At 44.3% G+C, this 71,929-nt stretch overlaps 2 protein-coding genes across 11 annotated transcripts; one reads left to right on the top strand and one right to left on the bottom strand.

Moving 5' to 3' along the window:
* The first annotated feature begins 24,508 nt into the window (after nt 1–24,508).
* Nucleotides 24,509–28,303, top strand: PLA2G2E (phospholipase A2 group IIE). The gene is made up of 4 exons (XM_057706518.1): nt 24,509–24,551; nt 25,325–25,463; nt 26,197–26,303; nt 28,161–28,303. Exons 1-4 carry the CDS (start codon nt 24,509–24,511, stop codon nt 28,301–28,303), a joined length of 432 nt encoding a protein of 143 aa, XP_057562501.1.
* A 5,984-nt stretch (nt 28,304–34,287) lies between these two features.
* OTUD3 (OTU deubiquitinase 3) lies at nt 34,288–62,304 on the bottom strand. Of its 10 annotated transcripts, XR_009047919.1 has the most exons (11): nt 61,946–62,304; nt 54,662–54,810; nt 50,642–50,754; nt 46,967–47,089; nt 42,312–42,443; nt 41,763–41,859; nt 40,385–40,569; nt 39,116–39,408; nt 38,752–38,793; nt 38,209–38,239; nt 34,288–35,083 (listed from the first exon to the last, which is right to left on the bottom strand). XR_009047919.1 is itself a non-coding variant. In XM_057698191.1 (8 exons), exons 1-8 carry the CDS (start codon nt 62,164–62,166, stop codon nt 39,232–39,234), a joined length of 1,197 nt encoding a protein of 398 aa, XP_057554174.1. In that variant the 5' UTR covers nt 62,167–62,304; the 3' UTR covers nt 34,288–39,231. The 10 variants fall into 10 exon arrangements, 1 of the variants encoding a protein (XP_057554174.1); XR_009047918.1 differs by having other exon boundaries at nt 38,752–39,408; XR_009047916.1 differs by having other exon boundaries at nt 34,288–38,239.
* Nucleotides 62,305–71,929: the final 9,625 nt, after the last annotated feature.

Below are 71,929 nucleotides of genomic sequence, written 5' to 3'. Positions count from 1 at the left end.
TCCCCAGTGATTAGAGGCTTTTCTTTCTTCTTTTGTTAGTTATTACTGCTTCTTATTATGTTGTAGACCAAGTCTGTACTATTTCTCCTTTTTAAAAAAAATTAATTGACGTTTTCTTTGAGATCTAACATATGGTCAGTTTTTGTTTGCATCCCACAAACATGTGACTAGGAAGAATAACCTCTGTTTATCAGGCATAGAATTAGACCTACTAGATTCTTTATACAGTCATTTAATAAACATTTCTTAAGCATTTGCTATGTTCCAGCACTATTCTTGTGATCACACCAGATAAAACAGATGTCTGGCCAAGGTTCCTGCTCTGGGATGGTGGGGGCGGGGAGCGGGGAGGAGGGAGCAGACAGTCAATGAATAAATATAATTAAAAGTAAATTGTATAGAAGGAAGAGAAGATGGAAAAGATGCTGATAATAAAAAACTATATAGCTTGAAAATCTTAAGCACTAAAAAACTATCTAAATTTTTTTAAAGTAAATTATATAGTATGTTAGAAGGTGACAAATGCCATGGAAATAGAAAAATACAGCGGGTTAAGAGGAATGGAGTGGAGGGAGGGATTGTAACTGAATAGGGTTGGAGTGGGGCAGTGGGGCTCACTGAGAAAGTGACATTTGAAAAAAAAATTGAAGGACATGAGGGTGTGAAGCACACAGACACCTGGGGGAAGAGCCTGCCAGGCAGTGGAACCAACGGGGGCCACAGCCCCAGAGCAGGGGTGTGCCTGGCATGTTGGAGGACCAGCCAGGAGACCAGGGTGTCTGGAGCGAACTGAGCAAGAGAGGGATTGGAAACAGGGTGTTGGATCGTGGTGGGACCCTGTTGCCCACAGCGAGACTTTGTCTTTTATTTTGAGACAAAGTGAGATGATGTGACTCGCACATAAAGTGATCACTCTGGCCAATGTGTTGAGAAAAGACTGTAGGAAGCAAAGGCAGAAGCAGTCATACAGAAGAGGGAGTCATACAGGTGAGGGAGTCACACAGGTGAGGGAGTCATCCAGGTGGCGAGATGGTGGTGGCTCAGACAAGGCGGGAACCATGGATGTGGTGAGAAGTGGTCAGTTTCTAGATATAATTTGAAAGGAGAAACAATCGGATAAGGGGTGGGAGGAGTCAAGGAGGACTCCAAGGTTTTTAGCCTGAGCCCCTAGAAATAGGAATTGCCATTGACGGAGATGGGAAAGACGGAGTGAAGCAGTTTTCTGGGGGCAGGTCAGGAGTTCACTCTTGGTCGTGTTGACTTCGAGATGCCTATTAGACATCCACATGGGGATGTTGAGTAGGCAGGTGAATAAAGGCATCTCCATTTATAGAAATGCGTACCTGAGCTGCAGGTAGAAACTTGAGAGTCATTAGCCAACAGGTGGGGTGGTACTGAAAAGCCATGGGAGTTGATGGCATCACCAAGGGAGTGAGTGTGGAGAAGAGAAACTGGGAAGGAAGATGAGAAGGAGTGGCAGGGGAGGGAAACCAGGAGAGGGTGGTAGAAACCAAATAAAGAAAATGGGCCGAGGTGGTAGAAGGGTCAGGGTGTGAAATGCTGCAGGAGGTCCCCTAAGATGAGTATTGAGAATTAGCCACTGGACCAGCAATGTGGTCATCACTGGTGACCTTAGAAAGAGCCACATGGCGAAGTTCTGGGAGTGAGACTGATTGATCCGTGTGTATCAGTCAAAGTCCTGGCAGAAAAGAGGTGGCCCCTTCAAACTGTAACTCAAGGAGACTTTAATAAAGAGACTTTCTGCAAAGGTGTGGGCAGGTGTAGGGAAATCCCAAGGAATGTGTAGTGATGGTGTAGTTGTTACCATCTCCATCCTGAAAAATCAAAGGAAAGAAGCAGCTACTGAGCCAGAGAGAGAGCGGTGAGGAGAGGAGCCAGGGATGTGGCCTTCAGTGGAGGGACACACCCAGCCCACAGCGATACCCCCCTCTCAAGGGGAATAAACGCCCTGACCTCACTGTCCTCCCTCCTCTGATTCTTCTGCTGGTTCTCCCTGGGGCCAAAGCCGACAGGAAGCCACAGGTCAAGTGGACCTGTTCATGCAGCCATAGAGATCAGTCTGCCAGGATGGAGGCAGGGCAGGGGACAGAACGGGAAGGACAAATGGAAAACATCAGGACAAAGTAGTCTTGAGAGAATAATGTTTGCTGTGTTTGCATTTCCCCAGCATTTTTAATTCCCTTGCGCCCAATATTTGCAATAGCTGTAAGAGAAAGCATATACTATGACTTAAATGAAAGGAAAGAGACTTTTAAAATTAAAAATGATGAGGTCATGAGAAATGTTACATGTTTCTACAGGATGAATCTTTCCAAAAAGTGTTCTTAAAGAACAAAGAACAAAAAAAAAAAAGAACAAAGAACAAATCAGGCAACAAGAGAAGAGTTCAGTGGCCCTAAACAGAAACAGAGGGCTTCATCCTCTTTCCTCAAACTCTCTTTGAACCGCATTCTCCTGGCTTTTCCTCTTCTCACTGACCACTCCTTAATCTCCATTGCAGACCTTCTCCTTGGCTTGATCAGTGTTCCCCCAGGCTTGGCCCCAGGCCCTGTACATGGAGCTTGGACACAATGGCTGGCACTCAGGCAACAATATTTAACCATGAGGTACTACACTTAGAATACCAGAGCAGCAAGACATAGGATACCCGCTCCTTGATGATTGTGGACTCACTTTTACACTCAAGACTGCCTACTTCTGAACTTCTTTCCTGTAAGAAAGATATAAACTTCCATCTTGTTTAAGCCACCATTATTTTGAGTTCCACAGCTGAACCTAATCCCGATATACCACTCCAAAACCAAAGCTTAAAATCCATTTCACATTCTGTTTCCCATTTCATGTTCAGCCTCATTGTCCAGCATAGCCTATTAGAGGTTCTGCAGTGAGTTCAAATGACATCAGAAAGATACTCCAATAACAAATTCCAACCATAAAGTGCCCCTCATCTGAATATGAATCCTGTCCCATGATCCAATTCCCAGGAAGAAAGTAAAACCTGAAAACTACCCTAATTCATTTACTCTAAAATGCACATTTTTCCCCTCGTTTTAATGCATTCGGATTTAATGCAATTCAGATACATCTTAAAATCAGTATCACTTTACAGCTGCCTGACAGGTAGAATTCTTGACCTAGTTGTGTAAAAACTTTCCATTGACCACGTCAGATAAGATAAGAAGAACCAACATCAAAGCATATTAGATTAAACAGAAGATTATTTTACCTTGCAAGCTAAAATCCAAGGGGATTACAGTTCAAAATTTATCCTCCCCAATATTTCACTGGCTCACTCTCAGCTAGAGGATTCAAGATCTTATTTTTCCTTTTTGTTTCTAGGCGGTCTCCCAACATCTCAGTCTTTCTCTGAAGGCAGTGGTTCTCCAACTGCTGCGAGCATCAGAATTACCTGGAGGGCTTGTAAGTGAATAGAAGGTCTGCAGTGGGGCCTGAGAATTTGCATTTCTAGCAAGTTCCCAAGTAATGCTGATGCTGCTGGTAAGACACCACATTTTGAGAATCACTATTCTAAAGAAATGTCTCCCCTAAATTAACTTGCCTGTCTTCCTTAATTTTGTTTTCCTTCTTCTACTACTACTTTTCAGACTAAAAACAAAAAAACAAACAAAAACCCTCAGGCATACTTCTCAATTATTGAATAATTCTGGTTCCTTTTTAATTTCCTGGGCAACTGGACTCCTAGAGACAGAGCATTACAAATGCAGGCCGCTTTAATTGCCTTAACCGTCAAGTTGACCATAATTTAATTGCATCATTTCTATACAGTATTACAGATAGATGGCATGTTATGCATATAGTAAAAGTGTCCGTTCCTTTTTTATTTTTTTCTCTGTTAGAAAATCTACCGCTTTTCCACGAGTGGATCTAAAATTTGACCATGATCCGACTTCTGTCATTGATAAGTCCAGAGCTAACTTGAGACTTTCTGTGGGATTGATCACATTGCACAAACCACCTAAATTCAAAGCTGATCCCTCTACAACAGGATTTTCAGCCTCAGTACCACTGACATTTGGGGCTGGGTAATTCTCTGTTGTGGGGGCTGTGCTGGGCATTGTAGGATGTTTAGCAGCATCCCTGGCCCCTGTAGCATCCTCCCAGTTGCAACAACCAAATACATCTGCAGATATTGCCACATGTCCCCTGGATGTCAAATCACCCTTTGTTGAGAACAGTCCTCTACAGTTTAGTGCCTTGGCTCTGAGGCCATTCAAAACAACATAAGGGAAAGGAATTTGGGCAATACATCTATACCAATCACATAAGACTTTAATGCCAAAATCTAAAGCCTTCATGCTCTAGAGTAGAACTGCTCAAAATGTAATGTGTCTGAAAATCTCCCAGGGAATCTTGTTAAAATGCGGATTCTGGTTTCCAGTCTTACATTTAGGGGCACTATGGAAAACAGTATGGAGGTTTCTCAAAAAATTAAAAATAGAACTACCATATGATCCAGCAATCCCACACCTGGGTATAAATCTGAAGAAAACAAAAACACTAATTCAAAAAAATACATACACCCTAATGTTCCCAGCAACATTATTTACAGTAGTCAAGATATGGAAGTAACCTAAGTGTCTATCAACAGAGAAGTGGACAAAGAAGACGTGAGATATATATACACACAATGGAGATGTATACACACACACACACACACACACACACACACGATAGTATACTACTTAGCCATAAAAAAGAATGAAAATTTTGCCATTTGCAGCAATGTGGACAGACTTGGAGGGTATTAGGCTTAGTGAAATAAGTCAGACAAAGACAAATACTGCATGATATCACTTATATGTGGAATCTAAAAAATAAGACAAAGTAGTGAATACAGCAAAAAAGAAACAGATTCACAGATATAGAAAACAAACTTGTGGTTACTGGTCAGGAGAGGGAAGAGGGGAAAATAGGAGTAGGAGATTAAGAGGTACAAATTACTATGCATAAAATAAATAAGCTACAAGGATACATTGTACAGCACAGGGAATATAGCTAATATTTTATAATAACTTTAAATGGAGAATAATCTATAAAAATATTGAATCATTGTGTTGTGTACCCAAAATTCATATAGTATTGTAAATTGACTCTACTTCAATTTCAACAATAATTAATTTTTTTAAATGCAGATCCTGATTTAGGAGGTCTGGAGTGGGACCTACCTGGGTACTCAAAGTCAAGTCCAACTCAGACTAAGTGAATCGGAATCTGCCTTTTAAGAAAACCCCGGGAAATTCAGATGCACATTAAGGTTGAGAAGCACTGTCCTGAAAAAACACACTTAAATTTAGCTGAAGCTAAAGTCCTGGTCCACGGACCTGCCTGAAGAAACACCGGAAACGCAGCAAATCCTCGTTCTGCCCCCAGTGTCTGAAGGATGTGCCTACAGGAAGCCTCGTTTCCCCATCATGAATCCTTGCCTCAGCCATGTGTACTGCCTAAAGCTCCCACAGCCCTCTGGCATCTGCTAAAGACCTCTGCTGTCTCATGTACCTGTGCTAAGGCCGGCTCCTAGTTCAAGGTCAAGGTGAAGTTGCGTGGCCCATGCTTTTGCTAAGTCCTTCCCCATGAACTTGCTCCTGTTTGCTTAACAGTGTCACCTGAAGCTCCACCTGCATGGGAACGGCAGCGTGCCTCGAATGCCACCTGTATTGTGCTTCCCTAGTTCTATTCCTTATTTATTTCTTATGTTCCTAGCGAACATCAGATGTGGGTTTTGGAGAAATGTGATTAAATAATATTTTTCCCTTCCCATGTAGGTAGCTTTTGTAGTGTACTTTAAATTCTGTCTCTTAAACCCAGATTCAAAAGAACATCTTATCTCACCTGACTCCTTTTTTTAACATTTTGAAACATTTTAACACAAAGACTGTAGAATCTTATCTCTAAATTTAAGACTCCTATACCACCTATTACTTTTACTGGGTCAAAGTTATTCCTGCACCCACTTATCTCCTCTTTGGGACAAGAGACCTGCAGGACAGGCTACATATCTGATTTGTTCTTGGACCAGGACATAACTTTGCACATAAGAGATGCTCAGTCGACATTTATGTAACAAATGATCACCACTGTTTCGCCCCTTAGTCTGTTTTATTATAAATTAAGTAATTAATTCAACTCCTTCTAGATGTGAGAAAGAGCCTAGTTCTGTGGGGTAGCACACCCTGATCAGACCCTCCCCCTCGTATCGGAACTCTGAAACTATGTCTTGCAGATCTTATGCCATGTTGTCTAATTTGCTGATAGATTCTTTTCCTTGTCTAATTCTGGCCTTTTGTTAATGTTTGAAAACTCTTATCTTACTTGCTTTCATCTGTTCTTGGATCACCCTGGTTCTGTTATCTCAGCAGCTGAGGACTTGATGGACAAACTATTTCAGATCTTGATCTGAAGATGTTCTGTGCCTAACATCAAAGTATAACAAGGTGACCCTGGGTAGGAAAAGACTTGCGGCTGTTTTAATCCATGGTGAGGAAAAATGAGAAAGGGATGGGCCTGAGCTTGGCTGTCGATATTTCACACATGGTGTCATTTAACACAGAGCAGCATAGCCTTGGGAGATGTGATGATGGGGATGGTGATAGGTGGATGATGGTGATGAGGAGGAAGAGGTGGACTCAACAGGATGCTATTTTCCATGACACTCAAGTAGATGAAATACCACATTGCTTTAACCTTTGAAATCAAATCAGTTTAGCTTACCTCACCCAGGTTGGTGGGAACTTTAAGTCATGTTTTGGAGGAATCGCTTCCCCTCCCTTGAAGTTGAACCATAGTCTTCAGGATTTATCCAGACCAGGACATTTAGGAAAGGGTCTTGGTACACCATGGTTGTGCCTCCTGGTGGTCCCTTGGCCCATTTGAAAAGCTGAGGCTATTCTCTCACCAAGCCATGGTTGAGCCCACAGATCTTTTTTGAGGTTTCCAACCTCTGCACCTGGTGTTCAGCCTCACCTCCATGTACCACACACCTACCCATCCTGGGGTCTCCTGAGTACAAGGAGGACCAGATTTCTGCTACCCATGGAAACCTTCTGGGTTAGTCTGGGTCTTTCTCAGTTTCAAATGACAGAACCCAGGTCAAACTAGCATAAGTCACAAAGAGAATCTGTCGGCTCACATAATTTGAAGGTTCAGAGTGGAAATCAAACCATATTGGATCCAAGAATCTCAACATCTCTCTCTGTCTCTCTGTATCTCTGTCTCCCGGCTGCATCCACCATCATACTGGCTTCATTCTATAGGCAACTTCTCCCGTGTAGTCAAGAAACATGGTCACTGACGGCTCCAGGCTTGCATGGTCTTTATAGCTCAAGGCCCCAGAGAAGGGGAAGAGTCATAAATCAAATCTAAGGAAAGATTCTGATTGGTCCAGTTTGGGTGCCTTTTCCTGTAAATACCCCTGTAGCTAGGAGAAACAACCTGTGCTTGGACATCTTGGGTCACAAGTCCACCCTAGTGGTGGAAAATGCAGGGCACCGTGACGAATAATTGTACAGGATCACGTAGAATGGAGGAGTGAGATGGGTTTTTCGAAGTAAAAAGTGGTTATTACCAACAAAATGGAGAGGAGATGGTAACACAAACCCTCCCCACTACACCCCACTATGCACACACACATAAACACACACACTAACATAAACACACAATCACACATAGAATGTCTAGCGACGGGGCATCCCATCCCACCACCCCCAGCTATACCACCACCACTACACTCCTAGCAAAAAAAATCAGAGGACTTCTCTCTATTTCAAAAAGTTGTCGGGCTTCCTAGGTGGCACAGTGGTTGAGAATCCGCCTGCCAATGCAGGGGACACGGGTTTGATCCCTGCCCCAGAAAGATCCCACATGCCGCGGAGCAACTAAGCCCTTGCGCTACAGCTATTGAGCTTGCACTTTAGAGCCCGTGAGCCACAACTATTGAGCCCACGTGCTGCAACTACTGAAGCCCACATGCCTAGAGCCCGTGCTCTGCAACAAGAGAAGCCACGGCAATGAGGAGCCCGCGCACCACAACGAAGAGTAACCCCCACTCACCGCAACTAGAAAGGAAGCCCATGCACAGCAAAAAAAAAAGACCCAACACAGCCAATAAAATAAACTAATTAATTAATTAATTTAAAAAAAACCCAACATGAATCTTTAAAAGAAAAAAAAGTTGTCTAAGAATAATTAGGGTAACTAATGTGGTCTTTCACACCCAAAATGAAAGTGTTCTTCATGCTGCCATAAAGGTTGCTCCCTGCCCATCCATCTGAAAGCACTGGATGACAGGCCCCGCCCACATGCACGGAGATGTTTATTGTCTTGTTGGTAAATATCAGCAGACAATCAAGGGTCACCAGAAATGTAAAGAAACACTACAGAATGAAGGGGCCAACATAAACAAGGTGAGAGAGCTGACCCAGAAACAGAGATAATTCAGAGAATAGAAGGTAACTTTTTTTTTAATTTTTTTAAAATTAATTTATTTATTTGTTTATTTATTTTATTGGCTGTGTTGGGTCTTCGTTGCTGCACACGGGCTTTCTCTAGTTGCGGCGAGCAGGGGCTACTCTTCGCTGTGGTGCGCGGGCTTCTCATTGTGGTGGCCTCTCTTGTTGCAGAGCACAGGCTCCAGGCACGTGGGCTTCAGTAGTTGCGGCACATGGGCTCAATAGTTGTGGCTCACAGGCTCTAGAGCACAGGCTCAACAGCTGTGGCGCATGGGCTTAGTTGCTCCGCTGCATCTGGGATCTTCCTGGGGCAGGGATCAAACCCGTGTCCCCTGCATTGGCAGGCGGATTCTTACCCACTGCACCACCTAGGAAGTCCGAGAAGGTAACATTTTTTAAATCTCTAATTGTTACCCTTAGAAAGACTCAAGAAAATAACACATTCATAAAGCACAAGGAAGTTATGTTAAAACAGTAATTGGATGGCAAGAAAGAAGCTGTAAAAAAAGATATGATTGGAGGCTATCAGAGCATCCATCTATCTTGTTGTGGAAACCCTGGGTTGAAGATGGCAGAACTGTGCCACTAGCCCTGGACGACCAGCTAGCTCCTAGACTATGATCGCAGAAGAGAAACTTCCGTCTTGTCCAACCCATTGTAGTTTTGGATCTCTGTAGATACTGGGCCGAAATAATAAGTACCTTTTAAAGAAACTGTGTTCATGAAAGACTCTGTTATTTAACAGAACATGCCTTGGCATGTGTCACATTTGTTTAGAAATTTTTTAAAATTTCAAACATACGCAATTATAATAATCTTTTTGTGATTAAAAAAAAGATAGGATTGCTGGAATCTTTAAAATCAAGGAAGGGTTGGAAGATAAAGTCAAGGTAATTCTGAGAAAGTAAAACCAAAAGACTATAAAAGAAAAAATATAACAAAAGATAAGAGACTCAAAGAATCAATCCAGGAAGTCCAACAGTCAGTTTATAGGAAATCCAGAAAGGGAAAACAGAACAAAAGAAATTCTTAAAGAAACATGAGAATTCCTCAGAGCTCAAGAATAACAGTCCTCAGATAGAACGACCTCCCTTGAGTGCTTAGAGAATCAGATGGGGAAAACATTCACGCCTAGCCACGTTGCTGTAAAATTTTAGAATGAACAAGGGATCTTAAAGCTTCTGAGGAAGAGGGGTAAATGAACAGGTTGTCTACAAAGGAATAAGAATCTGGCAAAGGGCTGGATTTGGTCCATGGGCCATAGTTGCCAACTCCTGGGCTAGAGTTCTACATCCAGAGAAAGTGTGAGGTAACCAAGGTATTTGGGGACATGGAAGGATTTAGAAGTTGCTTCTTTTTCCTAGAAAAGTATCTGAGGGTGCATTCCAACAAAATAAGGATATAAGTTAAAGTGAAGATGTAAAGTCCAAAAAACAGTGCATCAAAATCACAAAGATAGTAAAAGGAAGTCCCAGAATAAATGACAGCTGTGCCTGATGGAAATCTGTGCCAGTCTGAGTCTCCTTCTAATTTAGAAGCGATATCCTGACAGTCTCCTGGACCCTAAGGAGCTTCGCTGAAGTTGAGAGGCTATATATTCAGAGTCCTGTCATTCAGGTGTGTCAATTACTCAAATCAAACACTATCTCAGTAGGATACCAGCCCATTTCATTGCCAATGGCTCCCACGTAGATCAGCCCATACTCGGGGATCTCATCACCTCACCCACCTACTACTGCCATGATGACCCAAATCATTTTGCTCCTGGTGATTGCCTGCTGCCTCCCGGCTGTGCCACCCTGGGCATCCCTCAACCCCACTGAAATAATTTCACCTGTTTCATTCCTCCCTCCTGTGAAAGGAAAATCAAAATGAAGTTGGTACTGGTAAGAGAGCTCTCTAAAATGAAACAGGGAGGGAGGCCATTAGGAAGGACAACCTAGGTCCATCTCAGCCTGGATGGAGTCTGACCTTTTGACCACTTATTGTCCTAACAGAAGCATCCAGAACATCTGCCTGAAACTCAAGATACTGCTTGGACCTTACCATAAAACTACCCCTGATACCCATCACTTAAGGACAAACATTTTCATTCTTGTATCAGAGTACAGCCTCATGGCTTTTTCCCTTATAAGCCTCTGACTCTTTCTCTTCCCCAGAACACCCTTTCCATTTTACCGGAATCTGTGTCTCCTGACTTGCAATTCATAAGACCCCAAATATACTCTTTTCTTATTTGCAGCCTTTTGTGGTTTTCTGGCTGATACTCCATGTTAAGACAATGAGTTCTGACTTTCCGCATGCCATGAAGCAGCATATGAATTTGCCAGCCCAGGCAACATTCCGCTCACAGAGCTGCCTAGATTAGCACAGCGAATTGCAGAACATTGGGCTAGGGTACCCACAGTCATAAACTTAACCTGACACAACATTTTACTCTTGGTGGAGGAGCCTCAGATCTATTCTCACAATTTCTCCCCAGACTTTTTAATAATTCAAATTAGCGATTTCTTTTGATTCTTAGTCTAGCAATTCTTAATTTGAGCTTGCTGTTTAGTCACACATACATTGTTCACTTAAGCGCCTGACCTGTGCCAGGCATTGTTCTAGGCACCAGGGATAGAACAGTGCTCAAGACAAAGTATTTGCCCTCAAGGAACTCACATTCTGTTATGGGAGAAGAAATAAACAAAGAAATCTGACATGTAATATGTTGGGTGGTATCTCCCTCTTTAAGTAACCAAATGCTGTCAGAATAATCCTCCCATCTCATGAGATCTTTCTATGCCTCATCCTCCTTAAATTGCTGTATATCAGCAACCACACAGTCCCCCAAGCTTTGCTCTTGGTGAGCAGGTGGCTGTCTAGTGACTGTGAGTACCATGGGCAGCTGGTGTGTCAGATCATGGTCCCATCTGTGCCCAGTAACCTACCCCAGACTCTCTATTCCCCTCAGGGCCTATTGCTTACAACCTTCTTTCTGGTGCCAATTTCCATATGAAATAAAGATCTTTGTTTGTGAGCACACTGAATTGTTACAGAAACCTATTCTGGCTCATCAAAGCCAAAAAGGAATTTGGTGAAAGGAAACTGGATGACTCAGGAACTAGAAGAGCTGATCCATGATGCAGAGTGTCATTAACAAGACCTCATGGATAGTCTCTTAACTAAGGACAGAATGGTTCTGATCCATCCCCCTTAAGCTAGCGCATTGTTCTGTAGAAGATGTAGAGTCTCAGGAGAGAGTCTGATTGGCTGGCTTGGATCATGTGGTTGCCTTTGGGGGTGGGGCTTCATTGTGATTGGCAGTTCCACCATGACCATATATAATGAGAGAAGGGAAAGTGGGATGATGATATCAAAGGAGAGGAGAAGGGATTCTAAGCAGAGAAAAGCAAAGATGTCCACAGGACTTCTGAGTTTGTGGACCTGTGTATCCACAGCTCCTACTGCATTTCCTTCCTTGGGGCCCTCATCAGCTGCGCCCTGTTCACTCTTCAAGGCCCCAGCTCAGTGGACAGCGCCTCTCCACTGCTCTCCTTATAGACCATCTGGGCAGAATGAATTATCCCCTCCTATGTGGCTCGCTCGTGCTTTATCCCACACTCTGTTATAGTTGCTCACACATTCGCTTCTCTGTCCACTGGGATCAGCAGGAGTCTTTTCATCTTGGCAACCAACAGTGTTAGAACCTAAATGTTTGCTAAACGGAACGTGTTGAATTCTTTTTCTTTTTACGGACTTGGTAACCATTAATTTGCACCTATGTGGGGGTATCTCCAGGCAACACTGGGAGTCTGCTGCTGCTTTGGCAGCTTCTCTCTGACTTCTGGCAGCTCCTTTATTTGTGTCTTAAGACCTGCTGAGCACATCAGAGTTGTTTTGCTTTGTTTTTGAGATGTGCTCTCTGTTCCTGAATCTTATCTTTCTGGTTTTTCTTCCTAGTGTTGTCATTTCTCTTTGTCTAAGGGCATCAATTGTTTATCTTGTATTCTGGCTGACAGGAAGGCACCTGTGATCTTTAGTATGCTGACTTCCTGAATATAACTTACACATCTTCCCAACAAATTAGAACAGAAAAATTCATATCTTTAGATTAAGACTCTAAGGCTTAGAGCAAATATCTCCAGAATTGCCCAAATCCAGTTGGGATTCTTCTGGATTTTTCTCTGGGAGTATTTTCAGTTCCAAATTTTACTGAATCAGATTGGATTTCGTATTTCTTCCCAACCTCACAATGATGGGCCCTTCTCTCTATCCACTTCCAATTAAACAGAGATTTTTGTATTTACTCTAAGTGGTTCTAGAAATGTCCCCCCTTTCTGGAAACATAGTAGTGAAAGCAACATGCTCTGTGTTTCTGCGGCATCCATTTGCCTCTTAATATCTTCCTAACAGAACCCAGATTTTCCCTTTGGGGATCCATCCCTTCCCTGTTGCTTAGCAATCATGCAGTTGGGTTAAATACTCCCAACCTCCAGACCCAAGGGTGAGCCCAAAGGATAGGTCAGTCAGCTTCCATCTTATCCCCTTTGCAACAGAGATTATCCTAGGTTGCTCTTTTCAGAATAAAGCTGAAAACTCTGGTTCAGTGACTATGGGAAATTGTGCCTCCTCTTTTTCTCCCAATGTGAAGGAGGAAGCATGAGGCCCTGGTGGCATTTAATCATCTTACAATCACTAGAGAAACCAGCTTAAGAACAAAGGTGACACTGGGAGGGAGCAAGATAGAAAGATGCAAAGGAAACAGAACCAGAAGCATGACCCAACCATGCCTGAAAGCGACCAGGCCTCCAGAATCGTCACTGACTTGAGCCAATAATCCACTCATTTAGCATGGAAAGTGGGTTTCTTTGTTATTTTTTCAATGGAAAGCACCAATATATAAATATATATTGTCGTATAAAAAAGGCAACAAATATATACATGATATAGAGAGAGATGTAGATATCTTCTTTTCTTTATTCAACAAAACTTTATTGAACACTTATGTGCTAAGTGCTGAGGATCTAATGATGAATACCCTCTCTTATGGACCTTAGAGTCTGCAAAAGGAGAAAGATAATCAAATAGTTATCAATTTTTTAATGCTAATAAACTGTGATGAGTGCTATCAGGGAAAAGAACAGAATACCTTAAAAGCATGGAATAGACTTCTGTGGCAAAGACACCAAAAATTCAGAATTTCTTGGCTATTGGGAGATTAGTACAAGAATGAATGCAGCAGCCCAGTCAGGGACTACATTTCCCAGTCTCCTCTGCATCTAAGTGAGGTCACATGATTATTTCTCACCAATAGAATGTGAGCAGCAGTGATGGTTAGCACTTCCAAGCTAAAAACAGTTAAGAAATAGGTGTGTCTTCCCCACTTTCTCTCTTCTCTTGTCTGCTGGCTGATGTCAATGCTCAGGGTGACTTTGGGAGCCACATGCTAAAGATAGAAAAGTCTTTATCGACTAGAATCCCTGAAATCCTATTTGAGACAGAGGCCCCACCCCAATCCTACTCTTGCCAACCTGATGTGGACCATTATGCGAGAGAAAAATAAACCCATGTTATGCTCTGTCCCCAAAATTTGGGGAATTGTTTGTTATAGACATTAGCATTGTCTTACCTAACAAGGCCTCTTTGGATGAAGGGACATTAGTGCTGGGATGGGAAGAAACTCACTGGGGAAGGAAGAGAATGGGAGGTACAGCATCCCAGGTAAGTGTCCCAGGACAGGCAGGAGCATGGCACATAGAAGCGGTCAAAAGAAAGTGGGTGTGAACAACTAGTGTGAACACTAGTGCTGGGCAAGTCAAGGAGAGGTCCCCAGCATCTATATTGCAACGCAGCAACTTTCTTATCTACTTGTCTTTCTACCTCGGCAGTTATTCCTGCAACAGCCTAATGGCTTACTTATGATTTATACTGACACATTTTGCGGGTACAACATGCCAGGCACTGAATGTAAATTAATCCCAAAGAAGTTGAGTTAACTTACTCAAGATCACAGAACTTCTAAGTGGCAGAACTTGGTATTGAACTCGGGTCTATTTGTCTAAAGTCCATGTGTGTTATCATTGTATGTTAATATATGGCATATTACTTCCTGCTACTGGGATTCATGATACATCCCATATGAATATACCCACCATCAGTGCATTTGCCGTGGAAGAAAAGCAAATCAACATATTCATCTGGTGCCTGTTAATTGCCAAGCCCTGTGCTCAATGTGAGGGGGAAACAAAGAAACAGGAAAGCCGGAGACCCAACTTCTACTTCCAACTTGGCCACTAATTCCCTGAGTAACTTTCAGCAAGTTAGCTACTTTCCTGCTCTCTCTAGGGCCCAGTTTCCCCACATACACCATGAGGAACTTAGCTGAGATGATCCCTGAGGCCTCTTCAGGCCTGATGCACCCAATACCTAGAAGAGGACCCGATGCCCACTTTGATCATTGGTGTTTCCTTCCCTGCTCCTTTGATGCTGCCTAATAACCCCCTGTACTTCACTGCTTATTGCTCTACCCCTTATTCACGGATTCCTACAGAATGACGGGAAGAAACATAATGATTTTTGCTCTATGATGATTCCTTTTCAGTGTTTTGGCCTAACATCCATCCTACCTCTCACCCGTTGTGCAGCAACAGAGGATGGGACTGACCACAGGTTCAATCCCAGGAAGTAGGTTCTGATTGATGTAAGCCATCAGGGGGTTACCATCCTTTAGGCCATAGTAATTGGCCCTGGTAACACAGATCTAAGCCAATCATTACTTACCACTTTCTCAGGCACAGGGATTGGCTTATTTAGAGCACATGATCTAAGATAGACCAATCAGAGCTCTTGTTGATGGTTAAGGGTGAAGTCTCTCCTTTGAATGAGAACAAGGAAGCAGGTAGTTCCAAAAAGCCCCTTGCTGGTGCTCACATCACTACTATGAGTAAAAGCAGTCTGAGAATAAAGAGGACAAATCCAACACATGGAGGAGAGAGGAGGCAAGTGGAGGATCACAGAGAAACCGTACCTGAGTCCTGATCAAGCCTTGCCTGAAGGAGATCTACCCATGGACTCATCATTTACTTAAGCCAAAATTCACTGTAATGTCTAAGCTATTCTTTTTTGTCTGTTCCTTACAATCAGTAGAATGTAATTAAGCTCCAAGAAAATAAGGGAACTGTCTTGCTTACTCAGTGCCTAGAAAAGTGCTTCGCCCTTAGTTAGTGCTCAGTACTATTTACTGAATGAATAAAAAAGCTGAAAGTAATCTGATTTGTACTGTTAACAACATGGGTTTTAAGAGCCTGTATCTTAAAGCAGGGGCCACTTCCATAAAACGTTGTTCCTGCCCTCAAGCTGCTTCCAGGGTAATCATCAACATGTGTGTAAGTCAGGGGTTGGCAAACTACTGTTCGCGGCCCAAAGCCAGTCTGCTCCCTGTTTTTGTAAATAAAGTTTTATTGCAACACAGAAACGCCCTTTTGTTTTCATATCGTCTATGGCTATTTTTGAGCTACAAGGGTAGAATTAAGCAGTGTAACAGACCACATAGCCCATAGAGCTTAAACTATATACTATCTGGCCCTTTATAGGAAAAGTTTGCCGGCCCCTGGTATAAGTCAATTTCATGCTAGCCCTGAGGATGGTGCTTTCTCTATCAGTCTGTGATCGATTGTGTAATAGCTACAAATTCCTCCCATCCTAGCGTATGGGTTTCTTTGTAATGTGACTCTGTCAGTCCTCCCATTCAGAGGTGGAATCTATTTCTCCACCCTCTTGCATCTGGACTGGCTCTATGACTTGCATTGACCAGTAGAATGTGGCAGAAGGGCTGCCATGGGTGGGTCTCAGGACTAGAGCCTCAAGAGATAGCACAGCTCCTGCCTTTGCCCCCTTGGAACGCCAAGACCCCCCACGTAAGGAAACTGGTCAAGCCAAGTGAAGGATGAGTTGTCATATCTCTCATCCTGATGGAGGAAGAGAGTTGAGGTGTCCCAGCTGACAGCCAGCACCAACTACTAGACACGGGAGTGAGGCCATCTTAGACCTTTCAGCCCAGAGGACCCTCCAGCTGATGACAGCCGCATGAGCAAGCCCAGGAGAAAGCAGCAGAGGAACCACACAACCAGCCCCCAGCATTGTGAGAAAGAGTGAATTGCTAAATTGCTAGTGATTTAAGCCACTGTGTCTTGGGGTGGCTTGTCACTAGCAACAGATAGCTGGAACCCAACATCTTTCACATCTGGAATCCCTTGCAAAGAGTCCCACCAGGTCCAGGGCCATGGCACAGGTGTGATTTAGAACTGCAAGAAAATAGAATAAACAGAAGCTCAGGAGGTGTGGTGAGTTAGCGTCAGAGCCCAAAGCCTGGTCTCGCACCCCCCCCCCCCCCACCGCTTAAGTTCTGAAGTAGTAGCATCCCTGAGCATCAGGGCACAGGTGACATCTGATGATGGATTCCGGGAGGGAATAAGTTTGCAGAGTTTCAGGAAATCCAGACCACAAACCAAAGAAGCCCCAAGGGTCAGGTTCTGTGTACCTGGGTACCTCCAGGGAGGGCGGAGCAGCAGCCTCTGAAAGACCAAAGCACACGTGGAGTCCAGAAGAGAGTGGATATACGAGGGTAGCTCAAAAATTATCTGCCTTCTGTCTGAGCCATCCTTGTATGTATGCATATGGCTGATACATTTTGCAGAACAGCAGAAACTAACACAACATTGTAAATCAACTGTACTCCAATTTTAAAAATTAATTTAAAAAAATTGTCAAAGGAGGCAACTGAGGTCAGCTTCAGTGCATTCAGGGATGCACTTGGGACATCTTAGTGAGCAAGGGACATGAGGCCTGTCCCTAAACTCACCACTGGGAGGCAGCATGGAGCAACACCATCAGACTCCCTTGGCGTCTCTGAGCCATCCTGTGAATTGGGTAGCTGAGTAGCCTTGGCTGATTACTTCCTTGGCAGGATACTGAGCCTAAGTTCCATCATTCGTAAAATAGATACACCAATACCCACCCCACAGGGTTGCAGTGAAGGTCAAGTGTAAAGCCCCTGAACAACACAGGAGGCGCTGAACAGAGGGTGGCATCACAACCAGTACCACCCTGAGATGCAGGCAAAGGAGGCCCTGTTCTGGGCCCCACATTCTGGAGGACCCCACATGTCACACACATAGACACACACACACACACACACACACAATCACATCCAAATACATGCACACACACACTTTCGTGTTCACAAAGAGACACACACACAGAGAGACCCACAGGCATGCACAGATATATCCAGCACTGGGGCAGGACAATCCCCAACCCTCAACATCCTCCTCACGTCGCTCAGGCCGCAGTGAACTGCTTCCTCACATCCCTTGCCCTGTGTCCTCAAGACAAAAGGCAAGGGCTTCCCTGGTGGTGCAGTGGTTGAGAATCTGCATGCCAATGCAAGGGACACAGGTTCAATCCCTGGTCCAGGAAGATCTCACATAACATGGAGCAACTAAGCCCGTGCACCACAACTACTGAGCCTGCGTTTTAGAACCCGTGAGCCACAACTATTGAGCCCACGTGCCACAACTACTGAAGCCCGCACACCTAGAGCTTGTACTCCACAACAAGAGAAGCCACCTCAATGAGAAGCCCGCGCACTGCAATGAAGCGTAGCCCCTGCTCTCCGCAACTAGAGAAAGCCTGCATGCCGCTGTGAAGACCCAATGCAGCCCCAGAATAAATAAATAAATACATTTAATTAAAAAAAAAAAGACAAAAGGTAACTACACTAAAATACCACAAAGGCTGTGGGCTGGGCTGCAGCCACGTCATCAATAGATCAATGGGCGCTGTTTTCAAGGGAGGCCATGAGCAGCAGGGGGCCAGGGTTGAATGAGAGCATTAGAGCCTCCCTCTCAGAGAGCATGGCAGCACTAGTTCTTGCCTAATAAAATACTACTTCCCACAAGTTCCAAGTACCCATTTCTTGTGTCTGTTCATTTCCAATTCACAAGTCTGGAGGTGCTTGTGAATTAGTGGGGTACTACTCCCCAAGGAACATTTGACGAGATCAAACAATGCATATTACTTGTACATCTGTGTAAGTGGAGGTCTACACACATCACTGGGTCATGATAGCAATTCCTTATATTGGTAACTGAATGATGCTGATGACTGGGACTGCAAATAGTTTTATTTTTATTAAAATATTTGGCATGTGTGACTAAATTTTCACCAAAAAACTTTCAAAAAGTATTCAAATAATTCATTTAAAATGCTTTATATTCATTAGCTTTCAATGGTATTTTGCTTTTTGATTATGATAGAGTATTTTAAAAGAAAAATCTTTTAAGAAACATATATTAAAATCATTTTTTCTCTTTAGATTTACATTTTTTAGGAAACAGATTTCATACACTTTGAATACAATTAACACTTTTTAAATCTTTTAGATCACTACTGTCAGAGGAACACAAATTACAGAAAATTTTGATTATAACATAATTGATGATTTTGCTGAAATGAAAGCAAGAGAAACATCTTCTGGAATAAATGTATAATAATTTATGTAGTGTGTACGTCTTTATAAGTCATTTAAACATCACCAGCCCACCAACAGAGTGCACAAGAATGATTAAACTCAATCAATTGGGATGTATTTCTGATTTTCAATTTTATAAAAACTGTGGCTTTCCATATATTCTATAACTTGTTGACAGGAAAGTACATGTATATTTAGACAGAAGGATAGAAAATGCTTTATTTCCCAGTCTGTCGGCTTGGTTGATACCTTTTAAATATTGAGACATCCAGAATGAGGATACGCCAGCCCCCACAAATGTTAAAATTTTAGGGGTGAGTCTGACCACCACCAACCAGGACAGGGTCTTGAGGCCTCAAGGAAAGAAGGGGGGTCCGGGCAGGAAGGGGCATTGTCAGGGAGCCCCCCAAATCTGTGTTAACTAGTATTCCTGCTACTAACAGCAACAACAGTCATTACTATTGTACTTGCAGGCTCCTCTTCCTGCACTTTGCAGGTACTGTTTTATTAACCTTCCCGACAATGCTATGAGATGGAAACTACTGGTGTCTCCGCTGTACTGATGAGGAAATGGAGACCGTGAGAAGTGAGGTCATTTGCCCGAGAATATCCAGTTAGCCAGTAGTGACACCAGCAGCCTGGCCCCAGAGCCCACAGCATCATCTGAACCAGGACCCTGTGGCATCTGGGAGCAAAGGGGCCCCTCTCAGCAGGCAGGGCCTGCACGCCCCCACCCCACCCCCACGCACAGGCACTCACAGACACGCGCCCTGGCAGCATCACACCTGGTGCTCATGCAGCCCACCTACCTGTGCCTGGGTGGCCATCCCTGCTCCCCACGGCCTCTCCCTTCTTGGGTCAGTCGGGGGCACAGAAGCTGTCGTGGGATGGCTATCCTCAATTTCCTCTCCCTCCCACGACCCCTGCACCTGTCCGTGAAAGGGGTGGTGGCCCAATGCTCTCATTGCCCCTCCTTGGGCTCCACCACCCACCTGCTGTGTTCCCGCACAGCCCCCACCTCTCCCCATCCCTGATGCATGGGCCCGTCCTGGAGCCTGAGATGCCCTGCTAACCTGCCTTCTCTTCCTTGCTGGTGTCTCTCCTATTCATTTACTTCGCAGCAGCCAGAACCATCTTGTCCAAACATATGAGCAAGTCACTTCCTTGTTTCACACCCTTCACTGGCATTCAATTGTTGCCTGGACAGAGACCAGCAAGGCGCAGCTGTGCCGTTTTACAAGGCTGCTGGCAACCTTATAAACAATGACCACAGGCCCAGGCCAAGGATTCTTGTTCTTTACTCCCCATCACAAGTGGGAGGACCCAACTGTGTGATGACAGCTCTACAAAGCCTATTCCCACTGGAGGGACAAGCCTCCCTGGCCTCCGGTTACTCATGGAGGCTCCTCGTTGGGATGAAAGTATCACCAGGTCTTTCAGAGAGGTACCTCCTTCTCATGGGGGATCCCCAGGCTGTCTCCTGCATCCTGCAAGCTCTAGGCCACCTGCCCATCAGACTCAAGCCAGAGGCTTACTGTGAGGTGAATGGGAGGCCAAGGTCAACTTCCCAGTGAATCATGCCCTTCAAGACCCACCCCCCCCACCAGCCCAGCTATCCCAGCCACCTTTCAGCCCCTCCTAGGTGCCATATCCCTCAGACCACAGGGGCTTTGCACAGACTGTCCCTCCATTTAAACTCTCTCCACTTCCCTCTTCACCCAATTCACTTCTTGAGATCTCTGGTAAATCATTTCTTCCACAGAGAAGCCCTGCCCAGATCAGACACCCCCATTAAATGCTCTCATAACCCCATGGAACATTCTATCAAGCTACATATCCCTATTTGAAAGTTTCCACTCAGTATATAATTACTAATGTCGGTCTCCCTGCTGGACTGCCAGCTCCGTGAGGGCAGGAATCAGGTCAGGTTTTGCTCTCCCGCGGAGCCCCAGCACATAGGACATCCTCAATCTAGTTTATTAACTGAAGCGCAATCAATTCTTTCAGGATGAAGGTGATCTCACTTTGCTGGGAGGGGTTGTAGGATTCTTCAGGCCCTGGGGGAAGCACAGAAGTGATGAGACTGAGCAGATGACCAGCTCTTGGCACGGTGCTTGCAACACTGTAGGAGCTTAGTCAGCGGTGGTCGCTTTGCCATTGCTATTGTGAGGAGGAGGAGGATGCGGAGAAGGACGATGATGGTGAGGACGGCGACTTCTCAACTACAAGGGACAGGTTTACACCAAGGGAAAGGGGACATCGCTGAGAGTGTGGGCTCTGTTCCCTCTACTCTTCCTCCATCATGGAACTTAAAATCTGTCAAGTGGTGACAATAATCCCACTGAAGCGCTGAGGCTCTCAGCCCAGCTGCATGCTATACTCCAGCAAGGGTAAGTGCTTTGAGCTCCTGGGCCAGCAGCTGCCTCCTTTGTGGCCAGGGAAGGAGGGAGGCAAGGAGGGCCCCAGTGTTTATGGGCTCCTCCTATAGGGCATGGCATCCTACAAAGGACTTTACACATTTCATTTCCTTTTCATCCTGTCCCAAACTCTGAAAGGTAGATCTAATTATCCCCCATTACAGATGACGAAGCTGAGCTGAAGCAGTGATGGAACTGGCCAAGGTCACGCAGCCCCTAAGTGGTGGAGCTGACCCTCAAGTCCTCGTCTTGGTGATGCAGAAACCCAGCGCACTTTCGACCACATTGTGCCACTAGTGAGAAAACCATAAAACCAGCCACTTTTCCTGAATGCCTAAAACTCTCCTCCAAGTCCAAGTCCCCCCAAATGCCCCCACTTCAAACCTCAGCTGGGGACACCTCCCCCTGGAAGCCTGCCTGGATTTCCCTGCCTGGTCTAGTCCCACAGTCCTCAGGTTTCTGCTGCAGGTCCACGATGGCAGGGCTCACAGGGGCCCCATTCTGGCCAGGCCAGGATTCAAAATGGCTCAGCAAAGGGACTGTCTCAGAAACCTGGCCCTTCCTGGGAAACACCCTTATGCTGCTGGAAGAAGGGCTATGGGACAAACCTCCCCAGGAATCAAAGCTAATTTTCAGTCATTTAGGAGGTAGCTCTTCAGTGAGTCACCGTTTGGGGTCTCATGACCCAGGCTGGGAGCCCAGGGTTGCCAGGAGGGGCCCCTGTTAAGCTCAAAAGGCAAAAGTGAGAAAGGCGACCCCCTCCTTTCAGTGCAGCTGGGTGATCCAGGCCAGGGGGGTTCACTCTCTGGCCCCTCTACCTTAAGGGTTCTCTAAGTGGGGTGAGCAGAGCCCAGGATGGAAAGGGTCCCAGGAGGCCTTACGAGCAGGAAATGGGAGGGGAGGGAGGCAGGGCTGCAGCAGAAAATATGTCAGTGTTTACCCAGCTTTACTCTCCTGTTAAAAAAAACCTTTAATTCCAAATCACTGCCAGGGGCCCCTGCCACCAGCCCTCCCCACCCTGCCCCAAAGGGATACCTCCCCAGGGACTCTATCCCCAACGGAGTGGAGTCAGGGAATTTACATTGTGAGTCCTCGCTGTCTGCAGTGTGAGACCCACCCTCCTCCCCTGGAAAGGAGGCTGAAGCCAGACCCCAAATCAGCTCCTGAAGGGGTGGCCCCTAGGCCTAGCGTGATTTTTATCATGGACCTTGGCCACTTTTGCTTTCGTGGGCCCTCTCTTCCAAAATAAAAAAAGAAGTAAGAAGCAAATGCTGTGACTACATTGGTATGAAGCCAAATATCATCCAAGTTGGATTATAGTCAGTCTGATTTTAAAGAAATGCAAGCATTTTGAGGGCCCCTAAAGATATCATGGGTGCTCGGCACCCTGCCTGCTATTGGTATTGCCTCCTGTAAGCCCTTTGAACTGCCTGGGCCCACATTCTGGCTCAACAGATACTTAGGCGTGTGCCTCAATTCGCTCCTCGGTAAAATGGGGATGATTGCAGCTCCCACGTCATGAGGTTGTTTGAAGGCTCCCGGAGATCTTGCTGGAGAAGAGCTTGGTGCAGGTACTGCTGAGTTGGCTGTGTGTCCCATCCGTCCCATTAAGGAGACAAGGGCGGGATGCCTTCCATCCCCATAATAGAAATAGGAAAACTGAGGTTCCCAGCAAGGAAAAGGATCCTCCCAAGGCCACGTAATAAATGGTGGAATCAGGACTCCAGGGCCACAGACCAAGCAGCTCCCAGGCCCTGGATGTTGATGAGGTGGTTGGTTGAGTTATCCCAGTAGCAGACCAGGAACAGAGAAGGCAGGCAGGAGGAAGTTGCAGGCCAGGACAGGGCATCTTGCCTCTAGTTCTGAGTGGACTCCAGGGAGGGGGCAGCAGCCAGCAAATGAGGCCACAGTGAGGCCATGGCCAGTGGGACCTCGACATTTCTGATCACGACAGAGCCGGGTCCGCTCCTCCATCCGCTGACCTCCAGCCAAGCTCTGAAACCCAGCCTCAAGGTTCTGACCTGACTCTGGGGACAGCAGCTCTCTCTGGGGACCAAGTTGAACCAAAAGTCTACTCTCTCCCCAGTCCAGGCCAAAAGATAACATCAAAAGGATGGAAGTTTCCAGTCCATGCTGGAATGTGAGTTTTCCAGCTGACTCAGAGCCTGTTTCTACAGCAGCCACACGACACCACTGCTCAAGGGTTTGGGGAGACAGAATTCACAACTGGGAGTACTTTCTCTACCTGTCAAACAAGCAGGAACCTGTCCAGGAAAGACCAAAAAGAAAAATCCCTAAGCCCAGCTGGCTGAGCTCCCAGCCTTTAGATTCTAGGTTCTTGGACAAATGGCCCCCAGGCACCCAGTGCCCTGCTGTGTAGTCAAACTGCTGTCTCTGCTCTCTGTCTAGGTAACACGGGGCTGGTTGAGGAGCAGGGCAGGAGTCAGGGCCATGCTGAAGTAGCTAGTGGCATGGAAACAGGACAGACTTGCTCTTGGTGCTTCCCTGCAATCTGAACTTAAGTTTCTCAGCCTCTCTGGGCCTCAGTAGCTGCATCAATAAAATGGGGATGAGAAAAAACACCAAGAATGGAAAGCACGTGGCACAGCCCAGGCTCATCGCTCCAGAGTGGGAATGAGAAAAAAACACCAAGAATGGAAAGCACGTGGCACAGCCCAGGCTCATCGCTCCAGAGTGGGAATGAGAAAAAACACCAAGAATGGAAAGCACGTGGCACAGCCCAGGCTCTTCTCTCCACAGTGGGAATGAGCATGGTGATTTGGGGAAAGGGGGAAGTGAGGGGAAGGGCTATGAAAAGAAGGCCCACAGATTGGCTCCACCTTCTCCAAACTGCCTGGAAGCAGAGCCCATGGGCCCCAGGCTGGCCCCTCCCCTGGGGACTTGGCCAAAGTGTCAGACCTGGAAGTATCGTTGCATCACTGGACATTTGAGGATTAATGATGGGGAGTGGACAGGACCCGGGTATTTAACTAACCAGGGAGGTGCCTTGAAATCAGAGGCTCCCCTGCTGACTTTCTTCTCCTACAGCCCAGCTTCTCTGCCCCCTGCACCCCTCCCCTCCCCCCAAGATGAAGCTTCCCCCTCTTCTGACCTCCTTACTTTGCCTCCTGGGTAAGTGACCTTCCTGCATTTACCCCACCGCTGCCCCAGCTAGGAATTCCCAACTCCCTGGAGGCCCCCAGCCCGGCCCTGGAGAGGGTGTGGTTGGTCCCCCTGAGGCCATTTCTTCCTGAGCCAGCACTGACCAGCGGAGAGGGGGGAGAGGGGAAGACTGCAGGCTGGATGGCCTGGGGAGCGGGGGAGAGGGGCTGGCAGGGATCCCAGACAGCACTCACGGGCTCCGCCCGCCACTCCACCCCACCCCTCACCCCACACACACAATCCATCCCTCATCTGAGTTTCCATTTTTGGCTCTAACCTGCCCGGGTCAGCAGCACCCCCTCTGCTGCATCAGCAGGACCTGGAGGAATTCAGGGAAGTCCAGGTGGTTAAGAAGCTTATCCAGTGACATCTGATGGGATGGGGACAGAGTACTCTTGGGGGAAAAGGGGCTAACACCTGGGGAGATGATCAGGATGGGTTGGGAGCCAGGAGGATGGGGGGCAGATATTCTGGGAGATGGTGGAAGGAGAGTGGGAGGGGGGTCGGGTATCCTGACACGATGTGGGTGAGGACTAGGGCATCGAGGTGCGATGATGTCATGGGGATATTATCACTGCTTAACTCCCTATAGTTATTATAGGGAGTGAGGTGCTTGGGGAGGCAAGGTTACCTAGACAATCAGAGAGATGTCTGGACTCAGATTTGGGGGGACATCAGAGGCAGCTGGCTGCAGAGGGTGGGGCCCTGAGGGATCTGACGTCCTGCACCATGCCTCCCAGCAGTAGCCCTGGCTCACGGGAACCTGGTCCAGTTCGGGGTGATGATCGAGAGGATGACGGGGAAGCCTGCACTGGAGTACAACGACTATGGCTGCTACTGTGGCGTTGGCGGCTCCCACTGGCCAGTGGACCAGACAGACTGGTGAGCAGGTGGCCCGGCAGGGGGACCTCCCTGGAGGATGGAGAGGCTGGGGGGAGCATCCTGGGGGGAGGGAGGAGCTGGGGGAAGCATCCTGGGAGGAGGGAGAAGCTGCGGGGAGCATCCTGGGAGGAGGGAGAAGCTGGGGGAAGCATCCTGGGGGGAGGGAGGAGCTGGGGGAAGCATCCTGGGAGGAGGGAGGAGCTGGGGGAAGCATCCTGGGGGGAGGGAGAAGCTGCGGGGAGCATCCTGGGGGGAGGGAGGAGCTGGGGGAAGCATCCTGGGAGGAGGGAGGAGCTGGGGGAAGCATCCTGGGGGGAGGGAGAAGCTGCGGGGAGCATCCTGGGAGGTGGGAGGAGCTGCAGGAAGCATCCTGGGAGGAGGGAGGAGCTGCAGGAAGCATCCTGGGAGGAGGGAGGAGCTGGGGGAAGCATCCTGGGGGGAGGGAGAAGCTGCGGGGAGCATCCTGGGAGGAGGGAGGAGCTGCGGGAAGCATCCTGGGAGGAGGGAGGAGCTGGGGGAAGCATCCTGGGGGGAGGGAGAAGCTGCGGGGAGCATCCTGGGAGGAGGGAGGAGCTGGGGGAAGCATCCTGGGGGAGGGAGGAGCTGGGGGCACCTAGAAAGTTGGGGCTGACCTCCCTTTTGAGCCCCTTTGGGCCCTGAGCCCCCCGGAGAAGCCCCTGGTCCAGCCCAGCCTGGCTCACAGGCCCCTCCAGGCCGACTGTGACCCTTACAGGTGCTGCCACGCCCATGACTGCTGCTATGAGCGTCTGGAGAAGCTAGGCTGTGAACCCAAAATGGAAAGATATCTTTTCTCTGTCAGCAGGCACAGCATCTTCTGTGGTAAGTGAACAGCCCTAGGGTCCCTCAGACACCAGGAGTGGCGAGAGCTTCAGCCAGGAACCCTCTGCTGATGGAGACCCTTGAGCCTGGTCACCTGGGCTGGAGGGGTGGGGTGCTTCCATCATCACGGAATTAGGGAGAGGCCTGTCCATCCACCCAGATGCTCCTGTGGCACCCTGTCTAGGGAGCTGGTGACCCATCAGCTCCTGCCCTGACCCCAGGCACTTTCCCTACCCAGAGGCCTCCCAGCTCCAGCCTCTGGGGAGGGGAGCAAAGGGGGCAGAGCTGAGCCAGGCCCCAGGGCAGCTGTACCCACACAGCCCTCCCCAGGGGCTGAGTGGCAGCTACAGGCAAGGTCCCCAGGACAGAGCCTCAAGGGCACAGCCCCAGACAGAGAGAGTGGAAGCTTGGATTTTGGATGGCTTTGGATTTTGCTCCCAAAAGCTGACTGCACCAGTGCTCATCTTTGCCAGGCCCAATGCCCACTTGGACCAATTAGCTTTCCTCTGGTCCCCAGCCTGGGGAAACAGCCTGACCTGAGTCAGAGTGCAGAGGGCTCCACGCAGCCCAGCCCCGTGGAGGGAGCTCAGATCAGAGAACCAAACCTTCCTGCCACAAAGCCAGGAGCAGCCTGGAAGGAAGGCAGGCCCAGCATGTGTCAGAGCAGGAGGATCTCGGAGGGTCAAAGAAGACTCAGCTCAGATCTCTAAGGTCTGTCCTGGGGGAGGGGCGGAAAGAGGACCGGAACCACTGGAGGCAGATTTGGCTCAGAGTTTCTTGTTCCCACAGCTGTCCTCTCAGCAAGGCAGCTTTGACAGGTAGTGAGCTCCTCATCACTGGGGGCTCATGCAAGGCTGGGAAGCCACCTGTCCAGGAAGGCACTGAAAGGATGAGTGAGGGGAGGTGTTGGGTGAATAGGGAAACAGGCTGAGGGAGTCACCTACCCACTGTATGACTTTGGGCAAGTGATGTAACCCCTCAAAGCCTCTACTTCCTCATCTATAAAATGGAGACAATCACTCACTTCCCCAGCTTAGTCCAGCTCCTGGCAAGAACCCCCCAAAGGAGGTGACGTGGCTCTTAAGCCCCTTCCAGCTCTGATTTCTGCTGAAAGAGCAGGTGAGAGCAGAAGCTGGATGGGAAATGAGGCTGACATTTGCAAGGGACAATGAGGAAACTTACAATGAGGAGCCCGGACATTTCTGAGCTGAGAGATGTCCTTATGGGGATAAAAAGGAGCCAGAGTTCCTTTTGTGGAGTGAAGTGGAGGCTTTGGGGCCATGGTGCCTGCAGAGCTGACACCAGCTCCACTTCCCAGGCTGGGTGGGGGCACCTGTGGAGTGGGGGCCCTATAGTAGATGCTAGAAAAACGGGCTTCGTCCACTCTGAAGGAGACAGGCACGGGCCGGAGCAGACCCCAGTTTCGGTCTCTCAGGCCATCTGGGATTGAGCTGCTGTAAATTTCCCAGCTTTCCTCTCTGACTGACGGCTGCCTGCACTGTCAGCTGTGCGTTACATGGGAGAAGGAGTTGCCTAGAAACGCGCCTTCCCTGGGCTGGGGCAGATGACAGTTAGTGAACGAGATGGTCTGCCGGTGGGGGAAAGGTCTCAGGGCAGTGGAGTGGGCTTGGGAGGGGAAAGAACAGCGAGAACAAACTTCTGGGCTTCCCAGAGTCCTGGGACCCAGCAGGCCCTCTAGTACCCTGTCCTTCTTCTCTCCCATCCCTGGAACATCCCTCGTGAGAACTGGCCTCCAGCCGGTGGGGGCTGAGAATGGGGACCCCAGAGCAGTCCTCTGTGCGCCTCAGAGTGGTAGCCCCAGGGCATGCAGGTCCTGACTCACTCTGTCCCATCCAGCAGGCAGAACTACCTGCCAACGACAGACCTGTGAGTGTGACAAGAGGGCTGCGCTCTGCTTTCGCCGCAACCTGGCCACCTACAACCGCAAATATGCCCATTACCCCAACAAGCTGTGCACTGGACCCACCCCCCCCTCCTAAGGCTGTGTGCCGCCTCCTCCCCGCGGCCCCCTGCCTCCAGCTGCTGGAGCCCCAGACCTCAGCGACCTTGGCACTAAACCCCTCCCTCTGGAAAATTCCTTCCCTGCAAATCCATCCATCCCTGAGAGCTCCCAGACTCAGACTTGGACCGTCACTGGCCTCCCACCCCCCCCCCCGCCCCCTCCCGAGGAAGAGCCATGCCCGGGGGCTTTAGCACCTAGAAGATCCTATAACCTACCCCCTGGGATCTCAGTTCCCTCTTCTGAATATGTGGATAATACTTCCCCATAATTCTAATACTGATCCTCAGATTCTATCATTGTTGGGTTTAATTAGTTTACAGTTTCATTCATTCATTCATTCATTTTTTGAGCACCCACAACAGGCCAACAACATGCTAGGCACTGGGACACAGGGTGGATCTCACACAGTGGCCCCATGCACAGTTCTGACATCCCGTCCTTTTAATTTCCCGTTACAGTGAGTTTTTGTGATTCTCTTTTTCTAACATTCTACCATCTTATCCAAGATAATAATGGCACTCTCTAGAAGGAATGTTTCTGGCCATATGGCATAATGTGAAAAGCCCGCAAAATACCAACCTAAAAATATTGTCGCCACCATGTCATCAGGTTTCAAATCCCTCCCATTAGAAGACTGACTCAGAGTGAAAAGAAGCTCTCGAATCACTTTATTCAAAGCCCTCTCTTGACCAGTGGGCATCCGGGGGTCACAGGGGGAAAGTTTTACCTGAAGAGGTGTCCTCACTCCCAAGCCAGTGTGCCTTCATTTCTTCATGAGTGGGCATCAGTCACTGACACTCTGCCCCTCTGGTTGTCATCCTGGACAGCCCAGAGTGCCCAGGGAAGGTCAGCTGTGAGGACGCCCAGGCTAGGTCAGGCTCCTGATACAGGGAGGGGAAGAGGAAAGGTTTCAACATTCAACATCCTGGGGCTGATTCTGGAGGCAATTTCATGCACCATCAAATGGAATGCAGCCTATCTGGGAAGCAATGAACTACAGCAGATTCTACCCCTAAATATAGATATAGCTCCACTATCTGTAATACGCTGATAAAATCTTCCAGGATTGGGATGAGCCTATTCAATGAGATAAAGCATGTAAAAAAGCATTGCACAGGCAAAGCTCACAGTGGACAGGTTAGAAACGTCCACTCCCTTTGTCCATTTCATGGCGTGTGTACAACATTCAGGACTTTCAAGGCAGGAAAGAGCCTGAAGCCATCAAAAAGATGATCGATCATCATTTTTTTTTTCCATCATAAATTTTAAAAGGTGAAGTTCTGTGCTGGCAAAACAAACAAACAAAACAGGAGAGGGGCAGATGTGAGTGCTTTGCTGCTGTGACTGACTCAAATCCTCCCTGAAGAATCACCAGATCAGGTGTTAAAGCAGTGTGGGTGGGTGGGGAAGAGAGCACAGCGTTTGTTGGGAAGAGTGGTCCTGAGGCGCCCTCTGGTGTCCATTCTGTTCAGGCTAATAGGAGGAAACAAATCTGGCTTAAACCCGAATTTCCCTTCATCATGGGGGCAAAGCGTGTTTCTGGGTTAGTGAAATCAGTCCCCTCTCATTTTCAGTAATAAATATGTTGAGAAATAATAAGTCATTACAGACATCTTAGAATGATGGTGCCAAATGCATACAAGAGAAACACAGGAAGAAGGAACTGACACGGGAGAGGTGGAGAGAGGTGATGTTCTGGGTGTACCAGATTCAAGGTAGCGATGGAAGGAGTACCTGATGATGTGACAGTTGTTTAACCACCTGACAGGGTGAAAACTGGAACTTAAGAACAAGCCCCAGTGCAGCCTGTTTTTCCAGGAATCGATAAATATTTGGAGAATGAATCAATGATTCTGTCTAAATCCTGTTTGTGTATCTCTATAGTACACACATTTGACTTCCAGCTGCAGACCTGATGGAAAGGACTGAAAAAAGGAAAGGAGAAACCTGAACTTCACATTGTTGGAGGTTCCAGGTGGAGCCCTCTGCTCTGCCAGTTAGCAGCAGTGCATCTGTCCTAGACCTCGCTGCTCAGGGACCTTGTTAGAAATGCAGAATCTTGGACCTGCCCCCAGACCCACTGGTTAACAAGACCCCGAGGTGATTCATATGCACACTGAAATCCAAAAAGTGCTGATATACGGCCAACAGCCTCGGTTTCCGCACTTGTAAAATAGAACAATGACATTTCCCTGGCAGGTTGGTTGTAGCGAGGTTTTAATAAATTAGCATGTGTGAATGCACGTAAAATAATGCCTAGCACATTATAAGCATCCCATAAATGAATGAATGATAGTCATAATAGCAATAATACCTAACATTTGTTAAGCATTTGGCATTTACCAGGCACTGTTCTAAATTCTTTATTAATTCACTGAATGAATGAATGAATGAATGAATGAATGAATGAGGCATGGGGACTAAATCAAGGCTGGAGAAGGGACTTTGTTCCCTGAATGTTTCATAGCTTGCCTCTCCAATTCTGATGATAGGATTTGGATGGTTTTTGCTTTTGTTCCCACTTAGCCCCTAACAAAAGCTATGAACCAAGTGTTCAATTAAACAACTTGCTGAGTAAGTGATTAGAGATCAAATCACATTGGAATTCCCAAGTTAAGAGTCCAATTATGATTTCATGGACATTCATCTGCTTCTTTAGGGTTCTTTGCAGGGTCCCTGCTGGAGACCTGAATACTGTATTAAATTCCATTCTTTCCCTCAATACGCTTTCATACAAACCATGCTCCTCGCCCCTTGCTGAATGCTGGAGACAGAGACAAATCTGATGTGGCCAGCCTACAGATAGACAACACCAGTTACTCTACACTAGTAAGCGTCGTAATAGAGCTAAGATTGGGCTCTCAGGACTTAAGGTTCTTCAGCCCTCCATTCTCCATCCTGGCCACAATGCCAGCTTCATTTTCCTAGAGTGTGATTTCCATCACATCACTCTTCTGCCCCTGAACCATCAGTGGCTCCCACTGTCCACCAACCCGTGGCATTCAAGCTTGGTATCGTCTGCTCTTCCACCCGCCTTTATCCAGCCATATATATTTCTCTATGCTCCTCACCACTGCCAGAACATGCCCGGGTACCTTCGCGCCTCCGTGCAATAGCCTCCTTCAACCTAGAAGCCTCCCTCTTCACAGGCTCCTTATCACCACGTTCGCGTTCACATGCTTTGAGGCACATCTCAAATGCCACTTTTTCCATGATGCTTTTCCACTTGGAGAAGATCTTGCCCCTCTCTGAACGGCCAAGCAATGTGTTTAGACTTTTCTTAGGGATGCTTACCCCAGTTATTTGGGCTTTTGTTTCGGGTTCCTATAGGGTGGAGGCAGACTACCCTGGGTTCAAATCTGTGATCTCGGACCCATTATTTATTCCCTCACGTGTAAAATGCGGGTGGGACCATCAGCCTCACCAGGTGGTTTTAAGGTTTAAATGAGACAGCTTATTCAAAGTGCCTGGCACATCATAGACGCTCCATCTGTGCTAGGTCCCTTTGCAGTTTTGTCCCCCCTATTGAATCCGTCACACAGTGGATGTTAAATATCTGCTCCACTGTATCCACAGATACATGTAATTGTGACAATTTTATAGCAGTGGCATCATACACATGACAAATACTAATTTATTTGAGTAGCCCCTTGGCTTACTACTCCGAGTGCTCATTTATCTTAAATGGATAAGTGTTTGGAAATCATTAACCTTCAGTGCCCTGATCTGATGTCCCACAGAGGCAATGAGGCACAAATGGCTGGAAAGATGGTACACAGCACTCTTCCTGGAGGGCTGCTACCGTGATGTGTTCCAAGGCCAAAATGCACACACAGACCGACTCGTGACACTGTAAGATGAGGTCAGGAGGGACCGGGTATGCCTGATCTTTGGAATTCATTCAGCAAGCGCAGCATTAGTCTTCCGGTAGCAAAAGGCACGTGACAAGTGTTTAAAGAAAGGAGGTCCCAGTCTTTCTCCAAACGAAATTGTATATCCTTAATAAACTCTGTCCCAAACACGTGGGACATCCTACTCTCCCACTCGAGGGGTTTGCTTATGCTGGTCCTTCAGTCCCAAATACCTTAGCTCCCTATTTCCACCTCGTATCTCCCCTTTCATGCTCTGTCTAAACGTCACTTCCTCTACCAAGCCTTCCTTGATTTCCCTTCTGAACTCACAGCCCTCCTATCAGTACCTCCTTTTATGGCCTGTGTTCTTTTGGGTCATAGATACGTGCCAACTTTCACTGCTGGGCTGAAAGGTTTTTGAGGACAAGGTCCACATCTGATTCAATGCCCAGAAATAGACTCCAACACAGCACACGTCCAGTAAATGACGGATGGATTCCTGGATGTTTGCATTGGTGAATAAACTGAACAAAAACTGAGTATCTTGAGATACCTAAATCCCTCTACCATAGGGAAATTCAGACAAGTTTCTCCAAAGTGGAAAATTTTTCCTTCTGCCAAGCCAGAATCCATGAATTGGCAGGTCTGTTCTTGATTCTATTCAACCCAAAAAGTTCTAAATTGCTGCATCTCTCTGGTCTGAGTGCCCACCCTGTCCAGCAGTCCAGCCAAAATCATATTGCAGCAGAGCATTTCACGACAAATTTTGGTTGTATCTCAAGGGCGATGTGCACTTTCTTTGCGTCTAGCAAACAGGTAACTTTAAATCTGGGTGTTTCAAGCCTGCTTTCCCCTAGACAACCATGACCAGTTACCAAGAGGGGACACGGGAACAGTCACTTTCCCCCTTTTGGTATCTCAATCTTTGGCACAGTAAATTGTCACTCACCCAGAGTAAGCAAGGCTGTAGCCTGAAGGAAAATGTAAATAATAAACTGTGTTCTCCAATTATTCCCTACGTGCCCTGAGGACACGTCTGTCCTTACAGATTCATCCGATCTCACAGGTCACCAAGACCCAGGCAGGAAGCCCCAGGACCACCACCCGGCCCAGCAGGTGGCCCCCGGACCACCACCCAGCCCAGCAGGCAGCCCCCTGGCCCCAGCTGAACCACTGCAGGATGTAATTAAGGAGGCCATGGAAGCTTTCCAACTGAGGGAGGCGACACCTACATCAGGACTGCACTCTGGTCCTAGCAGATCTTTCAGAAAGATTCTCAGTTGGGTTAACAGGGTCCAGACTCTGGGCCTCATGGGCTCAGGAACTGGATAGCGTTTGTGCACCCAGAAGTCTGTGAGTCATGGAATGAGGCAAAAATCACACAGGGAGGACAGCAACCGAGGGGGAACGGCCTTGCCAGTAGCTGGAGAATTCTTCCTTCGCCCAGGGTGGTACCTTTTGGGGTCACGGTTCTGCGGAGCCAATTCAAAGGCTGCTTCATGAGCACAGACATAGGGCAGGAGCAAGCTGGAGCCTTGAGGCCAAAATCACGAGGCCGCAGCGAGGCTGGGGAGATGACAGCAGTCTTGACTTTGCCACCAGCCCTGGAGCCCTGGAGTGGGCGGAGCCCTGCTACTCGTGCCAAGGGATCCCCTCCCTCTGGTTTTCTGTGGCTGCCCTTCCCCCTCTCCCTCCTGAGCACCGCTTTCAGGTGAGTCCGTGCAGCCACTGCTGCCCACGTGTGCCCAGGGGAAGGCAATTCCTCCTGGAATGGGGTCAAACCAAGCCCCAGAATTCTAGAGAAACCACAAGGTGGCAGTAAACAGACAGCTGCTCTGTATTTAGGCAACTGCCAACTATGAGAGACGTTCTTACATACAAAGCAGAACTCTGAAGGGTGGCCCTGCCGTGGTGTGCAGCAGCTCTGCTCACCTGCACAGAAGCTAGAATCAGCTGCTTGAGCTCAGCGAGACCCTGAACGACGGTACACTGGAAGAACATGCACATCTTCCGCACAAAGGTCTCTAAGAAGGGCATTTCCCGGCAGGCTCTCTGTCTCATGCACTCAAACGGTAATCAGACAGTGACAAAAACAGCTTGAAGGTTTGTCTTTAAACTAGAATTTACTGGTATACAAAACTCCATTTCATAGATAAAGTGGCACATTTTTGCAGCTTCTATTGCACCAAGTATTGAAGATTAAAAACACAAAAAAAAGAAACATTTGGTTTTGAAAACACTGCAAATAGCCAAGTACAGTACTTTGGTAAATAAAAAATAAAATGGTTCAGAGCAACACAATCTGAGGAAGGAAACATCCTGGAGGAAATGAACCACGGACATCAGACAATGGTCACATCTCTCCCCGTCGAGCATCACACATAAGGCAAGACTTGCGAAGTCTATGGATCATGACCCAACAGAGGTCTTAACTATCTCCGGGCTGCAGCGAGAACAAGTATAGTGCAATTAGGAAAAAGAGAAGGTGGCTGAGCCTGTAAAGGCCCCTGTATTCTCCACAGAGCCACCTGCCCTCCTTCATAAAGGGGATTAACACCCACCAGCGCTTCAACCCCTGCAAGAGGAACACAGGGGTCTGACATCTGGCTCCTGGCTCTTTTCTTCTCCTCATTGAGCTCAGTGCTGGTGGAGGATGCTGGCAGGGTAGCCAGGGAGGCCAAGAGCCCTTCTCCCCACGGAAAATGAACCATGAGAGGAGCCCACACCCGCATTCCTCAAGTTTTGGTCGAGGGACCTGCCAGGGGATGGAACTACAGGCTGAGGTTTGCAATTGCGCTCAAATAACTGTCACAGACGGCTGGCAACAGTGACATGCTGGATGTCGAGACGCGGAGGATGAGGGGCAGTCCATCAAGGTTTTGTCCAGCGGTCATCATCTTCCAGGGCTACAACACAGTGAGCAGAAGTAGTTCTGGACCAGGGGCATGCCCTGCTTAAACCAAAGTCACCGCACAAAAGTTCGTGCTTTTACAGAGATTATTCTTTACTGGGACCAGCTCCTTCTCAAGCGACTTTGCAAGGATGCTACACATTTTAATCAAGCTATAAAGTAGCCCGAACTAGGAGAGCGAGGCTCTAGAAGGTAATCTCTCAGAGGAAATGGTTAAGAGCCTGAGGTTTTCACAGGGAATGTTACCTTGGACAGATGGGGCCAGGCAGTCAACGAGGCCCAGGTCCTCTGCAGGGCCAGGCCCCATGGGGCACCTTCTCAGTTCTGTATTGCACACGCACTTCGTGACTGGTGCTTGGTGTCTCCACTTCAAACCAATTATCCATTCCCTGCCTCGTATGTGATGGCAGAAGGTGTGCCATCATTGAAATATACCATTGAGATCTTCCAACATCAGTGGAAAAATACAATTTGCTTTACAGTCAGAAAAACACACCTTATAGAAAGTGCCATTATTAAATCACCTCAGAACAACTGTTGGAAGGCCCCAGAGTTTGAGCAATGCCTGCTCTGAAAGCTGAGATGAACAAAACAGTGGATAATGAAAATGTCAAAACAAACAAAAAAAAAAACTGCATCAGACTCTGAGTCTAAAGGTTTGCTATAGATAGACAGAGCCTTGAGGTAAAAAGGTGAAGAGCTACGCGTCCACCCGAAATGGGAGTCAGAGAGGGCCACGGATGTGACACTGAAACCAAGAAGCTCCACTGTCACCCCACCCCCACAGACCCTCTGGTCAGGGTGAATGTTAGCCAGCTCTGACTCGGAATCCAAGTTTCCTTCAACCGACTGCACATTCGAGTTGAACATTTCACAGAGGTAAATTGACAGCATTCTATGTGGACCCAGTAAAACCCAGGCAGTCTAGAGAGTTTCTCAGAATGAGAGAAATTGCACATTGACGACAGGGACTCACTACGAACATAGTTCAATGCCAAGTCCATCTGATATCTACCTACTTAACATATGAGCAGCTCTCCCCCCTTAGCAGGGCCCTCCCCCCACCCCGGGGACCATATCGTTTCACACTGTGGAAGCTCCCCAGGGAGGCAGGCAGTGCATTAAAAACTGCCTACACAAAGGCTCCCTCAAAGCCCATTCCAGCTGCCCCACAACGGAGATCCTACTTCACAAGCCCTCAGAATCACAATGGGTCCGGAAGTGTTTTCAGAGCTTATAAAAGAAACTATAGAGAAGTTCAAGTGACACTTAAGATTCTTCTTTCTGCCACAATTCTTCAACCAGACTTCAATCCTGAAAGCCTATGTTCCTATTATTGAAAAATTAAATATACATATACCTTCTTTCTCTAATGTCTCCTGTGGCAACTATATTAATTTAGAAGTTGTGGTTCTATGTTGTTTTAATACATCTACCTCTCTAAGTACAAAGCTGTTGCCACTAAAATTTTATTTCTTATTTTGACCTTTAAAAAAATCTTTTTTTTAAATCCATAAAACCTTTATATACAGTTTATAAGACTAGTAAGCAGCTATGGACCACTGCCCCATACCCCGTCTCCTGACCAAAGCTACGGAAATACATAACAAACCTCTAACAGCCACAGAGGTTAAGAAAGAGTCACTTCCTACTATGCAGTGCACCTGAGCAACCAAGCCAGGTAACCACCACTGACCAGTCATCCCAGGACTAAGCACACTGGGCCTCCATTTTGGTAGTTCTCAAGTGCCTACCAAGGCAATGAAGTACTACGTGGATGTCATCCACCTCACACTTTGGTGGGACTGAGGCAGTGAAGTCTAAATTTAAACCCTTAGCTAGAAGATATTACTAAAGTTGGATACATGTACCCCATTCCTAATAATTAACACACTAAACATAGACCACCAGTTATAACTGGAAAACTATGAAATGGTAATAAAAGAAAATTACTGAAGCCATCTGATTAGTTTTTAAAACCACTGTTATTTTACCCAAGAAAAGCCAAAGCCTATTATCCGAATTAGGTAATTTATAAATAAATGTGCCCAATATTCTTTAGTAACTTTTCAGCAACTTCTAAAACCTAACAGGGCCCATGGCCACCTTCATTAACCAAGTACATAAAGCAATCCTACTGCTTCTGACAACAGCTTCCTCCCTTGAGCTATTTCTGACTCCTAATTCTGCTGCATTTCTGGTACACGATCTTAATCCTTCTGAGAGGATCTGGTCTCCTGTACTCTCACAGCACAAAACAGACAAGAAAGAGGGCTCACTCAGAAATGCTCAGCCACAGTCAGGAATGTGTCCAGAGTTGAAAGCCAAGAGAACAGATTCTAAAGCACTGAACCTCCCTTCCTTGGAGACAGTGAGGCAACGGAGACCCCTCACTTGTTTGGACTGAGTACTAGAGGCTCTAACTCAGGACTCCACAATGTGCAAAGAAAAAATGCTGTGCAGTTTCTAAATTTGCTACGTATTACGATGTATTGTACCAGGATGTCCTGGGAGCATTTCCAAGAGACTACTGAGGCTCCAACCACAAAAAGTCACCAAAGTCAAACAACAAAAATTAAAATACATCATCAAAACCAAAGGAAGCAAATCACCTGCTGATAAAAACAATCCAATGAACCCAAGGCCACCCACACAATGACACGCGCATTCGTGTCAAAACCTTCTCAGCGTTTTCCCTTTGCCCCAGAACTCTGATAATTTTGAAACCTGAGATGGGGGAGGTAACTAATAACTTACCTTTTGATTCAGCATATATTATTTCTCCAAATATGAGGTCTCCAAAAGGTAAAGACAGTCCAAGATTGGCCACTTCATACATTACAGTTTTAAAGTTCACATCCACCTAATTCAGTTTGAGGAATGACACCTCTCCACTGCCCAAATCTATTTCAGCACTGTGGTGTCATTCAAAGGCCTCAGCCAAAGTACGTCCTCTGCCCTGCTGGTCTAACCTAAGTCACTGACAACTTCCGGAGGGTGCTGGAGAGTTTTCCCAACAGCAAAATCCCAAACAGGGCTTAACTAAAAAGAAGTAAGTGCAGCATTTTATTGGATTTCATTTTCACAATACTAAGAAAACTGGGCAACAGATCAAGTTACCTTTTATTTCTCTGAAGGCATCTTTCAAAATCTAGAATAGTAGGGAAGAAAAGATAGTGACTTACTTAAAATGTGGACATGAAAAACCTTAGATATTCTTCCAGACACCCTCCCCCTACAAAATGAACTAACTCTTCAGACTCTTCCTGAGCAAAAACTCAGACTCTCTTGATTTCTCCCTTTACAACTATGGATCCTGCGCTCCACGCTATCAGAATCCCAGAACTGCATCATAAGCAGTAATATACCATCTTCTCATTGTCAAGAAACAAGTACCAAATACTGAGCAACACTATCAATTTTCCAGCAAAGCCCAGACCTAATTAACAGTCAGGCCTATTTATCATATGGCTTGAGTAGAAACGAACCAACAGCACCTGCATCCCATTCGAACATGAGAATCAGGAAGAAGAGAAATGCAATTATTTAATTTCCACACTGACTGCAGGCCACAACCTTCATGTCCTATTACTTTGGGAAAACACTTTCTGAATTATTTTCTGATCAACTTGGATTAGAAGAAAGTTAATTCTAAACACGTACCTGAGTTGGAGATCATTTATAAACTATCCTGCATATTAATGTCTGTTTGAAAATGAAAAAGAAACAAAGGAAACTTGTCATTCTGAATTTCTAGCAGTTAATCTAAACTACTTCATGAACAATTACAGTGAAACGCACCCCAAGTGTTAAGAAAAGATCCCGGGGTCACTGAGCTCTAATTTTCAGGGCAAATAAAACCACACTTAAAAAAGTTGTTTGTTTTTTTTTTTTGACCTAACTATCCACCCCTAAAACTCGATATTTTAATTACGGGACATGAATGGCTTCGCTGCACTTTCATTAAATAAAACGTATCACTGACAAAACTCTGAACAAAAAAAAAGGCAGCTTGAAAGAAACTAACTCAGTGTGTGATTCTGTGGGTTGAGTTTCATTCTGTAAAAGGATGGCCTCACTGGAAAGCCGGGCACACGGCCCTCCGCTTTCCATTCGCTTCTCACAACTCCCAGGAGGCTAGAGTCAGATGTTGAGAGCCGCGAAGGTCTTCACCAAGGTGACCTGAGTGCTCGCATCTGCTTCGCTTCTGTTGTTGTCTCTGTGGCTACTCCTGTTCTCCAGGGCTTTGTGCCGGTGCCTCTCCTCCTGTCGTTTCTTCTTCTCTAGTCGCTGCTGTTCTCGCCTCTGTTTGTTTGTGACCTGAAAGAGAAGACTGCCACGTGAGTTGCCAGCACAGGGACACAGGCTGCACCGGCGCACGGGAAATGTGGCGCTGACAGATGCAAAGGGCACAGGCTGCCTTTCAACAAGAACACAGAAAACCCACCTAACAGACCAAAAATGGTTTCCTTCCCATTACTGCTCAAATTTACATTTAAATTTATATCCGCTTGCTGAGCTACCAAACAAGATCCATTCCATTCTCCTCATAAACCAATTCAAAATGATCTAAAGAAACATTAACACTAGTCCAGCAGAAGGCAACACTCAAGCAAGACAAAGGATGCCTTTCTGTACATAATTTAATGCCCCAGGGAATCCTAACAAAATCCTCAGAAGCTTATTACACCTTAGCCTCTGCCTGTGACTTTTTACATTACTTTGCATTTCAAGCTCAGAATTTCTTGGTGAAAGTCTTTACAATAAGTTCCACATTCAGTAAAATTAATGGTGTTATATATATACTACTTGTGGGAGTGGGGGTGGGGAGCGAGAAGTACAACCTTTCTGGGAAGCATTTGACAATTTACCAGACCTTTAAAAGATTCAACTATCCATGCCCTTTAACCTGTTAATTCCTCTTCTAGGACTCTAGTTAAGCAAATCATGCAAAATACCAAGATTTATACAGAAAGATGTTCACTGAAGGCGATGGCATTTACAAAAAATGGGATTCGATCACGTGGTTCAGCATGGAAAGCACCCACACACGCAGCAACGTCAGAGTATGAGCTCAGGGAATGCTTGCTTCCAGTCATCACTGTTAAGTCCAAACAGGACAAGTGAGGTCTTCACTCCGCTTCATGATATACCCTCATGCACTCCCTGTATCTCCTACAATAACCACTTTCATAAATCAAAAGAAAATCACACACTAAAATGAGCTCCAAGTTCCCTCCACAGCCACTGAATTACAGCAGCCCACCATTCGCCCTGGCAACCCCACCTTTCCTACCTTTGGGAGCTGGTTTTTATTTGCTTTGTTTTCTTCACCAGGGCTGGCCCGCGCCTTATTGTTTTCAGTCCTGCCTTCATTTAAGTCCTGATTTCCAAAGATTCTGGTGCCACTGCCGCCCTCCTCCCACAATGGGCCACACTGCTTCAGTACTCGGCCACTGGACTCAAGGTTCTCCTCTGCATCTTCCAAAGAAAGATATTTTGTTAAACTGAAAACCTAAGAGAGCTACACAATGCGATTATTGTTAAATGACTCCAAATTACCTGGGCCCCTAGATCACTGTCATTTGGAGAGCAAGTTTCCTTGAGGCAAAATTCTAATATCAAGTCAATACAGTGGGGAACATAAGGAGAAAACAACTGGTAAAATTTGGAAGATAAATTTTAAAATAACCTGTTGACCAGTCTTATCATCAGCTTCCCACCAGCCAAGTGCTTTGTTTTGTTAGATTAAACCATTTTCTAACATGAATTTTTAGAGGGAAATCTTTCATTTTTACCCTAAAAACAGAAAGGAAACGAGCTCTAAAACTGTGCTCTCTAGTACAGCAGCTACTAGCCACACACAGCTATTTAAATTCAAACGGATTAAAGTTAAATAAAATTTTAAATTTAGTTCCTCAGTCAGCCTCACTTCACCACATGTCAAGTACACACCATACGGGACAGCACAGACACTGCACAGTGCTGCTTTAAAATCAAAAAGACCAAGTTACATACAGGTTTCTTAGAAGGCACAGCTAATATATAAGGAGGATGATAAAATAACCAATCAGAAAACTATAATGCCAGGAACAGTATCTGGCATATAATGTCTGGCAATAAGTATTGAATCATTTAAAATAAATAACTTGAGAAAACAGTTAGATGTTAACATCTTTTTTCCTTCCTCTGAATCACAGAATTAAACTCAGTTCAAGAAAAAAAAAATATTGAATTATCACCAGTTGGCATATGTCAGTAATCTAAATATTTTCATTAGAAAAATAATTTTTCTCTCTATTTCATTTCAATTATCATTTTGGTATTATAACAAGATCTTATTTCTAAAAGGATAAAGTCCTCCCTGACACTTTCTATTCCTCCAAAACTGATCTAGGTGGCCTTTCCATGCATTCCCCAAGCACTCTGTACCCCCGCTTCATTATGTATCATTACACCAATTTACTCCTCTGTCTCCACCACGCCCCTCCCCACCCCCAGACTGTACTCTCCCTGATGCAGGGCTAGCACCTAGTGAAAAACGCCTGCATATACAAAGTGCTCAATAAACAACTGCTGAATGAATACATGACCATATAATTACTACCTGTCACTTGATTAAAAGTAAGTATTTGGAAAATCACCAACATAATCATTTTGAATCATGGGCTTACTATTTCTTTTCCCTGGGTTCATCTGGAGCATGGCAATTATCGCAGATTCAATATTATAATTTTCAGCTTCCAGGTTTTGGACTATCAAATTAAAATCCTGTGAAAGAAACAAAGGAACATATCAAGACTCTGGGTATACTTTTCTACCTGTCTCTACAACAACAATCTGATAAACAACTTGATAAACTTTTCGCATGTAGAAGTATAAGTGGACTCTAGCAAGGTGCAGTCTATTCCTCAGAATGTGAATAAAAAGCAACCTACTCTAAAAACAAACAAAAGGATGTAATTGAGGCAATCAAGACCTTTCATTTAGAAAATTCTTAATTTTCAGTAAGGTTGATCACATGAAATAACCACTTACTACAATGAACTCTTATAAAACTTCACTAGTCAGAAAATAATAAATCTGCATACTTCCTTAGATTTTGAACAGTGTTGGGTAAAGTCTAGCAAACAAGAGAGAAATGAATAAACAGCTCTCATTAAACTGCATAACTGTATAACCCTGTCTATATAAACCACTGATACTGCATGACAAATACTAACTGAACACCCAGTTGCATTGCAAACTTTCTGGACAGCATCTTCTACTTCATCTCTCAGGTCATCTTCAAAGTCAACTCCCTTTGTTTTGATCTTCTCTCTTTTATCTGATTCATCTTGATGAAGCATCTGAAACTGAAGGACATAGAAAGAGTAATAATCACAGAACTCTAGCAAACTATGTTCAGAATCTTCAACACAGGGAGACACTCTAATCTCAAAAATATTCAAATATCTGGGAAAAGATTCCAGCAACAATCTTAAATGACTAGCAATCACTAGGCTAAATTTCACGCAGGAGATGGCAGGCCACAAGTGAAGTATTAAAAAGAAAGGCCCACAATATGGGGTAACTGTTAAGTAAAAACGGCATCACAGTGCCTACAGCTTCTAGAGACCAACGTTTGAGCAATGACTGCTGACTTGGACAGCACACATCTGTCTCAGCTGGTTTCCAGAGCTGTGAGCTTAGTAACAGAATCGATCCTCTATACTAGCACCTGATGAGCTTTCTCAGCAGGACAACTCATCTTGAAGAAACACGCACACAACTCTCATCTGGTCCCCTAGGCCCTACGTGATCACCAGCAAGCTTGCAGTGTGCTGGAGCTCCTGTCCCAACAGGATTATCACAGGTGAGCACAACTCATCTGACCGCATGTGCCACCACCATTCTCAAGGGAACCTGCCAAACTCTAAAAGCACGAAGAGCCACTCGCTTGGTATCCACAGGCCTTTACATTTACAATCTAAACTCGTTTCGAAGAAGCTAAAATTACCCCTCTGTGGCTCCCAATCACTTTCTCCCTCTGCCTGCTGTTAATGCAGGGAGATGGGACATGAGCAAGGACATTTCCACTTTTTGCATGTAAAAGTGTGAGTGGACTCTAGCAATGTGAGTCTATTCCTAAGAACGTTAATAAAAAGCAACTTATTCCAAAATTTTACCCTAACAATTTGGCTATGTGTATCAAGAGTCTTTGAAATTCATCCAAAGGCAATAATGTCAAGTAGAGAAAGGATTTATGTAAAAGTGCTCAACACAGTGCCACTGAGAGTGGTGAATAACTGGAAATGCCTGAAGGTTTCAGAGTATGAGTGTTGTTAAATAACCACGGAAAATTCACAGAATGATGCTTCAGTCCCAATCAAGTAAGAAACACAGCAAGCATTTTCACTACCACCATGATTTAACAACGTCTCAGAGGTAACAGCAATGCAATTAGCATCACCCCACCCCCAGAAAGAAAATTTAGAAGTATAAAATTGAAAAGAAGAAAAGTTGTCACCATTTACAGAGAATATAATTCTATACCTAAAAAAGAGAGAGAGAGAATTAACAAAAAAAACCTACTGCAAACAGAATTCTGGAAAATCATATATTTATAAGAATCTAGGGTCCAGAATATATAAAGAACTTTTAGAACTCAACAGCCAAATCACAAATATCCCAATTAAAACCTGCACAAAGAACCTGAATAGACATCTCGCTAGAGATACACAAATGGCGAACAAGCACATGAAAATATGCTCAACATCAATCATCATTAGGGAATGAAAATAAAAACCACAAGATGCCACTTCACATCTAATAGGTTGGACATAATTTTAAAAAGAAAGAAAAATAACAAGAGCTGGTGAGGATGTGGAGAAAATGGATCCCTCAATAGTGGTACAGCTACGCACTGTGGAAAAGAGCGTGGCAGTTTCTCAAAAAGTTAAAAGAATTACCATGTGACCCAGCAGTTTCACTCCTAGGTATACAGTTGACAGGTTTGGACTGCACGGGTTCACTTACACGGATTTTTTTCAGTATACAAATACTATAGTAGTACACAATTCACGATTGGTCGAATCCGAGGATGCGGAACTGCAGATACGGGAGCTCAGATACAAAGTCAACTAAAAGTTATACTCGATTTTCAACTCTGCATAGCTGGCACCACTGACTCGTGCTGCTCACAGGCCCACTGTATATCCAAAAGGCTGAGAAGAGGTACTCAAACAAATGCTATACACACATATTCACAGCAGCACTATCCACAACAGCCAAAGTGTGGAAACCCAAATGCCCGTCACAGATGAAAGGCTAAACACAACGTGGTGTGTCATACAATGGAGTAGTATTCAACCCTGAAAAGGAACGAAGTACTACTGGTATGCGCTAAGACATGGATGAACCCTGAAAACATTATGCTACGGAAAGCCAGACACAAAAAGCCACACAGTGTGTGATTCCATTTATAAGAAATGTCCAGAAAAAGTAAATCCGTGAGAGAGAGAAAGTAGACTGGTGGCAGCTGAGGTAGAAGAGGAATGGGGAATGACTGCTTAACAGACACCAGGCTGATGAAAAGGTTTTGGAACTGGATGAAGTGGTTATGCAGCTTTGTGAGTGTATTCAGTGCCACTGAAACGTACACTTTAAAATGGTGAATTTTATGTTATGTGAATTTTACCTCAATTAAAAAGAAAGAAAATTCTGTAGGATAGCTGGGTATGTACATAATTAACACTTTGTTAACAAATCTTATATACACAAATATAAAGGGGGAAAAAAGGACCCTTTCCTTACAACAGGAACAGAAAACACAAAACAGTTAAGAATAAACTCAGCAAAAAATGGGAAAAATCTATATGAATAAAGTGCTCCTGCAGATCACCAAAGAAGTCAATAAAACAAATAAAAAGCTTATCAGGTTCCTGGCTAGGAAGATTCAACATCATAAAGATGTCAATTTTTGTTTGTTAATCTATTAATTTAATGAGATCCCAATAAAAGCAAATATTGACAGCACTTCTTTTTAACTAGACAAACTTATTTTAACATTCATATATAAAACAAAAAAGCAAGAATATACAGGAAATCATAAAAAAAAAGAAAGTAACAATGAGTGAAAAACTCTACTAGATTTTAAAATATACCCTTTCTTAATTAAAACAATGAACACATTAACGTATGAACAGAAAAACCAGTGGAACAGAACCAATGTCTAGAAACAGACCCAACTACACATGGGAATTTAGAACATGAAAAAAGCGGCATTTTAAATCAGTGGAGGAAAACAAATGTGTAATTAATAAACAGTTTGGATTCAACTAGGTAACTACCAGGAAAAATATAAAGTAGAATCCATACCCTCCCACCTGTGTATCAATATATCAATAAATCCCAAATACAGACAAGATCTAACTTTCTTTTTAAAAATGAAAGTACAGAAGTACTAAAATAAACTATGGGAGAATTCTTTTTAACCTCAGAGTGGGAAAGAGCTTCCTAATTATGACCCAAAACTCAGAAGACATTTATATGTTGTCTTGAAAACTTGATAAATTTAACCACACAAAAACCTAAAATTCCTTCAGAGCAAAGACAATATGGGAAAGAATAAAAAGACAAATGACGGGCTGTGAAAAAAATTTGCAACTCATACCACAGATAGAGGCTAATTTCCCTAATACATAAAGATCTAAAAATCATTAAGAAAACTGAACAGGAAAAAAATGGACAAAGAACATGAATACAGTTCACACAAAAAACTACAGATAGATTTTAAGCACAAGAAAAGATGCATAAGAAGCTTACTAATAAGAAAAATACAAATCAAAACTATGTTAAGAAAACCATTTTCCCCCTAACAGTGACATTTAAAAACTTGATAACACACTGGGTTGGCAAAGGTACAGAAGAGACACATATTGCAAGTGGGAGTGTAAGCTGGTAAGACTTCTACAGAAAGCAACTTGGCAACACCTACCAAAATTATAAATGTACACCTCCTCTGACGTAGTAAGAACCTTCTAGGAATTTATTCCACAAATACACTCGCACATGTGTGAAAAGATATACATATAAGGCACTGCATGTTCTCTGTAAAAGCAAAGTCTGACAGCCCTCTGAAAGTCCATGGAAGGGACTATTCACGCACATCATAATGCATCCATACACTACAGTACAATGGAGCCATTTTTACAGATTTCGGAAGTTCCTTATGTACTGCTATGAATTAAACTCCAAGATATGTTCCATTCAAAAAGCACGGTGCAGAACAGTATGTAGAGGATGCTACAACTGTGGACAGTGAGGATGTATTCCAGCAAAAGTGGAATATTTTAAAATATTTCTAGGTAATTTTATGATATACTGATAATACTGGTTGTATCCAGGGAGGTACAAGAGGGTGAGAGAGTGACTTTCATTTTATTTTTTTAATTACAAAGAAAGTGTCTAATAATGTGAGGAAAGGCTTGTGAAATAATGTTAGTGGAAAAAAGCAGGAAACAAAGCTATACAAATATGAAAATAACAAAAATTGTTGATCTGTGTATTTTTTATTTTCTTCTTTACTTTTTCTACAGTTTCCGAATTTTAGATACAAAGCATGGATTAATTTTAAAACATAAAAGTAATTTTAAATGTTTATATAAGTTATATTCATGCCATCATAGCCATCAGCTGTTAGGGAAAGCAAAAGAATGACAATTTTATCTGCTTTCACCTAAACTAACCAGGTTTTTTAAAAAAAAAAAATCAAGCCCACAGATTCTTAAAGGCAACTTTCTATTAACCATCACTGGTTTTTAGCTCCATGGCACACAGCTCTCGCCCTGGCTCCTGCAGGGCTGAGGACACAGAAGGAAGTGGAGGCTTCACTCACATCAGTCTGCAGACGCGCGGGAGCCTCTGAGTTGTCGTTGATCCTGCGCACACTGTCGTAGTGCTCTCCATACCGGTACGCGATGTGTAGCTCCCGCCCGTTGCTTTTATCCGTCCCACGAATCTGCAGGCAAAGGAAGGGGAGATGCCAGCGAGGATGTGCAGTGTCCCTTTTGGAGGAGAAACGCCACCTGACTGCCCAGGAAGCCTGGTCAACAGGCCCTACATAGAAGGAATTGGGAATATGGCTGCGATACCTCCTAAGCAATTTTTGAGTTATCTTTCTCCCATTCACGTATATATGGCTCAGTGTGCTTTAACAGACAACTATATGGACATAAATGTATATGAAAACACATAGCCAAAAACCACAGGCAGATTTACCATGAAGTTAAATAAGCTTGTGTTTCAGTCGTGTTAGTACCTCTCAGCCCCTCAAATGCACAGGCCCCTTTCCAAGAGGGAAGGCCCAAGGGCAGACACACATTTGCTGGGCTTGAAACTCAAACAATTTGGGATGCTTTTCGAAAAAAAGAATACAAAGTTACAAATACAAAATTGCTAGAACCCCTCTCAAGACCTTGAAAGGGGGCCATAAAAAGAAGGACCCTTCACCAAAGTTTACTGTAATATTATTAAGAGCAAAAAAATTTGGAAGCAATCTAAATGTTCAACAATAAAACTGTGATTTAAAAAGAAAAAACAAAAGGAAGGACCTGACACTTATGCTTCCCTAACTGCACAGTAAATCCACCACGCTCTTAAAACAAAAATGGCATTTTTCATCAAACACATATTGAAAAACATTAACAACAAACTCAAAATGTCCCAATTATATCAATTTCAAAACAAAATTACATTCAGTCAAGCAGTACTACTGCCCTGCACAACCTGGAGGCACTACTCACAAGGTGTTTTGTATGAATGGTACCCCTGGGGCCCAACCCAACCAGAATGGTGCTCCCTGGAGTCATGCAATACAGACACCCTGAAGTGAAGCCTGGGCACCCCTCCAAGCCACCACCTCCACCAAAACTCTACAACAATTCTGAATCTGTCCTTTAGGAAGCCCAGTAACTATTTGTTAAAACCCCAAAATACCAGCACCTCCTTCTTGTTCTTGTTGAAAGTCATAGGCGGTAAGATACTATTATTAATTTAAATAATATGTGTGGTCTAAAAACACCACAAAATCATGGAACAAACAGGAACCACACAGGCCTAGAAGTCAGAACCACAGAAGTTTTCTCCAGGTAGAATATCTAGGTCTGAAAGAACAGAGTCTGGTTTTGGTACATGCAAAACAGAGCACCATTCATCTCCCAGGAAGACTACCAGAAAGGGAATTAGTTGATGAGACTCTCTGAATGACATAATCCCAAAAGCACTTATATATTTAAATAATAACACTATACATGCATTATGAAGAGGAAAAAATATCTTGCTGAACAGTAACCAAAACACATGTCTATGTTATTCACAGAAGCATATGTTACATTTGCAACCAGAAAAAAAAAAAAGTAGGTTGTGAGTACAAACCTCCTCATTATTAATGCAAGAGCTCTTACCCATAACAGCAGCAACCAATTCAGTTTCAATTCTCAAATTTGATAAGCTGCTTCACTGGGGTGGGGGGAGATGGGGGAAACCTAGTAGAGTTCCAGTATGCAGGAAATACATTTATTTTAAAAACACATACTCTGAATGTTTAGCAATCCATGAAAGGAGACACTATAGAAATAAGTGTATTTGAGGAAAAAAAATCTAATTATGCAGAATTATCTTCCACAACTACCTAGATAATTAGGAAACTTTAAAAAAAAATTATCAGTGGAGGAAAAGGCAAGCTATCGTTACTAAGTCAGCACTGAGTATATTCCTTCAAGAACAGGATCACTATGCTGTATATTCAAATGATTTTGATGACTTCTGCTAAGCAGTAAAGATTTAAGGACAAAAAATTGGGACAATGAAAGAGTAACTAGTCTTCTTGGCTCAAGGAAGAAAGAGGCTGCCTCACTAAAAATGTGATAGGTCTCTCCGGTGTTAGTACACGTGACAAGACTACCCCAAAGAACAGCACATACAGATATTGTTTCCATCCTGCTCACTGAATCCCTGTAAGGTAAAAGTCCTTACCAACCCATGCAGTATCTAATTTATTTTGTTGTAGTTGTTAAAAGGACATGCCAGACACAGAAAGCTATAAACTTCCGTATACATGACATTCTGGAAAGGCAAAACTATGAGACAAATCAGATTAGTGGTTACAAGAATCTGGGGATGGGGGCTGCAAAGGGGCATGAGGTAACTTTTGGGGTGGTGGAAATACTCTGCATGTTGATAGTGGTGGTATCTGTATGACTATGTTTGTCAAAACACAGACCTATACACCAGAGAATGGTGAATTTTGCCATGTGTAAATTATATCTCTATAATTGACTTTATTTTTATTGAGCAAAGGCTAAGCAAAGGAATAAGCAATTTACAAAGGAATATATATGCAGGTGGTACAAGAAAACAAGGAGGAAAAAAGGCCATTGTTGCCTTGATAATAATACATAGGGATACATACTGTGTGTATATACACACATATGGATATGTCTGTGTGCAGACGTGCTTAAAACGTGTGACACTGTGATACGTCTCTTCCCAGTTATATATGAACGTTTTTATAGTTAAGAGTGTGTGTGATTAACAGGGATACACACTAAAATGTTAACAGTAATTATCTCTGGGGAGTGTGATTCTGAGTGATTTTTATTTGCCTCTAATGGGCTTCTCTAAAATTTGAACTTGTTCTATAATTATCTTTTACTTTCTAATTAAAAAAAAAAGTTAGACGTGGGGGAGTAGTCGGGGGTGGGGGGAAGAGGACTGACAGGAATCACCCGAGCAGTCTCTAGGAGCTGAGTGCAAGCAGGGTGAGTAAGGGGTGGCAGCCTGTGTACATTTTCACCCGGACCTTTGACCTTTCACACTCCAGAATGTGTGGTTTGATGGACTGTGTGGGAGATTAGGCTAATCTAGAATACCAAAGGCAAAGGAGGGGCTGTAAGAGGGGAAGAAAGGTCCAAGCCGCTCAGCAGCAGTGGGCTCTGCCATCGCACAGCACAAACTCAACATCTGTCATAAGATCTTACTTGCTGTAGAAAAACCACTGGAACTGCTATGCATAGCTGCGCAGAGCACAGAAACAAAGCGTGACACCCTAGGCCATGAAATAAATGTTGCTGTTCACAAATTCTTTTTAGCAACAGTTATTATAGTGAACTTGGCCTCTTTTTCCTCCACCTAAAAAGACAAAAATACATACGTGGCACAGGTATATTTCAAACTAGAATCTGTATGCAAATACTTTAAATTCTCATTTAGATATTTTTACAGAATTATCTAAGTTATTTCCACATTAGGCCCTCTGCCCCAAATTACCCAATTAACTGATTGCTGAATAACATTTCTGGCATTTTAAAGGTTTTAGAATTATACTTCAGACTCCATTTATAACGCAGGGTTTAATTCCAAGCCACCACAAGCTTCCTGTCTTTGGTCAGGCTCACAGTCCAAGTCACCCTGCATAGTTCAATATCATACGTCAAGCCCCATCATCTTAGGACATCCCCAAAGCTAATTTATAAATAAGAGCTTAACATAAACTCCTGAATAGGTGACCTACCTGCCACAACGGAGCATTAAGTTGATGAATCACCACATTCAACTGATGATTTCTTGCAAAGGCCACAATGGCATCATTGCCTGCAAATGTTCCAGGCTTTGCCAAACTGGCCACTGTACGGAAACAGGAGAGAAAGAAAAATGAAGTCTTTATAATGGAAAAATCCAAATGCAAACATGCTTTGGTATTTATTTAGTTCCAAATAATGAGAAACGAGGGTACGTGCCTGAAAAAGTCCATTACCTTGTCAGAGTCTAGGAATTTAAGCTGGTTGAACAGCACATAGCCTGCTAACCACAAGGCACCAATCACTTATAAAGAAAGGATTCATTTATTCATTCCTTCAGTAAGTATTTTCTGAATGCTTCCTAAATGCCTAATTCTATGAAGGACACTGGAAATGTGGCAATAATTACAGTAATCCTAACAGTTTGCATGAATGATGCTTATGTGTCAAGCACGGCTCTACTCCTCATATTCTTTTCAATTTTATAATTTCTTCTCATAAATCAATTTTAATCCTCAACCCCCTGAAAGAGGTGAAAGAGGTATTATGATGCACATTATCTTACAGAGGAGGAAACCGAGGCACAGGGTAGTTTGTAGCTGTGCCCAAGGTTATGAGCCAGTACACGGCAGAGCTGAGGTTTACCCCAAGCAGCCTGACTCCAAGACCTTGGCTCCTGGCCGCTCCATTTTAGGCCGGCCCTTACAGTTTGCCCTCAAGGTGTTTACAACCAGTGGGGCAAACAACAAGAAAATAGACAATGCTAATGTATAAGTGCTTTAGGAAAGAAACGTGGAGTAAAGAATTTGGCCTTGCAATTATACTCCAATAAAGAGCTTAAAAAAAAAAAGAATTTGGCCTTACCCAAAGAGAGGTCTGGCCTTTACCCCTGGCTCCTGGGAAAGAACCTCTAAACCCTGGGGATCCCAAGTGAGGGAACCCTGGGGATCCCAAGCGAGGGGGTGTCTCTGTTACTCACAGTGGCCCCTCAGCCACACCTGACAGTTTAGGCACGACGCAACGCACGATGGACCTCTCTGGCCATGGGATACTAGAAAGACCTCAGGGACTGGGGAGCTGGAGACTGAGTTCAACTACTTAGGCAATCAATCAAGAATATCTACATAATGAACCCCAATAAAAACTGTGGACACTGAAGTTAGGGTGAGAGTCCCTGGTTGACAATACTCTGTATATTGTGTAACCTTCCCGGACTCTACTTTTTGGCCAATTTTGATCTGTATCCTTTCCTTATAATACACTGTAACTGTGAGTATAACAGCCTTCAGTGAGTTCTCTGAGTCCTTTTAGCAAATTATCAAACCAGAGAGTGATGCTGGTAAACCACAAACTTGCAGCTGGTATCAGAAGTCAGGGAAGTCTTGTGTAAGACTGTGTCCTCAAACCTTGCAGCTTCGCTAACTCCAGGTAGGGAACATAAGCCAGTCTGATCGGTGGGGAGAGGAAGTTAGGCATACCACATAAGCTTCTCAGCTAAGACAACTAATGCTACTTCCCAAAGGGCAGGCAGAAGAATAGATGATGTCCCAAGCAGAAGTGAGAAAAAGAGCACATTGAGCTTGTGGACTATACAGCATTGGCAGAAACTTAGAATGGTGAGATGTCGCGGTGGGGGAGCAAGAAAATATATTGGGAAATGGCAAGAGAAGAGGGTAGGGAAACAAGAAAATCACAGATCATAAGGCTAAAGAGTTCGGACTTTATCCTGAGGTCGATGGGGAGCCGCCAACAAGTGTTAGACAGGGGAAGATCTATTTGATGTACATTTAGATGACCACGCTGGCTGCAACGTGGAAAACTGAATGGGCCAGGAGGCAATGAGGCCAGTCCAAAGAGTACTGAAGAAATCTAGGCAAATGGCCAAAGAGGACTGATTCTATGAGATAACAGAAATGGGGAAAAATATATTGAGGGAGAAGTGATAAGACTTCATGAGTGACTGGGTATGAGGAGGGAGGGAGAGAAGGCATTAAGAACGTTCAGGTTTCTGATCCAGGTATCTGTTTAGTTAGGGAAAAGATGATTCTGATTCTCCAAAGCCACAATCTAAAGGAAAGAAGGAATCCTAAAAGACATAGCCAGATGTGAGGGTAACAAGGTCCTGAAGAGTTAAGTGAGCCATTCAGTCATTCAGTCAACAAATGAGTGCCTACCTTGTGCCAGCCACTGCCACAGTGAGGAACCAACACAGTTCCTGCCTCAAGAATCTCACAGTATAACAAAGCAGACATGAAAAACACAACTATAAGAGTGATAAATGTAACAAGTCAAGTCTTCAACTGACACAAGTAGAATGTGCAGACTTCTGGGTGTCTTTTCCTTTCTTCTATGGCAATCAGAGCCACTCCTCACTTCTATCATACTCAAACTCTTACAAAGCACCGACCAACCATCAGGCATGCACAGCAACATTTCATGAGAACATCTTCCCACCGTACACCTAAGGTCCTGCCATACCCCCAAATCTACCACATGCTCTTCACTGAAGGTGTTCGAAGTGGAATTTCAAGTCACAAACTAAAAACTCTCTTCACCTAAGATATTTTAATTGGATCTATGACACAATTCATTTTATACAGCACTTAACTCCAAACCTTACTCCACATACCCATATTTAATTTGTAATCTGCTGACTATCTGATCAACTGGCGCCTGCTGGACAAAAAAGTGATCCAGGAAGAGGACCATCAGAATTCAGTGGTTAGAATAAACTACTTGGTGGGAGTCTTGCTGCTGTGTCTCTTTTGCTCCTCCTGCCTAATGAATGAGTTCTTTCCTAGAGAGGAGGAGAAAGGCTTTGGGATCACAGATAGTTTCCCTTCCAAATGTCTTCCTCCTGCTGCCCTCTAGTTTATTAACAGTGCAGCTGCCGTGCCATTCCCCCAGCAGAAACTTCAGAATCACCTCTGGCTCCCTCCCGACCTCCAATAAGTCCTGTCAATGACACCGCCACACTGTGCCTCGGTCTGGCCCCCACTCATCATCCCCAGTAGCTGCCTCGCTGGAGACGCGCTCCTCCTCTCATCTGGCCAGTGTACTCCGTCTCCCTTCTCAGTCTCTCTCCCCAACCACTCCTGACATGGTTCCCAGAGTTAGCGCTCTAAAACACACAATGATTCTGTCTCTTTCCTGATAAGAGACAGATACAACTGTGAGCCCTGTAATGAAAATGTTATTCGTAAAACATAAATATATCACACTTAGCAGAGTAGATTATCAGTAAATATTTGTCAAAATCAAAGCTTAAAAGCATGTATTTTCTTACTAGAGTTGAGCCTATTAAGGAACTAATTTAAGTCACTAACTGACTTGCCTCAAAGAAATCAGGTTGTGTTTGGCTTTTGGGGGAGAAATTAAAATGACTTCGTTGATTTTTCTGATTATAAAAGTAATACATGATCATTTAAAAATCAGAAAAATCTACAGAAGGTAATTTAAATACTCATAGTCCCACCACCCCAGATGGTTGACACTTATTAAGAAATTTTAACTGTATTATATAATTTAACCTTTACCAAAAATCCCTATAAATTAGGTCCTATTATCTCCCCTTAATAGAAGTTGTTGAAAGAGAATGAGTGGTTTCTGCAAAATAACTTGAGCCAAGAATTAATAACCATAAAATGTTAGTATATTTCCAGACTTTTCCTAATTTCTTTCTATGTGTATACACCTTTTAAAAATAGGATCCATCTGTACACACTATTTTATAACCTGCTTCCCCCCTTAATTCCCTCTCACTGAATAAGAAGTCATGTATAGCTTTTCAGATTAATTAACATCATCATTTTTATTAATGGTATCTACATCTAAACCTACTGATTCCCAACTGCCTAACACGCTGCCTGTTACAGAGCATATTATTTTTGTTGAATAAATGAATGCCACAATTTATGTAATCAAACCCCTAGCTGGGAGGGTGGGCGATGCTGATGGATTTAATTACCCAAAACATTACTCCTGGAGGATCCAGTGTCCCACGGTGAACCTACCATGTTTCTCAAAAGGAATGTCATCTTCAACAAAGGGTTCAAAATCTTCCCGCTGCTTTATCATGTAGTCCACAGTCTCTTGTCGGTGCTTGAGATGATTTCGTGAGTGTCCCTCCAACTGATCACCAAGAGCTCTGAATAGGCAATTGCTATCAAAACAAAAACACTGGTCAAGACCTTTTAAAAATGAACTTGGTTCATCTATTATAAAACACTGATGCTTCATGCTAGGCCATCCACGGAAATCTTTCACACAGAGAAGAGATAAAGCCTCAACTCTGTCCACAATTCCTCCCAGATACTGTGGGGAAGAACACTAGGGAAGATATGTAACCACAGCACCTTCTTGAGAGGCAGCAAACAAGGATGCTATTCCCCACTTACCAGCTGGCTGACTCAGGAGAGATAATGAACTTCTCTGGGCCTCTGTTGCTTCAACAAGTGGAGCTGGTGATACATTGACCACCTGAAGACAGGGTCCAGACACTACAGGCCATTCCACCCCTCAGGGCTATGACTCCCAGACCTCCTTCCAAAATGAGAAATCATATCTGCTGCCTCTTTTCTGAAACCCTTTTCACTATGGCTGCCCAGCTAACTAATCATTTACCTAACAAGTACCAGAAAGAGAGCAATTTGTCAAGCTCCCAATAGAAACAACTGAACTTAACATCCCGTTTCGAGTCCTAAGGTAACAGTGGAGAAAGCTGTGGGAAGGAAAGCTCTTGGACAACACACAGGTGTAGCACACAAGGACACTCTCCTCCTTGTCTCCTCACCTCTCATGCAAGGAGCCACAAATATTATTCCTGCCAAATAAAAGTCTCCAAGTTTTCTTTTTGTTTTGTTTCTAACATTAAAATGCTGGTAATAAATTTTAAGAGTTATCTTTACTTTCAAACCTCTTAAAGCCTTCTCAATTTCCAAGCCTTTCCAAAGGCTTCTAAGTTTCCAATGACAAACACAGAGCCCAGGTACACAAAGACTGAAACAAGACAAACACAATCCGGTATCCTCAAAATTAAGGAAACAGCCATTTTGAAATCAAACAGTTGCCCACTTTCACTCCAAACTGTTTACTCTTCCAAATGAAAATCTATGATATTCTAATTCCAAAATACAGACTCATCACTTTTCAAAGGACTTCAGATCTAAATGTGTAGGTGACGGAGGTTTTTTGTTTTTCAACTCAGAAAAGTGAGTTTTCAATAGAAACTTGTAAGGAGGCAGGAATCTAAAAATATAAGGATTTATACTTTTTTTTTTTGCAGAGAAGGACAGAATCTAAAGACAGATTCTATAAACTAGAATTCAAGAAACACATCAATCTGGGGCAACATTCTGGAAGAAACTGGAACATAACAGTTCTACACACTAGAACGAGGGGTCTGTTGCTAAAATCTAACAACGGCAGTCTTTTTTCAAGCACAGGTAAGCTAATGGATAAGATGTTCTCAATTTTAAGCTTCTCTCTCAAACTTTTCTTAAACCTTTAACATCTGCCACCACTAGTTTATTCTTAAATCCAGTTTAAGAGGAGGTATGATTTAGCACAAAATTACATAGTTATTTTACATTTGATATCTCAAAATTCATGGTATTCTACAGAAAGTAACATGCTTTCTAAAACTTTCAGTAACAAGGACAAATGCTCTCCATTAAACCCAAAAAAGTAGGTATAAAACTGCACACTGCATGAGCTTAACCATGTCCATCTGCATACTATACACACAGAATCAGAAAAACATACAAATGTACCCACAGAAAAAGCACTGAAACCATCACTTAAACAGCTCTTACAATGTGTCAGGGACTGTTCCAAACATTTTATATGTATTAAATGTGTTTAGTCCTTACAACTCTATGAGACGGGCACAATTGCCATCCCCCTAAGGTAACCTGCCCAAGGTCACAAAATCAGTAGGTGGTGGATCCAGGATTCAATCCCAGGCATCACAATGTTAGTGCAGTTACCCATGGGTAGTAGAATTAGGAGTATCTGTTAAACTTATTTTAATGTATTTTTCTATATTTTCCAAGCTTTCCTTGAGTTCACTAAAAATAGTCAAAATGAAAAATCAAGATAGACAAATCACTTCCTTTTCAGACACAGTTGCAAGGTAGTGGCACAGGAAATGTGAACAAACACTACAGGCGACCTGGGTTCCCTTAGGGAGCCCAGCAAGAGCACTCATTATCCTCAGGAGAACAGTGGAGTCAGTGCCCAAAGGGCCTCTAGCAGATCCCAGCTGTTTCCTGAGTCCACACCCACACCCACTCACCAGACTACAGCAGGGCTTCTCACCCCCTACACTGTTGACATTCTGGGATAATCCTTTGTCCTGTGCACTGGAAGATGTTTAAGAGCATCCTTGGCCTCTACTCACTAGATGCCAGTAGCACCACTACCAACATGTTCCCACCAGTTATAACAGCCAAAAATATCTCCAGCCATTGCCAAATGTTCCCTTGGGGGAAAAATCACCCCCACTTCAGAACCACTGCATTATATGGATATGTGTAAAGTCTTGCATTTGAGTTCACAAAAATAACCAATTACACAAGTAGCATGTAAGGGTTTTGGGTGCTCAATAATTTAGCATGAGACAATACTGCCATGCAGACATTTAAAAAATTAATGGGCTCTTAGGCTGCAGTAATAGTAAATATGCAGAAAAGTCAGGGGAGAGGGGGTCAGGTTTTGTTCTGTACTGGATATGATTCTGGTTACTACATTTTAAGACATGTTCAGATGAGGTGATGTGGCTTTAAACTAAATAATATGAAGAACACAAACCCAGCCTACAGAAGGCTGAGGGACATGATAGCTGTTTCTAACTATTCATGAAATACTGTTTCATGAAATAGTTACCGTTCGTGAAAGGGATGTTATCCTTGTACAATAAAAATAAAAATAAAACATGGAAGCTACAGAGACATAGATTCTGGCAAATAAAAGGTAATTTTATTTTAGCTCTAAGATAGAGACAGACTGTCTCTATAGGATTTTGTATGTTTCTATTGGCGAGCCTCAGGAATTGTCTACATACACGCTATACAATACGGTCACCACTAGCCACAGTTAATTACTAAGGACTTAAAATGTGGTTAATACAAATTGAGGTGTGTTGTAAGTATAAAATACTGGATTTTGAACAGTATTTTTTAAATGTAAAGTATCTAATTAAAATTTTTGTATTGATATGTTGAAATGATAATATTTCAGATATAGTGGCTTAAAATATATATATTAAAATTAGTTTCACCTGTTTCATTTTACCTTTTTACTGTGGCTACCGGGAAAAATTTAATTACACATGTGGTTCCCATTTTATTTCTATCAGACAGCGCTGGTCTCAATCACTGATTCTCAAAGTGTGACCCCCTGACTAACAACATCAGCATCACCTGAGAACTTGTTCAAAATGAAAATTCTGAGCCTCCCCCCCCCCCACCCCTACTGAGTCAAACACTCTGCGGTTGGGACCCAGCAATCTAGTCCATCCAAGGGTTTAATTAGCCCTCCAGCTGATCCTGCCGTATGCCAAAGTCTGAGAAACACTAGTCTAGAATCTAGACTCTAAATCAGCAGTTCTCAGCTATACCGCACATTAGAATCACATGTGGGCATTTTTTTAAATTATCCATAACCAGGCCCCACTGCCTGAGAGTCCAGTGCAGCTGATCTAGGGGACAGCCCAGGCAATATATTTTTTCCAAAGTTCCCCAAGTGATTCTATTGTGCCACCAAGGTTGAAAACCTTGCCAGACACAAAAGATGAGGCTGCAGTACAGGTGATGCAGGTGCTAACGGATAATTAACAAGATGGCAAAGTGTGAATATGCCCTTCCAGCACTAAGATCCTATAATTACAAAAGCAAGGCAAAACTTTCAAAATAACCTATTTGAGACAGAGATAAACGGGTAAAATCAGTGATTCTTTAATGCTTTAATATTGGAACACAACTAGTTAGTAACGTAATCTGAGGCTACAGTTAGGAAGATACAACTGGATATAGTTCAGAGAGATGTTAATATTGTACTGCCTAATCCAATTAGAGATTCTTTTCACACTACAACCAATCATGTTTTTAAGGACAGCATCAAGGTTAAAATATTTATTTTGAAACTGAATCCAATTTATGTGGGTCAGGTCCACCCTCCAGACAACACAACAAACATGAAGGCAGCCCATGATGCATTAGAAAACCCCATAAGTGGCTCCCTGATTAATCTACGCTACACCGATTCAGCTCACATAAAGGCTACATTAAGGAATACCAGCTCATTTCTTCCCAAGCACCCAAAGGTTCCAGAATGCTACAAGTGCCATACTACTAACAATGAATACGCCTATATAGTAAGATGCTATCTCAGGCTACTCAATATTGTAATCAGAACAGAATGGAAAGACCGAAGAGTGGAGACTGTCAACTATTTTTTTTTATTACCATAACTTTATATTTCACCACAAGTACCCAATAAGTATAACAAATAAAAGAATCTGTTGACCTGGTGTACCCCCCAAAAAATAAAAAAATTAAAAAAAAAAAAAAAAAAGAATCTGTTGATACCTACTAACCTGTAGTATACACAGGAAGCACCATCCACTGCACAGGGATAAAGCCTGTCATCACCATATCCAAAAGTGCCACAATATTAAAGAGGGCTGAACAGTCCACTTCATGGTACCCATGGGAAGAATTTGTGAACAGAAAGGGGTTAGCTTCACGGAGCCCGCAAAGGAGGAATTATTATTCTCATTTTATCTACCATTGTCCAAAGAATAGGGAGGCTGGAGAGACATGAGCATTGCAGTCCAGCTGGCCTCTGACCTCTCCAGCTTCACTGCCACTGACTTCTATCCTTGTACCTTATACTCCTGTCATCCTGAACAACTTGCAGATCTCTCAAAAATAATGTGCTCCTGTGCCTTTACATATATTACTCCTCAGCCTGGAATGTTCTCTTGGTATATTTTTATTGGTCTTCAAACCCAGTCTGAGTATGACCTCCTCTGAGAGGCATCTAGCATAGGGTAGGTTTCGATGAACATTTGCTGAATGAATGAGGTTTCCCTGACCACTTCAGGGAGTGCTGGCTACTTTCTTCTCAATAGTACCACCATAATCAGTCACAGTTAAGATTATATCAACTTGCGTTTTAATTATTTATATCATCCATTCTTAAAGTGCGGCCCAGTCTGGGAAGGGTGGGTGTCTCTGAGACCCTTTCAGGATACCCATGAGTCCAAAACTAAGATGTTAACTATCTTTTCCACTCTCACTCTCTCACAAGTGTACAGTGGAGTTTTCTAAAGGCTACCTGATACGTGATATTCGATGTTATCATTCTGAAAGCTAGTATGTGTTTGTATATTATCTTTTTAATTTTTATTTTACTTTCTAATATAGTAAATACTGATAATTATAATCCACATAAACAAAAGCTCTTTGGCGTCATTAATTTTTAACAGTATAAAGGGATCCTAAGGCCAAAATGTTTGAGACCTGCTGTTGCGTTTCTCTTTCTAGGCTATGAGCACCTTAAGTATCTTGGTCATCAATGTATTCCCAGCACTTTGTTCAACCAACGTTTGCTGAATTAACTAAAGCATGCTCTATCAGGGAGCAGGGGAGTAGAGGTAGTACTCTGAAAGTTTCCCATTGCATTATGAAAACTCCCTTGAGATTTTACAACTCCCTGTGCTGCAATTCCTGCTCATAAGCAACCTTCTGTTGAGAATCTCAGTTTCCTGGACACCCTGACAGTGGGAATACCATGTCCAGTAGAGCAGACAAAAGCAACCCAATCATTTGCAAGGAAGGGTCAGACCCCAGCCGAGTCCCACCGTGAAGTATTCAACCGGTATTTCAGTTTATATAGCAATGTGAGTTTGCTTAGCATAAACAAGGCCCTGAACATTTAATAAACTGTATTTGACAAAAATCAAGGTACTAGGCTAAAAGCAAAACCCAGCAAACTTCTAACTATAGTGACTCCACTAAGAAAACGCCCCTCTGAGGGGCCCTTCTGAAGGTCTAGTTGGCCTCCCTCTATGATATTTTTATCATTCACTCATTCATTCAACAAAAATGCACTGAATGCCTTCTATGTACCAGGCATTGTGCTAGGATGTGGTGAATAAATTGCAATCAAGCTCTAAGTCCAATCTTCCTGAAGCACTAGTGCATGTGTAGGAAAGGTGGGAAAGGGAAATTAGCGCCAGTTCATAAACAGCCTTGATTAGTAAGATGCAATGCAATGTGAAATTCAGAGAACACTTCCTTCCCCCTCTTCCACTCTTAACAACTAAGGCAACTCTGTATGGTCTTTAGCTTCACCTTATTCTTCCCTCTGCCCTATCTTAGCCTCCAAGTGAAGTGAGAAACAACAACAGCCAGGCTGTTTTTAATACTGCCTCTTCCAGAGTGAAACTCTGGCAACCGGACTCCCTTTTACCTACCCCTGCAATGGGGATGCTAACTGAGCTCCTCTCCTCTCCCCACCCTTTTTCTTCTTCCCTCCACGCTCCTGGATCCATATCCCCCTTTCCGAGGCCATTTATTCCTTCCCTTTCCCCATTCCCTCCCTCCCATCCCGTTTATTTATCCCGTGTTCCCTAAAAAAAGCTGGACCTAGATTCCAGTCTAAACCCCAATCAAACCTGGGTAGGCGTCATCGCTTACAGAGCAGAAACTGAAGCTCATGGAAGTAAGAATTAGAGAAGTTGCCTTCAGCTCAGCAAACAACAGGCCCTCCCAGACCTAATTTCCCAAGTGTACAAGGAGGGCAATACCCAACAAGTAAGGACTCGAAGGAGGCCAAGCGTTACACCAAGTGGGGTTTAACGCCTCTTTCTGTTTGATCGTCCTTATGACCGCTCTCCTTGCGGTCCTGCTCTTCGACTGGCTGGCTCCATCTCAATCGTTCAGGTCTCAGCTTAAATGTCACCTTCCGGGGGGCGGGGGAGGGGGGGAGAGGGGGGCCTTCCTGAGCACCGATCTAAAGGAGACCTGCTCCAGTATCCTCTCTCAGGACCCCTTTACAGTTTGCTTGGCGCCTGTGCCACGACTGGGGCAAGTGGGGACGACTCGAGCGTCCCGAGGGGAGGGGCCGGGCCGCCTCGCTCGCCGCCAGACCCTCTGCACCGGGAAGCGGCCGGCTCGCCGCTGGCGCTCGGGGCCGCCCGATGAATGGGTTGGCGAGAACTAGCGACGGTCGCCCTGTCCGGCGCGTCCCCCGGCGCCGCCCCCCGCCCCGCGCTCCCGGGCCCGCCTCACCCGTCCCCCGGCACCTCCCGCAGCTTCAGCCCCAGGGCCTGCAGCTGGTTGGCGAAGCTGACGAACTCCTCCTCGCAGCCGCCGCCGCCGCCGGACTCCGGCCGGTTCCGCCGCTCCTTGGCCAGGGCCCGGCGCGCCGCCCGCTCGTCCCGCTTGCGCTCGGCCTCGGCTTTCCGGCTGCCGCTGCCCGGCCGGCTCTTCGCCGCCTGCTTCCGGGACATGGCCTCGGCCCCGCGGCCGGCAGCGGCAGGAGGGAGAGCCGCAGGACCGCCGGGCCGCCGCCTCAGGTGCCGGGGAGGCGAAGCGGCGCGGGCCACGGAGCCCGGCGGCGGCGACGCGGCCACCGCGCCTGCGCCGGCGCCGGGCCTCCCCACCCAGGTCATGCGACGGAACCCCGCCCCCTCCGCCCGGCCTCGGCGACAGGCACCATAGAGAGCTCGCCTGGGAGAGCTAGAGGGGAACCATCGTTGTTTGTTCCGCTCCTCCCCCTACCGGTGGGTGGTACTCCAAGTGAAGACCGGTGGGACCAGAGAGAGCAAAGCAGGAAAAGGTCAAGGAGAGCCCTGGTTCTAGAGCCCATACACTTTACTTAATCCTGCCTTTCTCTGCTTCTCCGCCTTCCGTCATAAATCAAGGAGAGGTAGCCCTTGTCCAAAACTGGTTCCTCTAGTAATCTTGATTCCATTGTAAGGTGACCAACCTAGGTTTTCCTGGGCTAAGTGTTTTCCAGGGATGCAGGACTTTAAGTTTTAAAATGGGGACAGTCCCAGGTAAACCAGGGTAGTTGGTAACCCTAATCCACATCCACGTATCCTGGAAGCTAACTCCATCAGTAATCCCATCTCTTGTGCGGTAATGGCCTCTTCTCCCTCATCCTGCCACTTCTTTCTAAACTCTCTCTCCCCACAGTGATGCCACTGTCTCCTCCACGTCTTGACCCTCTAACCAGGAAATGAAAGGAAGGCCCAGCTCTGGACCAGTCTTTCACGATTTCTGGGAATGTTCCTAATGTTTCTGCCCTTAACAGTCTTATTTTCTCACTCTACCTGCAAGTTCCCCTCTGGGAATAGCCTCCAATTCCTGAGTTTCAACTAATGTCTGTATTTATCTTCAGCCCCTGTGTTAGATGCCAGATGTAACACTGAATCAAAGAGACATGGCGATTGCCCTCAGGGAGCCCAGATTCCAGTGAGACATATAGGCAAGGACTACAACAATTTCAATACTACCTGACAAATTCTGTCAAGGGCGCAGTGGGGCAAAACGTGGAGTGAAAAATGCAAAAAGGCTTCCCAGAAGAGCTGAGTTCTAGGCTGAAGCTTAAAGAATGAGTAGGACTTGGCCAGACTAAGACAGTTAAGAGAGAGGGGGTTGTGTGTCCAACACCAGAGCTCCGTTTTGACAGGCAGTGTCATTTCTTTGAAGTGAAGAAAGTTCAGTCTGACAGAAGCCCAGGAGTTGAGCTATGACACAGGAAATGAAAGGAAGGCCCAGCTCTGAACCAGTCTTTTAGACCATATGAAAGGGTTTTATCCAAGTCCTTAGAGCCATGGGGAGCCATTGAAGCATTTTAATCAGGAACTGACATGAGCAGGCTTATGTTTAAAATATGCCTTTGGCTCTAGTTAGGAGAATGGGTTGAAGGAGGGATGCCTGGTAGAAAGTTCCTATAGCTGTGCAAAGACAGATGATGGTGATGGTAATGTGATGCTGAGTCTGGGATGGAAGGGAAGAGAAGGAGATTGGAAAGATAGATTCACATGCTAGTAAAAGTTCATGAAACAGAGTTGGGCTGAATTGTTGTGGAGTGTTTCACATGCTTCTCTGAAGTTCCTGAAATTCCTCCTCTACAGACCCCTCTTTTATTCCCAGAAAGAATGAATGTAAATTATGCCTGACCCCGCCTTTTCTTGCACAGACATTCCAAGGCCTGCAACAACCCCTCTGCTCATATTTAGTTAAGTTGGGAGGGAGTGCTAGGAGTGGAAAAACCCCTGCACAGGATGGCAGAGACCGACATTCTGGTCCAGGTCTATCACTAACTCATCCCATGATCATGGATGAGTTGCTTAACCTCCTTTTCCTCATCTGTAAAACAGGAATAACAGTGAAGACCGCATACAATCATAATGATAATAACAAACTTTTATGGTATTTGCCATGTACGAGGCACTATTCTAATTGCTTTACAAATACTACCTTATTTAATCATTATAACAGCCCAATGAAATATGTGGGGTTTTTTTGAAAGTGGACTTTTTTTTTTTAATTTTTATTAGAGTATATTGCTTTACAATGTCATGTTACTTTCAGGTGTACAGCAAAGTGAATCTGTTATACATATACACATATCCACTCTTTTTTAGATTCTTTTTCCACATAGGCCATTACAGAGTATTGAGTAGAGCTCCCTGTGCTATACAGGAGGTCCTTATTAGCTATCTATTTTATATATAGTAGTGTGTATATGTCAATCCCAATCTTCCAATTTAGCCCTCCCCCGCCTTACCCCCTGGTAACCGTACATTTGTTTTCTACATCTGTAACTCCATTTCTGTTTTGTAGATAACTTCATTTGTACTCTTTTTCTTTTAGATTCCACTTATATAAGCGATATCATATATTTGTCTTTCTCTGTCTGACTTACTGAAATATGTGTTATTTTTAATCTCCACCTTGTAAGTGAGAAAACTGAGGCACAGAGAGGTTAAGTAACTTGCCCAAAGTCACAGAGCTAGTATGTGGCAGAGGCAGGATTTGAAGCCAGGCCGCCTGGCTCCAGAGTATATGCTTTTAACCACTGTGTAACACGACACATATAACTTTTTCATAAACTAATCTGGGAAGAGTCCTCTACAACAGGGGTCCCCAATCCCCAGGCCGAGGACCAGACCGCTACCAGTCCGCAGCCTGTTAGGAACTGGGCTACACAGCAAGAGGCGAGTGGTGGGCTAGCAAGTGAAGCTTCATCTGCCACTCCCCACCGCTCCCCATCACTCTGCCTAAACCATCCCCCCACCTCCACCCCCGACCCTGTCCGAAGAAAAATTGTCTCCCACAACATCCCTGGTGCCAAAAAGGTTGGGGACCGCTGCTTTACAAAATAACTGAATTTATTTTGTGATTAACTCCCTTTCACTGCCCGTATTTGTTGCTGATACAGTCTTCCTACCATATCTGGTGTCATATATCGCTATTGTCTGATTTTCTAGTTAACTTTCTCTGCAGTAAAGTGGATCACAAAGATTTAGAGCCTGATGGTTTCTCTCCTGGTTTCGTTTGAGTTATCTGACTTCTGAACCTCGGTTTTCTATTCTATAAGATGACTAAGATAACATAAGAATGGGAAGGAGAGGTAAAAATATTACATAAAAATGTAAAGCCCCAGGCCAGCAGTAAGTACCAGCTTCATGAAGTTGTTTGAGTCGTTCCTCTGATTGTGGAAAACTCCTGTGCTCAGGGCAGAGAGTGACATTGCAAACTTCAGACACCAGGGAAGAAGGATTTGTTACCACAAAACACGTGTAAAGGAGGAACACATGGATTATCGACAGAAATTCAAAGACTTGCCCTGTTACCAAACCCAAGTTCACGTGCCTGACGCACCGTGAGGCCAAACTGAAACATCGGAGTTTGGAGCAAAGAAAGGTTTATTGCAGGGCCATGCATGGAGACAGATGACTTGTGCCCAAAAAATCCCAAACTCCCAGAAGGGTTTCAGCAAAGCATTTTTAAAGGCAAGATGAGGAAGGGGCGTGGTTGGTTTTTGCAAACTTCTTGGTGTAGGAATCCTTTGCTCTTGAAATTGTCCACGTAGGTCAGGTCATGATGTACCTATAAACCTCCAATAAGACAAATGTTATTCTCTGTCCTGCAACTTTGTGTCTCTGTATGAATGGAAAAGTCAGAGCCTTGAGAAGGAGCTATCCTGTATATCTCAGGCTTTCGGCAACATTCTTAACTGGAAGCAAAAGCAATAGAATACAAAGGTTAAAGTAAAAGAAACAGATCTAATATGGAGTCAGGTTTCTTCTTCCCAATTACAGCCCTTCTTATAAAATCTTTTCGTGCATAAGCCCTTGACCTGTCAAGCCATGTCTAGATTTTGAATGAGCTCGTTTCTCTTCTGTCATCAGAGGCCGGTGTTAAACAATGGCCCCCTTTGAGTGCAAATCAATACTGCTTATAAATTATATCTAGAGGCCAAAGGGAGGGAGGACTTGTGAATTAAATGAATGTTCTAATTCTAGCTTCACCAGAATTAATTAAAAGAATCATCAAATCTCATTGAGTGGCATGTAGTTCAAATTAGTTTTTTCAAAAGGGTGATTAGTAGAATTTTAGTGAAGAAATGCAGCTTTAAGATTTGCAAGAACATACCATCGAGGGTATGGGGAAATGAGAAACCTCACACACTGCTGTTGGGGGGTAAACTAGTCTGGCCACTGGGAGGGCAATTTGGGCGGTGTCTGTCCTAGGTGGAGCGACAGTCCATCCACGCAGAAAGATCAAGTGGATCCTGGTGATCTGCTGAGGCTCATGGGCCTCTTGAACAAGCCTATTCTGTTCTGGAAACCAAAAGTGCCCTTCTTCATCTTTGGGGACATTTTACTGTCACATCCTCTTTTTCAGAGTGCGCTGTCTCTACCACTTAGGGGTTGGAAATCCATTACGAAGTCACTTTTCGTTAGAATTTGGCCATCGGCATTTGTATGAGATGGAAGTGGGGATTTTGGGGGGCGGGGGGGGAGAAAAACTGTCATCCCTCTAAAGTATCATGAAAAAAAAAAGGAACAAAATGTAAAGGAAACGGAGGTGGCAGCCTTTAGGAAAAAAGGAACAGAGAAGAGCTGTGAACCAAGATCATTTATTTCAAATAAACATGTTTTAAAAAGTAGATTGACATCTGACGTTAAATTTCATTCTGACAAATTACTGAACAGCTGAAGATATTGTGTCCTGTGTAGGTTACAATAATTATTGGATGCAAAGATAATTCGTGTCTCCAGGTTGGATTTCTGAGATAGTATGCGAATCACAAGCACAGTTTCAATAAAACATATTGTGTGAGAAAAAAAAAATGCCCAGTGACCCAGAAATACCACATCTCATTAACTATCCTAAAACAAATCTTGCGCACATGCACTACGAGGTCTGCCCAGGGATATTTAAGGCATAGTGGTGAGTAAAAGAAAATCATTATAAATACTATAAATATCCATCAATAGGAAAATGGCTTCTTCAACTATGAAATGGCCATTTATGAAATACTCCACACCTGTTTAAAAGAATGGTGAAGGTATAAAGAGGTAGGTCTAGATAAGTTCACAAGGATAGCTCTTCTGGATATATGTCAGAATAATAAAGCATGTGGTAAAGCGATTCACTCCATGTAGCCTTTATGTAAGACAGAATAACAAAATAGAGAAACTATATGTTTTCTACAGGTACACATGGGTATGGTCACTCCTCAGTATCTGTGGAAGATGTCTCCAGGACTCCTGCGGTACCAAATCCACGGATGCTCAAGTCCCTTATATAAAATGTCTGTAATACAATTGATCCTCCGTAACTATGGTTCCCCATCCATGGATTCAACCAAACTTGGATCCATCATTAGTTGAATCCATGGGTGTGGAACCCCCAGATACAGAGGGCTGACTGTCCTTAAATATGTAGAAAATGGTCTGGAAAGATAAATAGCAAATTGATGAGAATGAGGATGGAGGAAAGTGAAAGTGAACTTTATATGTATTTTTTTAGTGAGTGCGATATGATCGTGTATTACATATATAACAAAATTAATAAAAGTATTTTTACTAAACTAATAAAATCTACTCTTTCCTTCCAATTGAAGCCCAATAGACTTCTTTGGGGGACTTCTCTATCAGCTAAGCCAAATTTGTAATAAGCATAGCGCTCTCCCAAGAAGTGAGTATTTCCGAAGTCTTTAAGAATTCTTGGCATCTTGCTTTCTTGCCTTTCTCACCATGTCACCCTTGGATCAATCTCATTTTACTGTTAATTTGCTCTTCCTGTGAGGGCAGAGCTTTCTACGCAAAACTAAATATCAACTCGGCCATGCCCAAACTGTCACAGATTAGGTAGTACTAAATTTGAGTAAAGGATACATCATTCTATTTGATTGGCGTAAAGCACATATGTAGACATCAAATACTCAGGACAAGGAGCATTCCCTCACCCCACCACCCAGAACCCCTCTGCATGTTCACGTGGGCAAGGTGGGTGCTCTGTGCAGTGGATTGGCTGGCTGAGTCTCAGAGAAGGACAAGTTCAGGGCAGAGAGTACTAAGGCCAGGTCTTTCATTTCATCCTTTGTGCCTAATGTTGTGAAAATGCAGCACGGTTTGAGTATCTTCTGTGCCATCTCCTAGGAGGCCACAGGGAGAATGTTATTCAGCAGTAGTCTGTTTTTTTGCTCTCTCGGTCATTCTCTGTGTCTGTTGTTATTGGTGGTGGTGGTGGTGATGGTGGCGGTGGTGATCATGGTGTGTGTGTGTGTGTCTGTGTCTGCCTATGTACATACACACACATGAAGCTTTGTCACCCCTCCACCTCTTTTTCCACTTGTGGCTCCTGTTCTTGGTGGTGGTTGGTCCCATTGGGTGCCTCTGTCCCTCTTACTTTCCTACTCATCCTCTTTCTCTGCATTTCCAGCGTCCCCTTTGTCTCACCCACTCAGCATATGGGACCAAAAAGAAAAGACTTTTGGAGTGGTCAGACTGAATTAAGTCCAAATCCCATTTCTGCTGCCCGTGGCCTATGTGACCAACACTGTTTTCCATAATGTTTCCAAGCTGCAGTTTCTACATCCAGGAAATGAGAGTAGTGGGGGCTCCTTCTCCAAGTGGTTCTGAGGTATTAATATCACGACCCTGATAAAGTGTCTGATCCAATAAATATTAGTGTCCTTCCTCCTCTCTCCCTTACTTCTCTATTTTCTACCTCACTACTGCCCATCCTCTCCACTTTCCCTTAAATGGCTATAAACTGAAGTATATTACATATACAGATTATGTATGTTTAACAAATATGAGTAGTTTACTATCCTCCATTGTTACTTTTTCTAGCAAATACATAGCATTTTACCCTGCTCTTGAGGGGATTAAAAGACATTAGTGTTTGTTTTCATATGACCCTTACTTGATTTCTCTGTTTTATCAATGGCCCTTGAAGGGAGGAAAAGGTGATGGGTGTGGGAAAGGGAGCGCCCATCCCCAAACTAGATGTTCATACTCATTCAAAATGACTTTGCTAGTCCGTGAGCTGCAGGATTTATCTTTATGGCCCCATAACAATTTCTTTGTTTGGTGTCTCTGTGCCAAAGATCCTAATTGCTGGCAGTGTCTGTTGTTATCATCACCCTGCGTTAATCACCTGCAACTGTTCTATCAGCACCTGTGCCCGGATCCCACCATGCAGCGCAGAGTAACTAACCTGGCAGGTGAAGGGAAGGGCAGCCCTGTGCTGTAGGGCACACAAGGGGGCAGCAGAAATACAGCTTTCTCTCTTTCTTCTCAAACAATCCACACGGAAATTTTTCTGATATGAAAAATATAACCTGCGAATGGGAGAAAATCTGAAAAGACATTAAGGAATTTTTTAAATCATCCGTAAATCTACTCTCAGAGATGCTGATTGCTGCCATTTTAGTGTATCAGGGTGACCCATATGAGATTACTGATAATGAACCATTCTTTAACCTACAAAAATAACTTCCTGTCATTTAACCTATTTCCTCCCATCTTTTCTCTATGATGAACATAAATGTATTTTTAAATACAGAATTGAGATGGGACTATTTGTACATATGTGTGTGTTCGTTTTTAAAACTTGCCTTTTAAAATGAAATACTAACAAATATGGATAAAGAATAATGCAATGCATAGACATAGATACACTACCAACTGTAAAACAGATAGCTAGCGGGAAGTCGCTGTATAACAAAGGGAGATCAACTCGATGATGGGTGATGCCTTAGAGGGCCAGGACAGGGAAGGTGGGAGGGAGTCGTGGGAGCGAGGGGATACAGGGATATATGTCTAAATACAGCTGATTCACTTGTACCTCAAAAGCTGGTACAAGAGTGTAGAGCAATTATATTCCAAAAAAGAGTTTAAAAAAAAAAAGAATAATGCAATGTACACTAACATGCCTAACCCACCTTCCTTGGGACATAAGATGTCATATATACAACTGAGCATTTACTTTTTGTATTTACAGTTAATCACACACAAACACACGCACACACTAGTTAAATTAACCTTTATTTTAATTTGTTCAGCTAGCACTGCTAGGACTTCTCCACTTTGCTGGTGAAGAACGAGTCATGCTTTTAAAATATGCACACCATTTGACTCAATGCCTAGCCTCAAAAATAATCAATACAGTATTTGTTATCATGGGAAAAAAATGGTAAACAACCTAAATATCCACCAAGAGTGGATTTTTCAAATAAATGAAGATGTTGCCATACCATAGGATATCTGTAGCCATTCCAAATAGTCTCATCGCAGATGATGGATCAACTGAAACGGAATGGAATAATGTATATAATGTATTAGGTAAAAAAAAAAAAAGCAGTTTGCAAAGAGACAAGGATCTATTTCTGTTAAAAAAAAAAGACATGCACAGAAAGAATGGAAGAGGAGATATCAAAGTGCTAAGATGATTACCTCTGGGCTCTTGAAAATGGAGGTGATTTTTCTTTTTCTTTTGTTTGCATACTTGCATGTTTGTATCTTTCTGGATTGCAGGCATTGAAACCTTACTACAATAGTAATAAGAAAAACATCCCCCCAAAAATGTGAACGGTCCTTAGAACACCTGGTTCTTTGCTCTTAACTTGTTCCCTAAAGCTTCCCACTGGCAACAGAACTCACAATGCCAAGGCTGGAGCAGCCTCTTACCGGGAAAGGTCAAATACTTCATTCTCCAGCAGCTGACCTTAACTTTGATTCTTGCCAAGCATGTCACTTGTGACATTATCGAAGCATATTCATTGTATCCGGAATGGAGTGGCTGCCATACCCTTTGGCTTAACTTACCCAAGAAGAAAGTTGCAGAGTAGGCACTCCAATTTTTAAGAAAAACATTGACTACCTCTCTTTAGGGACACTCATGCTTACAGCTGTGACATTGGCATTGCTGTGACATCAGGAATCTGAGATGGGCGGGCCATCATGTGAATGGCTGGGTCATTTTTATTTACAGGCTAAAGAAAGCTGCCAGCCCTTTGCTAGAACCTGCTCTTGGCCCCTTCTAAGAAAGACAAAAAGGACAAGCCTCCCTTGTCCCAGCGTGAGTCCATTCTCTACTCTTTATATTGTGCATAGGGTTCGGAGATTTGCTGTCATAAAGTGGTAACCAGGCTGGTCTCCTTGCTGAACAGTGGTAGTTTACAAAGTTCAGGGGAGCAGTGTATTTGGTTACAGACCAAGTGAAGATATAAAAGCATCAAGAGAAGTGTCATGATACCCCCTTCTCTGACTCACAATTAAATACTCCCTCCAGCTCTAATATTACCGCCTACAGGAAGCCTTCCAGGGTTTCACAAGTTACCCTTAGACCAAGGATTGTCATCTCTCTATCCTTAGATTAGGCCCTGGCATTTGAGAAAGAGTCTATGAGTGAATGAATGAATGACTAATCCATGAGTACGCGAATGTGAGAATGGATGAATGAATGCATCTGCACTTTGTAGATACGCCTACTCACTCATTTCACAAAAAATTTATTGAAAATTTATTTACTGTGTGCCAGGCTCTGTGATGGGCACTGGGATACAAAGTGAGTAAGACACACAAGCTCCTTGCTTCCAAGTAGCATATATTCTAGCCAAGGACGTAGTCAATCCACAGTAAACAAATACCTGCCTGATTTTGGTTAGTGATAGAGCTATGGAGAGAATACACAGGTTACATGAAATAGAGTATCTGGGGGAGCAGGGTGGTTGGAAGAAAA

This window comes from Hippopotamus amphibius, chromosome 1 (genome assembly GCF_030028045.1).
Source record: "Hippopotamus amphibius kiboko isolate mHipAmp2 chromosome 1, mHipAmp2.hap2, whole genome shotgun sequence".
Taxonomy (NCBI): domain Eukaryota; kingdom Metazoa; phylum Chordata; class Mammalia; order Artiodactyla; family Hippopotamidae; genus Hippopotamus; species Hippopotamus amphibius.
The sequence above is the reverse complement of the archived record's forward strand: the minus strand, read 5'-3'. Positions and strand labels throughout refer to the sequence as shown.

Excerpts from the sequence above, each read along its gene's own strand:
- PLA2G2E (XM_057706518.1), top strand. The coding sequence starts at position 24,509 with ATGAAGCTTCCCCCTCTTCTGACCTCCTTACTTTGCCTCCTGG. Across the intron at positions 24,552-25,324 it reads CTCCTTACTTTGCCTCCTGG|TAGCCCTGGCTCACGGGAAC; the intron begins GTAAGTGACCTT and ends GCCTCCCAGCAG. Across the intron at positions 25,464-26,196 it reads CCAGTGGACCAGACAGACTG|GTGCTGCCACGCCCATGACT; the intron begins GTGAGCAGGTGG and ends TGACCCTTACAG.
- OTUD3 (XM_057698191.1), bottom strand. The coding sequence starts at position 62,166 with ATGTCCCGGAAGCAGGCGGCGAAGAGCCGGCCGGGCAGCGGCAGCCGG. Across the intron at positions 42,444-46,966 it reads CCGCGCGTCTGCAGACTGAT|TTTCAGATGCTTCATCAAGA; the intron begins GTGAGTGAAGCC and ends TATGTCCTTCAG. Across the intron at positions 41,860-42,311 it reads GCAATGCAACTGGGTGTTCA|GATTTTAATTTGATAGTCCA; the intron begins GTTAGTATTTGT and ends TTTCTTTCACAG.